Consider the following 72,089-nt stretch of genomic DNA (forward strand, 5'->3'; position numbering starts at 1 on the left):
CGACACGTGGCATGATTTTAGTGGCTTATTTAATTTGACTTAGATTGTCATATAACTTTGACATGTGGCATTATTTTAGTGGCTTATTTAATTTGACTTGAATTACCACATAATTTTGACACATGGCATGATTCTAATGGCTCATTTAATTTGACTTGGATTGCCACATCATTCGGACTATTTTCTTGAATTTAATATAGTCTAAATTAATTTACAGATTTAAATCCAATATAATTCTAATGTTTACAAATGCCCTCTACTTCAAATCTTGTCGAAGTATTTTATACAAAGACTAGGCTAGAAGTATTGATTAAAGGATAATAGTATGTCGTGCAATTTAATATGCACCACGAGCATATTAAATTAATACGTTCCTCCGATTGGAGTGACATAGTTGGAGTAAATGACGAGACTCCAATTGGAGTATATATATATATTATTATTATTTGAGCCTTTTTTCATTTTTTTTCTACCCTTTATTCTGTCTTCCAAATCCAATTAGAATTCCGAAAGGACACACTCCTTTTAGAATATGGATAACCCAAATTTTCACAATTGCACATCCAATTAGGATTTGGAGAGAATAAATTTGTATCATTCTACTAGAGTTCTACCCAAAAAGTAATTATAATTACTTTGGAAGAAGGACTCCCTCACCATCATTACTTGTCTATAAATAGACTCTCTCCTTCTATTTATTTTCATCATTGGTATTGACAATTTTGATATTCCTTTTTGCATATCCTCTTGAGATCATCAATATACGAGGTACGTTTTTTTTGTTTGTTTGTTTTAAAAAAAATCGCATCATTATACATATATACTCGTAGTGATGTTGTAAACAACTTTTGGAAGGGTAAAACACAGATTTATTTATTTTATTTTATTTTCATTTTTTTTGCTTTTTTCGCTTCTTTTTTTTTTGCAAATGCCTACCCTTTATTCTATCTTCCAAATTCAATTAGAATTCCGAAAGGACACACTCCTATTAGAATATGGATAGCCCAATTTTTTACAATTTCACATCCAATTAGGATTTGGAGAGAATAAATTTGTATCATTCTACTAGAGTCCTACCCAAAAAATAATTATAATTACTTTGGAAGAAGGACTCCCTCACCATCACTACTTGTCTATAAATAGACTCTCTCCTTCTATTTATTTTCATCATTGACATTGACAATTTTGGTACTCCTTTTTACATATCCTCTTGAGTTCATCAATATACAAGGTACGTTTTTTTGTTTGTTTTTTGTTTGTTTTGTTTTGTTTTAAAAAACATTGCATCATTATACATATTTACTCGCAGTGATGTTGTAAACGACTTTTGGAGGGTAAAACACAGATTTCTATTTATTTATTTTTTTCGTTTTTTTTTAGCAAATAAAAATATTACTTCATATACAATAAACTTTTATTCTATTGGAGTCAAAGGCATCACACAGTCCAAATCAAAGACTTTACACCGTCTGATGCAAAGACTTTATATGATTTATGGCAAAGACTTTACACCATCTCAGTTAAAGGCATTTCATAGTCCAAGCTAAAGACTTTACACCGTCTAAGGCAAAGACTTTACATGATTTGTGGCAAAGACTTTACACCGTGTGAGTCAAAGGCATTCCATAGTCCGAGCTAAAGGCTTTACACCATCTAAGGCAAAGACTTTACATAATTTGTGGCAAAGACTTTACACCATCTGAGTCAAAGGCATTTCATAGTCTGAGTTAAAGACTTTACACCGTCTAAGGCAAAGACTTTACATGATTTGTGGCAAAGATTTTATATGATTTGTGGCAAAGACTTTACACCGTCTCAATTAAAGGCATTACATAGTCCAAGCTAAAGACTTTACACCGTCTAAGACAAAGACTTTACATGATTTGTGGCAAAGACTTTACACCGTCTGAGTCAAAGACATTCCATAGTCCGAGCTAAAGACTTTACACCGTCTAAGGCAAAGACTTTACATAATTTGTGGCAAAGACTTTACACCGTCTGAGTCAAAGGCATTCCATAGTCCGAGCTAAAGACTTTACACTGTCTAAGGCAAAGACTTTACATGATTTGTGGCAAAGACTTTACACAGTCTGAGTCAAAGGCATTCCATAGTCCGAGCTAAAGACTTTACACCGTCTAAGGCAAAGACTTTACATGATTTGTGGCAAAGACTTTACACCGTCTGAGTCAAAGGCATTCCACAGTTCGAGCAAAAGACTTTACACCGTGTAAGGCAAAGACTTTACATGATTTATGGCAAAGACTTTACACCGTCTGAGTCAAAGGCATTCCATAGTCTGAGCTAAAGACTTTACACCGTCTAAGGCAAAGACTTTACATGATTTGTGGCAAAGACTTTACACCGTCTGAGTCAAAGGCATTCCACAGTCTGAGCTAAAGACTTTACACCGTCTAAGGCAAAGACTTTACATGATTTGTGGCAAAAATTTTACACTGTCTGAGTCAAAGGCATTCCATAGTCCGAGCTAAAGAATTTACACCATCTAAGGCAAAGACTTTACATGATTTGTGGCAAAGACTTTACATCGTCTAAGTCAAAGGCATTCCACAGTCCGAGCTAAAGACTTTACACCATCTAAGACAAAGACTTTACATGATTTGTGGGAAAGACTTTACACCATCTAAGTCGAAGGCATTTCATAGTCCAAGCTAAAGACTTTACACCGTCTAAGGCAAAGACTTTACATAATTTATGGCAAAACCTTTATACCATCTAGATCAGACATAGGTCTTGATCAAAGAATATAATCGTTCATTATTGAGATTCATGACCATGATTATTGAATTACTAATTTATGAGCTAACAAAACATATATATATAATTTATTTATTTTTACAGATTGAATCATGGTTTACTTTAGAGATTTAACTTCTCCTTCTTCCGAGTTGCGATACCTTGTGATATCAGATCATAAAGACATTGAGGTGGAGACCAAACTGCTTGTAAGTACGCCCTTAGCTGGATAATATGCTGCTCCATGGCCATCCTTGGGGGAACTTCCTGGTTTAGAGGATTGGACTATTGAATATAACAGCCGTCCTTCTAAGACGTGGATATTTTGCTCTCCTAATCATCGTACTAAAAATATTGCAACTTCTTTACCATGCTTGGGGCGACGAATCATTAATAGATAGACTCGATGGGATGACACTTTTACACTTGATGGAGAATTTTACTATATTCCAGGCTATTGGGAGTGGACTGAAGATATCCTTAGCAGGAATCGCCAGACTTTGAAGGATGCAAAAATATATGATGATGTGTATGGTTCACTTTTTACTTGTGATTGTAACACTAACGTCTTGCAAGCCTTCTGCGAAGCTTGGTGTCCTGTTACAAATATACTACTTACTTCAGTCAGAGAATTATCTATATCACTTTGGGATTTACACGTGATTGGTGGTCTATCCATAGCAGGAAGTCTTTACGAGGAAGTCGTGCCAAATGTTGCAGAACTTTTAGGCACATTTGATAAGGGTAAAAGGTTTCTCCCTCACTCTTGTGAGCATTTATTTGATGCTTTTCATCGAAACTGAGTAAAAAATAATCATGACCCAAATGTTTCTGTGGAAAGATGGGTAGAGTTTTGGTGTAAGGAAAGATATAAAATATGGACAACCCCCACCAAAAAGAGAAAAGAAGTCTGCCCGTCTTAAGTCATCGCATAACCCAAATGGCGTAATTGGTGAATCTGTTAATTGGTCTCCTGCTGAAGAAGCTTTATTTCACAAGTTGGAAGTTAAGAGTCACAAAAAAATGAAACATACTTGATAGCTTTTTTATCTTGCTGGTTGTGTGTATTTGTGCTTCCTACGAAGGAGGATGGCTTTATTCGTCCAGGCGTCTTCAGAATCGCCTGTCATTTAGCATGTGGACGAAGAGTTAGCCTTGCAGTTCCAGTCTTAGCCAGCATTTACAAAGTTCTAAATACGATTTCAAAATGCTCATGACTTGATCTCGTTCAAACTTATTTTCCAATTCATTATGTATATGGTTGGTTGGCCTACTACTTCAAAACTCATTACCCATTAGCAGGTGGACCGGCTGATCCTCTTATGGCTTCTTTCTCTGGCGAAGGTGCTGCCAGGTATTTTGATAAAGAGGATGCGAGGAAGCGTATACATGGAGGGGGAACCATTGCGTGGGATGCAACTTTGATCAAAAGGCCTAATGCTCACCACTACCCGACGACGGCACTGAAAAGGAATTTCAATCAAATTTCTTTATGAGCCTTCGCTCAAACTATCTCACTTTAAGGGACGAAAATATCTTTATTGTGGAGCCTTATAGTCCCCATAGATTCAGTCGTCAATTTGGCTTTTTTTAAGATGCTCCTGATCGATTAGATCAAGATTTTCGTGAAGCTTCATTAGCCTAGGGCTTAAGACTTGCACGAATTTGTGTGCTGATGAAATCTAAGGCAAGAGCAACATTTCCTTCTAGTGGGTCCAACTTGAAAAAATTCTTTTCGCTCAATTACAAGTCTTGGTGGGAAAATGTACATGGAAATTTTCTTGAAAATTATATATAGTCCTTGGTGAGTGCTGTTGGTATGGATAGTAATGTTCTTCAAAAGCAAGACGAAGAGGTCTTAATTGTGAGTCAACCTACTATTTTGAAGTCTGAAGTTGTTGTTCCAGACAAGATCAAGGGATCTTCCGTTGAGGAAGTTCAAAAAGAAAAGTATTTAGCTCAAATTCAACGGACCTCTCACAAGCGGCCATCACAAGATGAAAGTAGTAGCACCCGTAGTGATCATTGTTGGAAGCAATTGAAACTACCTTCTAACACGCCAAACGATGCTAGTTCACATCCGGTAGAGATTTCCGACAACAATGTTAGTCTTCAAAGACTTTGACAGATATTAAAGAGGTAATGATTTTTTTCCCATGGTACCACATGACTCTACTAACTACGATACTTCTTCTTTTATTTATTTATTTCTTTTTTTTAGCAGGCAAACGGTGTTAGCATGTTGGAGACTTCTTACCAAAGCAAGCCATAAGATAGTAATGAATCTGTAGAGGGGTCGACTTCAAGAAAATCAATTCTGTCACCCAAATTAAAGCGAGAGGCTACTTTTGTCCCACATAAAAGGACTACATCAAATGTAGAATATCCTCCCCACAAGAAATCGGCGATGTTCGTGTCCATTTTTTATGGAAGGCGAGTCATCTCAGAACTTTAAATGAATTTTGTCGAAGGAGCTTGGAATAAAATTCGCTCTAAGCTCGCTGATCTCACTGCAGAACGTGTTTCTTCTCTTAAGGATGAGGTCCAAGTAATTCTTAAGGATGTAGATAAAATGGGGGTGGATATTTCACCTTTGAAGAGGGTCAAGAGAGACTATGAGTTCTTTGGATACTCATACGACTGAACTTAGAATGTAATTTCAAGCGCCTACGTACCTCAGTGAAGAGGATCAAGTCATAACGTAGTTCTGAAAGAGTGATTCCTTTTTTTATTCCTTATTATTTTTTTTGTTGTGTCCTCATTTTTGTCTAGGTCGCCTCTTTCGAGATTTTCAACCTAGCGGACCCTTTTTTTTTTATTATGCCGTGCACAGTTTATACTCTTGCGGGCCAAGAGTAACATGCAGTTTATACTCGTACCTTAAGGAGTGTGTTTCTTTTCTTCAAGGATAGTATCTCTTTATGAACTTTCCGTTAATGGTTCCAATGCGCAATCCTTCTGAGTCAACCAGTTTGTAAGCGCCACTTGAGTATACTTCTTGTACCACATATGGTCCATCCCATTTAGCGGAGAACTTTCTTCCAGACCGACAAGAAGTAATAATGGGCCTTCTTACAACAAGAACTTGATCACCCACTTGGAAGCATCTAAGACGAACCTTCTTATTAAAAGATCGAGCTAGACGAGCTTGATAACATTCCAGACTTTGTTGGGCCTCTAGTCTTTTTTCATCAAGAGCCTCCAATTCTTCAAGGCGTAAATGAGCATTTTCTTCACCAGTGATCCCTTCTTGAATAGAAAGACGCAATGACGGAATTTGACGATCAAGTGGAAGAACTGCTTCAACTCCATAAACAAGAGAATAGGGAGTCGCTTGTGTTGGCGTGCGATACGTAGTCCTATATGCCCAAAGAGCCTCTTCCATTCTGTCATGCCAATCTCTCTTAGACTTGGAAACAACTTTTTTCAACAAGTTGCAGAGTGTCTTGTTAAATGCTTCAGCAAGACCATTAGCAGCCACATAATACATAGAGGAATTGCGTTGCTTAAAGCCAAAAAGATCACATATCTTCATCATTAACTTGTTATCAAATGGCTTGCCATTATCTGTCAATATGTATCGAGGAATATCAAAACAATAGATAATATTGACTCGAATGAAGTTGGCGACATTCTCTTTCTTTACTTCTCTAAGAGAAATAGCTTCTGCCCATTTTGAGAAGTAGTCAGTTGCAGCCAGGATGTACAAATGTCCACCAGAGGACTTAGGCAATGGTCCAACAACATCCAAACCCCAAGCTTCAAATGGCCATGAGGCAATAGTTGGGTGCAATACTTCTGGGGGTTGATGTATAAAATTCGCATGGAATTGGCAAGCTTTACATCTTCGGACGTAATCCAAGCAATCTTTCACCATGGTTTGCCAGGGATATCCCATCCTTTTATGTGAAAATGAAGTTTTGGCCCAGACTAATGTGCTCCACATACTCCAGAATGTGCTTCTTGCATAGCTTGAGTAGATTCATCTGCCCCCAAACATCGTAAGAGAACTCCATCGAACGACCGCCTATAAAGTGTATTTTTATAATAAAAAAAGAGGGGCTCGTCGTCGGATTTTTGTTTTTCTTCGAAGGTTTTCTAGCAATATTCCATAACACAAATAATCTATTATTGGTTGTCGCCAATCGTTAATTTCATCTTCCGAAGTGGCGATAACTTGTTAAAATTCTTCTTTATGCTCATCTGGAGGCGGAGTTATCCATCTTTAGCAAACCATGACTTACATTTCATCAGGAGATACTAATGCAGAAGCTAAAGATGCCAATGCATCAGCCTTTTTATTTTCCTTTCTTGGGACATGTTGAATAGTCACTTCTCCAAGCCACCTTATCATCTTTTGAGCGTAATTGCAATATGGGATTAACTCAGGCTTCTTTACTTCATAATTAACCAAGACTTGATTGATCACCAACTTGGAATCCCCAAAAACTTGTAGTTGTAATTGTTTCATATCAATGGCCATCTCAAGCCCAAGTAAGAGTGCTTGATATTCAGCAACATTATTGGAGCAGTGTTGTGTTAAAGTGAAGGAGTATGGCAAAACTTCTCCATGGGAAGTGACAAATACCACTCTAGCACTAGCTCCTTCACGATGTGCAGCACCATCAAAATACATCTTCCAAGGTGGCTAAATTTCCACTAGCATTGTGTCTTCATCAGGTAATTCATCAGATAACTCCCAATCATTCGAAATTGGATGATTGGCCAAGAAATCTGCTAGCACTTGTCCTTTTACTGCCTTCTGAGATATATACACAATTTCAAATTGTTGAAACTGGAGGTACCACCTTGCTAATCTATCACTTAAGACAGGCTTGGACATGACAAACTTGATAGAATTCGCTTTAGAGACAAGTTGCACAATATGAGTTTGGAAGTAATGCTTCATCCTCTAAATTGAGAATACGAGTGCCAGACATAACTTCTCAATAGGTGAATACTTGATCTGATTTTGTGTCATCATCCTACTAAAGTAATATAGGGCATTTTCTTTCCCTTCATTATTTTCTTGTGCGAGAAGTGCTCCTACTGACCTTTCTTGTGCTGCGATGTATAAAATCAATGGTTTTCCAGGTATAGGAGCTACAAGTACTGGAGGTTTCATCAGATAAGACTTTATGTTCTCAAAAGAACTGGTACAAGCTTGGTCCCATTCAAAAGGAACATATTTCTTCATAAGGCGACTGAATGGTTGACATCTCCCAGCCAAAGTTGAGATAAACCTGCTAAGATATGCTAATTTTCCTTGTAAGCTTTTCAACTCATGAATATTTTTTGGCTCAGGCATCTTCAAAATAGCATCTATCTTATCTTGATCAATCTCGATTCCTCGTTGTCGAACAATAAAATCGAGAAACTTTCCTAAAGTAACTCCAAAGGCACATTTTAAAGGGTTCATTTTGAGTTGATATCTTCAAAGTCGTTCAAACACCATTCTCAAATCTTGCAAGTGGTCATAACTCTTCTTTGATTTTACCACTAAGTCATCGACATAACACTCAACATTTTTATGAAGTATGTCATCAAAAATATTCTGCATGGCTCGTTGATAAGTAGCTCCAGCATTTTTTAAACCAAAAGGCATTACTTTGTAGCAATATATACCTTTAGGAGAGCGAAATGTAGTAAGTTCTTCATCCTTTGGTGTCATGCAAATTTAATTGTATCCAGATGAACCATCCATGAAAGACATTGCCTCGTATCCAATTGTAGCATCAATCATAAGCTTAGGGATTGGAAGAGGAAATTCATCCTTAGGGCATGCACTATTAAGATCTCTAAAGTTAACAAAAACTCGTATTTGGCTATTCTTCTTTCTTACTGGTACAATGCTTGAAATCCATGTAGGATATTTGACTTCACGAATGAAACCTACTTCAATGAGCTTGCTAACTTCAGTTTCGATCAAAGGAACCAGTTCAAGTCTAAAGCGACGTTGCGCTTGTTTAACAGGATGAGTGCCTCATTTCACATCAAGACGATGAATTGCAACTTTAGGGTCTAATCCTGGCATTTCTTTATAACTCCAAGCAAATACATCCCTAAATTTCATAAGCAACTCAATATATTTCTTCTCTTCATTGTCATCCAGTGAAGCACTTACATATGTAGGCCTTATATCATCATCAACCCTAAGATTTACTTCCTTCAATGCATCAACAGTATTATTTATCCCTTCCTCGAGTTCAGGTGGCGCATCTTCAGCATCCTCATCTTCTTGAGGATCATCATCATTAAAAGATATGTGATTTGATGATCCCACACTTTCTTCATCTTCATCTCGCTCCCTAGTGTGAACTATGGTATGAGTTCTTTCTCTCAGGACATCTCCACATGAAACTACAAGTTTTGTCTCTTGCCTCATTCTAGAAGGGATCAAACTGGGCCAATTCTTGGGTGAATTATGCTCCCGAGCATGTACCCGTTCTTCCATTGTTCTATAATATCCTTGGCGCTTGTATTTCTTCTTCATTGGTCCCAATCGATCAAATACTGAAGTTTTTGGAGTTGATTCTATTAGCCGATCAGATGCAAAAACGTTAGGAGTCATGCCACTAAGTCGATCAAACACAGAAGGCTTCTTGTTGAACATCATCGGTTCTTCCACAGGGGTAATGTAGTTGATGCTCATCCTTTTTATAGAGATTCAGACGAATGATGGTTGTTTGTAACCCAAGCCTTCGTGCGATTTCTTGACATCATACCCTCTCTCTATCATCATCTTTTGAGTTGGATTTAGACCATGATTTGTCCTTTCAATAACTTTATTTGGAAGCTTCCTTACTTTAGTAGCTTCATTAGGATTGTATCCCGCTTTCACCAAAAACTTATATGCATTCGGGTCAAAACCCTCATTTGTACGCTTTTTAGGAAATGATTCATGTGAATCATGATTCGATGGTCTGATAAATCCTTGCATCGTTTTTGAAGGTGATTTGATTGTATCAATTTGCTTGATAGGGAATGTCAATTTGTTACTCTGCAACTCAAAAGGTGGGATCTTGACTTTGTTTGTCTTTGGGACATAGTGAGAAATAGGAATCATTCTCTTACTTGAAGATGCCTCACTTATCTTAAGTACTTTACTCATGTCTGAAAGCATTTTACTCTTTTCAATCATGACCCTCGCATTATCAGGTGCTACATCAACATTTTTTGTAATGTCACCAGGTATCGCATTATCAACTTTGACTTTTTTTGAAGCATGGTTCTTTAAGTAGAATTTTGCATCACCAAAGTGTGCTTCTGTCTCGGTGAAAGGTTCATCATCAGCAACTACCTTCTTTTGAATCCCATCTTCAAAGTATTTGAAACATTGATGGTAGGTGGACGGCACCACTTTGTTCTCATGTATCCATGGCCTTCCTAACAAGATATTATATGAGGTCTTTGAGTCAATAACATGCATCCACACACTCGAATGCATATCTCCCATCGTTATATCTAATTTGACAGCACCAATAGCTCTCTGCCCCTCTTGGTTAAATCCTTCAATCATTAAACGACTCTCAGACAGTTCATTTATCGGGATTCCAAGTTCCTTCACAGTACGAATAGGGAGAATATTGACCCTAGATCCATCATCCACCATGATCCTATTCACTTTATGTCCAAGCACAAAACCTACCATATATAAAGGACGATTATGCAGTACTTTACCCAATAAAATATCATCATTAGTGAATGTAAACTTCGCATCAAAAGTGTCTACTTCTTCAGAGTGAGGCTTTATAGGGCCTTCATGGGATGGAGGTAATGATGGTGATGAGCTTTCTCCCATTGTCTCTTCTCTATCAATGTTACAACACGAGGCCTTGGTGTCACGATGAGAAATCTTTTCACGAAACCAACTTGGCAAGAATTCCTCTAATGTCACTAGAGGACGTTGTTTTTTATAGTGATTTTCCCCAACTCTTGACTTCTTAACAAGATACTTGGTTTTCTTTGCAAGCTCGTTTTACAACGTCTTCGTCGTGTCACTAAAATCCATCCTTCATCATCAGTATAAGCACCACAAGATTGGTTTTCCTCTAGAGGTTTATCTTCCCTTATTACTTCATTCATCAAAGGAACAAGCAATGATGCGTTAACATCTATTGGTTTGAAGTCACCAAATTTAATCATCTTTGGTGGTGATGTTAGGTCATCACCACTATCATGTATTTCGATAAAGTTGTAAAGAACTATGGGGTCGAGTGAACCAAAAGTGACAGAGACTTGATTTGAACTCTCCTTCTCATCTTCAAGTAATATCTTTCCTTCACGGGCCAAGTCCATGATCTTTTCCTTAAAGATAAAACATTTTTCGATAAGATGGCCCATCAAACGGTGATATTTATAGTAATTTGGATCATTAGTCCTCCCAGCCTCATCTGGATGCTTCATTTTAGGTAGCTCAAAGAGTTTTAACGCCAGAAGCTCTTCAAAAATTGCTGGAACATCTGAGTCCAAGAAAGGATACTCTTTTGCCTGCATTTCCTTCAAAGTCAGCTTTCTACCTGCGTTATTCTAAAAAGTCGTGGTCTTCACCCTTTGATTCTTGCTTAGATTTGTAGCCACTTTCAAAGGTACGGCATTAACATTCATCGACTCCTTATTTCCAAACTTAGGTGCCGATTTTCCTCTTTTCTTTACCTCCATTTTATCTTTTCCCTTACGAGGCCCATATATAAGTGGTCCTTCAATCCCGCTTGCAGACATGCTCAACTCCATATCATGAGCACGTATGGCTAGTTCCTCAAATGATTTGGGTTTAATACCCTGTAGGATATAACGAAGTCCCCAACGCATTCCTTGAATACACATTTCTATTCCGGAAGTTTCACTAAGCCTATCCTTACAATTGAGGCTTGCATTTCTCCATCGGTTGATGAACTCAATGACGGGTTCATCTTCCCATTGACGTGTATTTGTGAGTTTAACCATTCTCACAGTATGCCTTGTGTTATAGAAATGATTAAGAAATTCATGCTCAAGTTATTCCCAACTATCAATAGAGCCTGCCTCGAGATTCGTATACCAGTCAAAGGCATTTCCTTGTAAGGAGCGCATAAATTGCTTGACCAGATAATCTCCATATGTTCCAGCATTATTGCAAGTTTCAACAAAATGGGCAATGTATTGCTTTGGATTTCCCTTTCCGTCAAATTATTGAAATTTTGGAGGTTGATACTCTGTAGGCATGTTTAAAACATCGATTCTTGAAGTGTATGGCTTTCCATATGTAAATGATGACTTTGAAGACACGTCATACTTATCTTTGATGGTTCATATAATGAAGTCCTTCAGTTGATGAATGGAATTCCTCCTTCAGCAGATACTTGCAGCTCATCACCCACATTTATTTGCTTTGTAACTCAATCTCCCTTTTCTTGTATCATCGGACGTTTTCCAGGTGCATGACTTGAGTCCTCCTCCATAACGTTCTCAACTCTGTCCGTCAACTTGACAATTCGATTATCTTGATCTTGCACATATTTTGTTAGACCTTCAATTGCCTTTGTCAAACTTGCCAATTGTTCTTCAACAGTTGAGGTGTTAGTCATCATCGCTTGAATGGCCGTTATGGATGATGGAGCAAAGCATGGATTTTCTCTCAAAGTGAAATTTGTCTGAAATAAGTAACGAGGATTGACTGGGGCAGATCTAGTGATCAAGACATCATCTTCATCTTGAATAGTGCAATTTTTTGTGTTAAAAGGACTAAGTCGAGCCAACGTCCTTTCAACAATATCAGTTATATTCTCTCCTTCTTCTAATTCATTCGGAAAGAATCTTGCCCCCTTTGAAGATAAAGAATCAAAAACAGGAACCGATGCGGACGGTACTTGGAGTGCTTGTTGTCCTAGCAAGTTTGCTATGTTCCTAGTGATGGGTCCAAACTTCTCATAGTCGCATCTAGTATGTTCTCCACCTCAGAGGAGAATTTGGAATCAGTAGCCTTAGCAATAATAGCTCTGGAGTCAAACTTCTTAGATGCCATTTTAAGTATTTTTAAAGTTTGATGATCGATGTAAAGAGATGAGAGCTAGAGATTGTCCCACTGGGCGTGCCAAAATTTGTAAACAACAAATTTTCGAGCCGAAAAAAATAAATAATCAAGACCAAAAAATTAGAGTAACAAAGTATAATATTTGATTTTAAAATGTAGTGCGGGTTACAATCTCTATGATAATCTTTTGATTCTTCAAATAATATGACACATGTCGAACATGAATTTGATTTAGAGTCAAGGGCTTGAATAGCTTGATCTTGAATCTTCGTCTTCAAATTTAGATTTGAATTATTCGTCACGAACACTTGTATGGTTATGACGAACGGTAAATATGAACAAGTAACTTGATCTTGATCTTCTTGATATTCTTCTTCGTTCTTGATCTTGAATTTGATTACTTGAACTTTGTAGCTTTGTAGAGAATTTGCGGTCTTTGATCCACGAGCTCTCTTCTTGCTTCTTGTTCTTAAAAAAAACCTTCTCAGAATAATGAGGACCCCTATTTATAGTTGTAGGGAGTGGTATGAGGGTGTGATTTGATTGGTTGGTTTAAACTGACCAATCAGATTTCTTTGGTGAAGAGTTTTAATTTGATTGGTCAGAACATGTCACATATACATGTGGCATTATTCCAGTGGGTCATTTAATTTGACTTAGATTGCCACATAACTTCGACACGTTGCATGATTTTAGTGGCTTATTTAATTTGACTTAGATTGCCACATAACTTTGACACGTGGCATGATTTTAGTGGCTTATTTAATTTGACTTGGATTACCACATAATTTTGACACATGGCATGATTCTAATGGCTCATTTAATTTGACTTGGATTGCCATATAAATTTGACACGTGGTGTGATTTTAGTGGCTCATTTAATTTGACTTGAATTGTCACATCATTCGGACTATTTTCTTGAATTTAATATAGTCTAAATTAATTTACAGATTTAAATTCAATATAATTCTAATGTTTACAATATCATAGCAGAATTTGTGTTTGGTCAAATTCCGAAACTTTTATAGGAAAATATTATTTTTTTCAGTTTTGAAAAACAATTTCTCCTACTACTCAATGATATTCTTTTTCTTAATAGTTTAACCAACTATCTCAATTCTCTAAAATTTATATTTTCTATTAAAAATTAACTTTCACAAAAAAGCCTTAACGAAACAGAAAATAATACTCGTAGTGGAGGCATAGGTTAGTATCGTAAATTAAGAAGATTGGGACCTACCAGTAGTTTACTTCTCCTAATGAAAAGTGAAGAAAACCATTGATGTTCAATAAGGACAAAGTAAAGGATATTTAATTATTCATTAGTAATGTCACGTTTAGTTCCTCTTCTTTTTTTTTCCCTTTCATGACGTCGTGTTTAATTGTAGAAATAATTTAATAAAATAAGAAAGACTTTTCACAAATATTATAAATATTTGTAATTTTAAATGTGTCATTAGATTTGTATGATTATAAAAATATAATATTATTTTAATAAAATTAAAGGTTTTAATTTTTATGAATTTTCAAAATATACGGAATAGTGTTAATTATTTTTCTTTTATATTTTAACAAGTTATAAATGAAAGAGTGCATCACACAAGTTGGTACACGGACTGTATAATCTAATCGGTTTCTAATAAGTTATACGTCTTAGTTAATACTTAATAATTGAAAATATCTATATATATTTTCTATAAACACTTTGTTTACAATGAAATATTTTAGTGAATTAACTGTATAAGTATTTTTTAAAATTATTAATGGAAAAGGTTAAAGTTCTTAGATAAATTCTTTTGATAGGATTAAGACCCATAGACATCACTTTCTCTAAATCTCACTCACATGTGGAATTTTGTTGGGTTTCACAGACCCCACGTGGTGAAATTATACTGAATTTGTTGTTGTTGTATGTGAAATTTTGTTGGGTATATATTATTGTGTTTTTTTTTGTTTTTTTTTACTAGAATTGGCAAATTCACTTCATTCCTAATTAGTGGAAGTGGTACTTTCTTAGATTTGGTATATTTTTGACACGTTGCTATCAAATAAAAATCAAGAATTTGGGCTTATTTTTCCAGAATGTAACATCAGCAAATGCATGATAAAATTATTCTGACAAAATTACAAAACGTCGATAGTTTTATATACAAAAAGGAAGAAGTAACTTTCCTGACAACAGAACAGGTGAAAATAGTTAGTAGAGTTGATGAGGCCATTTCTACGAGATGAATTGATCATCCTGTGTTCGGCAAGGAGGAAAATAATTTTTTTAATAAAAAATTCTCTACGAAAATAATTTTTTTAAAAATGAGAAAAATAAGCAAATATAATTTAACATCTACAAAATTCCAAATCATGATCTATTGTTTTGTTTTAAGATTTTAAATTTGTTCAAAAAAACTACTTTACAGAGCATTAATTAACATAGCTACTAACTTTTTTACAGAGTATAACTAACCCTTGTTGATAAAGGCGATTGCAGCTACATTTACAGCAGATAACTGAACTTATTATTTTCGACATAGAACACAAAAGTTTACGTAAAAACAATTAAAACTTTAATAAATAGGTCACAATTTCAAAGGTACAATATGTTCAATACTAAACATTTTAAATGTTGAATTCCAATCCCTATGATGTGATTATCCATCAGTTCTCATTGTAAGCAGACGAATAAATACATAGCAGTTTGATTTTTTATATAAAAGAACCCAGGTTTGAGTTTCTCAACCACCTATCAATAAAATATTAAAATATCTACGTATCGAGGAGTCTAATAAAGCAGCTCACATATAACAAACTGTATTGCGAACAAGAAAAAATAAATGTTATATACTAATGTTTTCAGAGCAACAATAAAATGCAGCTATAGTAGCAAGTTGACATATATTCTAACAAAAATAAAGACTCCTAGCAAATTTTGTAGCTAAAGCAAGCGTACCAACTAAGCCTTAGTCCCTAACTTATAGATATCACCTTTAAGTATAGCCCATAAGAAAATGTTTTGGAGACAATTAAACACTGATTCCAACTAGAAGCACCAATATATCCTTGTATATTTTCAGAACAGATGCAGAAAAGTACATGAAAACAACATGAATATTCACAATTTTCATCAAAGTACACTTCCTAAGTTCATCAGTTTGAGCAAAACGTGGGGTCTTTGTTCTCATGGGAGAAGACGAGTGAATCAACTTAGAATAGTGTTCCTATAGTTGTCCACAGTACAGTAGTGTCCAAAAACATATACAACAGAAAAGATAACAAAGATGTTAGTATCTAGCTTTAAACTTAAAGCAAAATTCAAAAGCCATCGAGATTTTCACCAAATGATGACCACCATATCACCGTTCTGCCTTAATAAAATGCGGAGTAAGTAGTTTCGCTACTCCGAATCCATTGAAGGTTTCGACATCAAACAGTTCTTTCAACTTCTCATCACATATTATTTGCCTCTTGTCAGATGGATCCTTCAAGATAAAGAAAGAAAACTTTAGCTAATGTTGAACTTTCGTCCAGTCAGACCATTACATAAATCATAAAACTGAATCTGGGAATGCAACTTTTCTCCCTCAATCAAACATTAGCTTTCTCAATAATACTCAGAAGGAAATGGTAAATGCTTATAGGCGTGCACTAATGAATTCCTAGTGTTCTTTCCTCGTATATAAGAAATTTGCATCATGTTTTACATGCTCATCTAAAGTTCTTTCTAGAGGCAGAGTTAAGTTCCCTTTATTTGATAAGTGATGCAAAGTTAAGTTTCCTAGTCACTGAATGGACTCTTACTTCTCATAATATATACAAGGGCTCAAAGAAAATAAAAATTGGTTCAACAAACTACCTAGCAAGATAAATTACTCCCACTGTCTTAGAAAGGTGCTTTTCTACATGAAGAGAGTCCTCTCATCTACTCTTCAGATAAATAAAGTTGGTGATAGAAGAAACAAAAGGACATTCAAGCCAAACATAAAGAATGTAACTAGGCGAGTATGACATATTCTACAATCCATTCACAAGCAACACTCTGAAATTAATTAATTGACGATGAAAATAGATCACTTGCAAGATAACGAGAAGTGAAGGATTGTAATAGTGAGAATGACCTAGCTAAAGCAATCTTTCTAAAGCGAGGAGTGAAGGGTTGTAATATTAAAGACACACCATACTGACCTTTTGGCTCATTTCTAATATTCTCTAAAAGGAAAAGGCATGAGCTGAGGTTAATTCAGCGCAGAGATAAATTAGAACAGATACCACAAAATAATGTCCACCTGCAAGTCATTTTGCTTAATGTATTCCCAAATTCTTTTAACAACATCGGATCGAGGCAATTCACTCTCTCCAGTACCAAGGAACTTTATCAAGGCATCAGAAAGCTGGAGTGGAGCAAGAATTCCAGAGTTCTTCCGTTTTTCCTTTCTCTTTGGCTCATCTGAATCTAATCAAATAAAGGTGGGATCAAATACATCGTTAACAAATTGTGCACAGCGTATGGAAAAGAATAGAAGTATAGAACTATGTATGAATCTAAATTTGTTAGCAACAAAAACAATAGAGGGACAGATAACAACTCTTTACTATTTTTAAAGGTACATCATGCAGCAGAATCGAAATGAAGTAGCAGGGATGAATGCTAGATGGACATCTAAGAGATTAAAGCAAGTTTTTTGGCATAAGGACAGTAAGCAAAAGCAACTTCCACAGCTGGGAGCAAAACATAAAATCATTGTCTGAATAGAAGTTGAAGCTAAGTTATTACCTTCATCCTCCTCTTGCTTCTGCCGCTTTTTCTTTGCAGTAGAACTTTTTTCCTTTGCAGTAGAATTTACTGAATCAGAAGTTGTTATCGTGGAAACTGAATCACAAGTCACAGAGAGGTGAAAAGTATAAATTAGAATGCAAGACTTCAAGCATGTCAAGAATTAATCATTCAACAGGATTTTAGTTGTTAAACCCTAAACTAACAAGCACAACATCAGCTAATATTAAATACATAAGACTAATATTTCCTCAAATCGTATATTGAGTTACATGCTGACCACAAGTTGGCTTTAAAACAAAACACCTTACATGAGGAAACATCTATCATTCTTCATCCCAGATTGCACTCCTAAAATTACTGTTTCCCCACATATTATTATTGATTACAAGCTAGCCTTGGACTGCAACACAGAAGGTTTATTAATTGCACAGAATGATAAATGAAGACAAACAGTTAAAAAGAAATAAGATGGCCACAATATGACATGAAAACTAGTACAGCATGTACTTTTCAGAAACTAGTAGAAGACCATTTTGGTTTCGACAGTCAAGGAGTACAGTTACATGGCAGAACATTAATAAGTCAGCAACATACAAACATAAATTTAAGATTGCAGCCTCTCCAGAACTATGTAATTAATCTGAGAAGAGTTGCAGCAAGACTTTATGAGAACTAAACATAAGTCTGTAACAACTTATTTAAAAAGAAGCTCTGTGAAAGCGATTAATGTACAAAATTTTCGAAGTGGGAAGAATCAAGTGCCGTAGTAGAGTTTATAAGAAAGTATTCAGCAAACCCAGAAAAAAGAAAGAACAAAGAGAAGCGTACAATACCACCATTACAATCCAAAGGCCAGATATGCTTTGCAAGGGCTTTGTTCATTTGGAACATATTTATGGTATCCACATCAAAAAGCTCACGCAATGTGTCATCACAGTTTATATTCCGCCTATTTGACGGATCTTGCAAATTATTTTCACGAATATAGCGCCACATTCTCTTCACCACCTTCATAGAACATTTGTGAGGGTTTAGTTCATGCATGTTACTATCCATGGCAATAGGCAATGGAGACTTTAAACAATAAGAAGAGAGAGAGAGAGAGAGAAAACCATGCAGAATTGTGATACCTCAGTCCTTGCCAGTTCTGTTTCCCCGGTAAATTTCTGAAGTTGCGGAGAAAGGCTACATACTTTGGTAAATCCACCAGCTTTCCTTTTAACATTTTCATTCTTCTTCCCAGGCCTAATAGGATTTAATGTACCATTAGCTCAACTAGTATAGACTAGACTAAAACACATAGTTCTTCTTAAGAGACAAATAAGCAAAATAATTTTTTCCACACAGTCATGCAGATTTTATATTTTCTCCCACTCAGCACCCTCAGACTAACAACTAATCAAATAAAATGATACTTATTGTTTGCTGCAAACATTAAAGTTTGAATTTTCTGGGTCAACAGGTTTTATAGAGATTAGTCAGCTATCAGTAATCTGTAATGATGGATCTGCGCACAACCAAAAGAGCGATAAACCAGCTTAGCGTCACTACTCAGAAAAATCACCTCAACTTTTGTTATTATGGTAGGGTTTTTTTATGAGGAACTCTGTATTATTAATTTAAATATCATCCATACTTAAATGAACCTAGTAATGCAGATCCAGACATGAGTAAAGATGTCACACAGCCACCAGAATTAAACTACAGACATGATTAATTCCCCAGCAGTATAGCAGTGACTTCTCCCAGAGAGAAAAAGAGAGCACTCTCACAGCAAAACTAACTGAAGTTCCAGCAAGATTAATTCTCAGGTTATGAAAGGGAAATATAATCTCTCAGGTCACAAAAGGAAGATTCTGACCCTATAATCTACCTAAGCTTTTTGATTGTGACTACTCAAAAGAAATGAAAGTATGATTTTCATAGCTATTTTGTTCGGTGTCAACTTTATATCTTCCTAGTTGTTCTGTAAAATGTCAACTTTAGCTCTTTTTTAATATGCTCTTCTTCTTTTGCACTTTGCCTGAGGGATTAATAGGGCACATAAAAGGAAACAAAATGGTAACAAGGAACATGATAGTGCATTTGGACTTAATATTGCACTAGCTTTCTTATGTATTCCTTTTTCCCTTCCTATGCCGATCAACCACTCAGAGATTTTCACTTCTGTTTTCTTTAAGTTTTTGGTTGCATCTGCTTTCCCTAATACAACCAAGTAATTTCCCTAGTACAACCAAGTAATTTCCCTATTTCACTCACATTAGAGGTTCTTTGTTTTAACAAATGCAGGGTTTGGCTATATTTTGTGTAACTTCTTGAGGAGATTTTTATGCAGATTTCGGAAATATATCTGTTGCAGTCATGAGAAAGAATGAGAACGAGAGCAGCTAGCCTTCCACAAGAAAGAGGAGGAACAAGCAATAGTCTCCCAGGCTAATGCATCCAGAAATACTAAGAACAACATACTAGAATTGATAGACTGATATTAATGAAGACCTATATGTATACAAAAACCAATCAATCAATCAATCAACTATGCCTCAATCCCAAGCTAAAAGGGTCAAGTATATGAATCCTCTATAGCCATTCAACTCCATTGGGCCGGCTTCATATTCAATGTTTAGAGGATTCATATATTTTTAAGAATTTATGTACTACGACTATTTACCCACATGCTGACAACTTATTGAAATCTTACTGCTTTATCTTGTTTTTAAAAAATAAAAATAGATCAAAAACTCCTTTATCTAGGCATGAAACCAGCCATATGAACTCAGAAAGACGGAGCAGATGAAAAGACAACCCGAAAACCAAAACAGAAGCCCGAGGTACCTTATCAATTTTCCACGCAGACAGTCAGTGTATTTTATTAAAATAGAACTGTGGAAGTGCTAGATCAGAGAAATATGTATCATTAGCTAAAACCTCCCTTATCTATGTAGGAAATGTACAAAGTCTAACTCTATTTCAATTTGTTTGTCTTGTTTCCTTTTTAGTCTGTTTCAAAAAAAATGTCTCATTCCTTTTTGACTACTCCTTGATTTAAACTTTCAATGCGCCATGTTCAAGACCACAAAATTAAAAGACACTTTGGTACATTCTAGTTATTTTAAGTTTAACGGTACAAGATTCGGAAATCGTTTTAGTTTGTTAAACTGTGTGCCAAGTAAAAAAAGACAAACAAATTGAATACGAGGGAGAGTCTTATCTTTTTAAACCAGAAATGCAGAAAGGAAAATGAAAACAAGAACCCTTTAGATACTGCACTAGAAATCGTCTTAAATCTAGGACAGAGTAAAACCACTATATGCTTGCATGATTGTAATAATATCGTCTTAAAATATAAGCAACAAAATCTATAATAATAATATTCGAATAAGGCATTAAACATCACTCAGAATTTAGAATAAATGTCAATGAACACATATTTAGATTTCACATACATTTAAAGAATACATACTTTTTCTTAGAACTTTTTCGTTTTCCTTTAGCAACAGACTCAGATTCCTCTACTTCTTCTTCTTCCTCCTCCTCCGGGTCTTCTTCTTCCTCACTCACTTCCGATTTAACTTCCGCTGATGGTCCTTCATCGTTTTCTTCTTTCATTTCTTCCTCATTCTTCTCATTTTGAAACTCGCTTTCAAGGTAAAGATCAATTTGATCTCGAATAAACACTTTTCTATCCGATAAATCGATTCCGAAGTCTTCTTCGAGCTTTCGGCGGACGGCAGCGTTGCTGGTGGTGTTGAGGTCCGAAGTGCTTAGAAACTCACGCAGCCGGCCGACGAGCTCGGAGTCCGATACCATTTCCTCTGGTTAAGGGTAAAGTTAGGTTTGAATGTTAGAAAGAGGAAAGAGAGAGATGACATGAAATGTCCATTTTGGGGCTGAGGTGGAGTAAAAGGGTAAAATGCCGTGGATTCGGTGGGGTAACCGTCTACACGTGGGTCTCGAGCAAGGATATTTTTGGAACAATAATATAAATTTTGTGCACCTGAATAATTAAATAAATTTGAAAATATGTTTTTTCCATTATCATAAATATTTATACTTTGCGATAAATCATTTTCGCTGACAAATTAGCCCTCAACTTTCTTTTATGTGGGGCCGTTGGACTCGATAATTCACGTGCTCTAAAAGCGACCGGGCGTTTTCCTTTTAGCTGTACCAAATGTACAACGGACAGCGATATGACAAACTTGGGCCTGCAATCGATACTCAGCCTCGATATTTATGTTCTCAAATTCCAGGCCTGCAAACTGGGTATAAATTTGAACAACTTTCCTAAAGCACACTAGACCTCATTTATTTTTTATTAAAATTACGACGTCTCAATTTGAATGCATCTGAATGATTAAAATACATTATCTTTAGATTTTACTAATATATAATTAAAATTGTTTGTTTTTCAATATCTATATGTAAATAATAAATATACAATTCAAATAAAAAAAATAAAAATAATTTAGAAAATAATAAAGTAAAAATTATTATTTAATTAAAAAATAAGATACTTATACTTGTTAGCACTGGCAGAGATAATTTATAGCAGTGGTGGTGATAGTAATACTTGTTGTAAGTGACTAGTAATGATGGTGGTGATAGTTATGATAGTGAAGGTGGTTGATGTTGTGATGCCTATCATAATGATAGTGATATTAATAGTTGTAATGATAAAGTTGGTTGATGTTAATAGTTGGCGATGTTGATGGTGATAGCTGAAGAATGTGTGGTGTTTGATGATGTGTTTGGGGTAGTTGATGGTACTGATATTTATGATGTTGGAGGTGGTTGGTGTTGACCACAGTGGTGGTAGTGATGGAGGTGATTGTAACACCCCGGATTTTTTTCGCCAAGACTCGAACCGTTCTTCTTGTGCGCGTAGGATCGAACTTGGTGAATTGAGATTTTATATATGAGTTAGGATCAATTCCTAATTATTTGAAGTGTATTAGATGTGTTTTAGGATCATAAGACATCTCTAACACCAAGTCGAGTCCAAAGAATTAGTCTCGACTAAGTTTCCAAATGAGTTCGTATAAGGATCAACTTCCAACGATCATATCTCTTTGAATATAATGAACTGGGTGGACCACGACCTACCAAATTAAAGGTCTTTGAGTCTTCTTTCCAACGCCACCAAGATTTCATTTTTTGGAGTTCTGAGTCAAATGTTATGTCCCTTTTTTCTACAGGCTAGTACTGTAGGAATTTCAGGCCTGGACTCTAAACCCAGAAAATTTGAGTTTGGCACTGCAAGGGCGCGACGCGCCACTATAGCGCCAGAAACAAGCCTCACTAGTTTGGTCCTTGGCGCGACGCGTCACTATTAGATGTGCAGGGTTTTTAAGCCCATTTTCTAGAACCCAAAAAATGTAGGCTTGGCGCTGCAAAGGCGTGACGCGCCATTATAGCGCCATAAAACAGCCTCAATAGTTTGGTCCTTGGCGCGATGCGCCACTGTTAGGTGTGCAGGGTTTTAAGCCTATTTTGGCTTGGCGCCACTATAGCTCCAGGTGGGTTTTAGCCCATTTCTCCAGATTTTTGAGGAAGGGCAAATTGGACATTTGCCCTAATTATATATACACTAGCTTGGAATGATTTGGACCAATTTTCCAGTCTTGTGCCTCTCTCTAAAAAGCCCTAATCTCCATTCCCTTCTCTCCCAAATATCTCCAACAAGATTTTCCCTCAAAAGCTCAAGGATTCAAGATCTTCAAGTCAAGTCTTGGTTCCCGGTGAGATGATCTTCAAGCAAGGTATGTAAGGCTAACCTAAAATATGGATTTAGTTCTTCCATATGCCCCATAAATGTGTTGGATGAAGATGGTGAAAGACTTGAACCTTCTATGAAGGTTTTCTTGAAATTTTCCTAAACTCTAGAATATTTTTATGTACTAGTAATTGATTGGTGATTTTCATGACTTAAATTCTTGAATAGTTACCTTTCATATTGTTTACTATAAATGAAACTTTGTATATGGATTTATATGTATTGATGGTGTTCTTGAGTTGAGTTTTGTTGAGAGTATGGATTCATGTATTCATTTACATGAACCCAAGATGAGATTTCTTTTATCATAATTGTCTTGAGGTTGAGATTGATGGTTTTGTGTGTATACATTGGTTGGGATGAGAAGAATGAATTGGGGTAGTTATGAATGTGAAAGGCATAAAAAGGAACGAAACCTTGGTAGAGTTAGAATGTCATTTTATCTCTATAAATTGAACATAGAATTAAATAAGGATTTTGGAGTAGATGTTTGATGATAATGATGTGAATGATGATATTTGATGATGATGTTTGATGATGATGTGATGATGATGTGATGATGATGTTTGATGATGATGTGAATGCCGATATTTGATGATGATGTTTGATGATGATGTGATGATGATGTTTGATGATGATGTGAATGCCGATATTTGATGATGATGTGAATAAAGAGGTTATGTTGATGAGGATGTTGTGTGATGAAGTGGATTGGAGTCTAATGTGATTATGTCATTTGCATAATTTGATTTGATTGGAGTCTTATGAACATTTTGAAATTTAATGATTTTTTGAGAAGGAGTTTTAAATAAATGATTTGTGAACATTTTGCATAAACTATTTATACACTATTTTGAGTTTAAAGAGTGATTATTTCCATCTTTGATTTAGAAAGAGTTCAAGCGTAAATTGAGTTTGAAAAAGTCTCTTAAATTTTCATTTTTGAACATGAGTATTTTGAGCATAAATGAGTTGAGCATTTTTACTTTAAAATGTCAATTTTTGAGATTGAGTTGAGATTGTATCAATTTTAAAGAGAAGAGTTTGATGATTTAAGATGAGTCGATTTGAAAAAAGGTCCAATGAGGCCAGATTTGATTGAGTTTTGGAAAGAGTCCAATGAGACTAAATGAGTTGATTTGAAAGAGTCCAATAAGACTAAATGAGTATTTGAGTATTTTACTCACTTGATAGATATGAGCATATTGAGTCTTGGGAGGAGTATTGAGCACCGAATTGGGTAAGAGTATAGTCCATAATCAAACCAATAAACTACGTCGCCAAACGTAGGAGAGAATTGAGCCGTTAAAGTCGGATGCTTCCTAAATTATTATCCTGACATGATAGGACTTTATTGGTTATGGATCCATGATTGTTGATTTGTTCTTACCCTGGCAAGGTATGAACGGACGTGGCAATAACGTCAGCTTATTGTACTATCACTCGCTCATATGGTGATAGTTGTCGGTTAGAGAAACTCCAAATTGAATGGATTGTGCTTGATATGATTGGTTTGATTGTGATTATAGATGATTGGGTTGAATTGTAAAACATTGCATAACTTAATTTGCATATCTATTGAATGGAGCCCTTTGACTTTATGGTGGAGTTGATTGCATATGATTGGATTGGATGATATGGGATTGGATTGTGTATGATTGGATCAGATTAGGTGATATGTGATGGATTGGATTAAAATATATGTGATTGGATAGTGTATGATTGGATTGGATCGAATGATATATGATTGGATTGGATCGAATGATTTAATTGAATTGTATCGTACATGGTTAGATTGGATTGGATGGTTTATGATTGGTCTCTGTCTAAACTGTGTTCTTACTTTAGACTTATGACACTTTGATTGAGTCTCTCTTATCTTTCTGATTAGAGATATTTGAACCAACGTTATTCTTTCTTGAGGTATGTTTCATTCTGCCATATTACATACTCGTACATTCTATGTACTGACGTCCATTTGGACCTGCATTATTTCTTGACGTAGAGACAGGTTTAAGAGATCGTCAATAGGAGCACCATTGAAGATCTATACACACTTAGCGTATTGGTGAGTCCTCCCCTACATTCGGAGGACACCGCTTATGTTATTCTTGCATCAAGTTAGCCCTTTTCATTTTAATTTGAGGTAGCCATGAATATGTCATTGGCACCAATTAGTTAGCAGTGATAGAGGCTTCATAGACTAGATAGTGCTGGGTCGATTGAGTATTTTATTTCTTGAATTATTCTTGTCAAACTATTTAACGACATAGATTGGAGTTCGATTTGCTGGCATATGGCCTCTATTATTTGAGTTAGAGTGATGATTTGAACTGCCCACCAAATTATTTCTTTATTTTAAACTTTCCGTTGGTTGGTTGATATTGAATGGATGTGTGATTGGACCAAGTGATTTGCTTGGAGACCAGCAATGGTCTTCCAGTACCGATCACGTCTAGGGTACCCTCTCGGAGAGTGACAGTGATGGTGGTGGTGAACGAAGAATGTATGGTGGAAATTGATGGCAATGCCAATTATAATGGCAGAGTTGGTTAGTAGTAAGATTTGGCTTAATGATGATAGTGGGTCACAGTGGTGGTGTCGGTGGCGATGGCTACAACAACAGGAATAGTGGTGACAATGGATGTAATCATAATAATGGAGGAGGTAAGTGTGGTAGTAACTAGTAATGATGGTGGTTGTGATGATAGAGGTAGTTGGTCATAGAAGACGGTAATGGTGATTGTGATGGCATGGGTAGTTGATGGTGATGGATGATGATTGTGGATAAAGTAATGGTGAATATTATTCACACAATAATGTCTCTTAATGATATTAAAACTTTGTTCTAAATCTTAATGATTAAGACCTATTCAAACACATTAAGTGCTTAAATCTTAAAGAAGATAGGCGCACTTTATCGTATAATGTTTGAACCATTTAGATAGACTCAGTCGACTTTCATTAGTGCAAACAAATGAGACCAATTTAGGTGTTAATTACACAACGCATCAATAGTTTTAATAATTACATATCTTGTCTAAGTTACCTCTAGATACACTATATTTTCCTCCTGACACATTGTATCTCTCGAATGTGTCTCGTCTCTCTCTTCTCTAGCTCGCCACTCTCCTCTTTTGCCCATCTACTTCTTTGTATTTATCTTTCACAATGTATCTTTATTTCACAACGCATTTGAGTATCACAATTCATGTATCTGCTAGTATCAATTTCATATATTTGTGCATCCAAGATCAGTTCATCTAGTGTATCCTATATCAATTTTGTCAGTGTATCCGATATAAAGTATCTAGTGTATCCACACATAGATACAGGTATTTGGGTCAAACATGGATGTATCTGATATCATAAATTTACAATGTATATGAGTTTCACAATTTCATTGATTTGCATATCCAATATCAATTTCAATAATTTTGTGTATCCATAATCAATTTCATTACTTTCTGTGCTTTGATTGCTCTATCTTATCTGGGCTGCTTTCTGTCACGATCCAACCCCGTAGGCCATGACGGGTGCTCGAACTGTACACTTGTGTATACCCCTGCTAACTATAAGTAAACATGTCTCCTATTTGAGTCATAGCGTACCAACAGGCAAGACAATATATAAGCCGACAAGGCTATCGTAACATATAGGCACAACCTTACACACATACATATACAACCCACATACATGTCTACAGACCTCTAAGAGAAAAAAGTAACATAAGGCGGGACAGGGCCCCCACCCTACCCGTAATTAAATAAATATATACATAGAAGGTTTAGTACCAAAACTCGGCTCTGATTCAAAGGAGCTTCTTCCAAATTTACTGAATGGAATCCTAAGCTGGCAGATCCCCAAAGCGCGCGCCTATACCTGCGGGCATGAAATGCATCCCCTCCAGAAAGAGAGGGTCAGTACGACATATGTACTGAGTATGTAAAGTATAAAATATCAAAAGGAGGGCACAGCTAACATAGGGATGCAGGGGAAAGTATAACATTCAACAAACCACTGCACCTGCATCTCATAAAATAAAGTCATACATACTATCATCACATACTATACCCAGCCCGTTGGGGACCCGATGTAACAACCACATCACTCTGTTATCATAAGCATCTATGTACTATTAGTGCTATCTCATATAATAATGCCGAGGAACGTACGACCCGATTCATTTATCATATAGTAATGCCGAGGAACGTTCGATCCGATCCATATATCATATAGTAATGCCGAGGAACGTTCGCCCCAATCCATATATCATATAGTAATACCGAGAAATATTTAGCCCGATCCATATATCATATAGTAATTATAGCCGGCTTGGGACTCGGTGAAAAATTTATCACAGTATACACGAGTGGAGTAATGAGTAACCCTATGCAATTTAAACCATCATTGGAGACTTGTTGAACCAATCAAAATGAACTATCACTCAAAAATTAAGACAATAGCCATAACAAGTACCTTTGGAGTGTCCTTATAGTTTGCATCAAAGTAGCACTTTTGGAGTCATCTACTCCTATCAAGGCGTAATAAAATATCTTTTGGAAGTCAAGAAAATGACCATCTTAGTGGCCTTGAGAATGGGGTTTCCTTGGGATCACCCATACTTCATCTATTTGTTTCATAAAGTTCATATAAAAAAAGATTAACTTTACCTACTTACTACTTCCCAAGGTATAGAAAAAACTTGAGAGGCCATAGTTCAATTATTAGAAGGGTTCTAGCTTAAAGGAGTGAATACGAGTCATGCTTTATACCACAACCTAAATTATACCAACTTAGGATGGTTGGACACTTTCACATGAATCGAGGCAAAAGGACATAAGTTCTAGGAAATTAAAAACGTTAGCCATCTTAGTGTACTTAAGAATAAGAGCTTCTTGCGGACTTTGCGCATTCTTCATCCGCGGCTTTCTATGGGCCATGCCAAAAGAAAAAAGAGAATAAGCTTTACATACCCTCTACTTTCCCTCATAAAATCATTATATACATATGTGCTGTGGAACGTACGGCCCGATCCTTAGGTAGTAACACATATCATACTTGGCCCATCAAGGGACTCAGTACCATAAACATTTCATCATAACATCATAACTTACGTCAAGGGCATATCAAGAGAGAAGAAGGGTAACTCTATTTACTCATGCCAAAGACATGCCAAAAGAAAAGAAGGATAGCTTCACATACCTTTTTCGGGATTAATTGAAATCCGGCTTGCCTTGATACCTCCTTAACCTATTGACATGAAAGTAATACTAATATTAACAGCCTTTCACTTTCCAATAGCCCACTCTACAACCAAGTACTAATAGGAGTCATTTCCTTATCCATTATCCCCGACTAGTTTGTTACTAGTTCCGATGCTACTGAAAATCAGGCAGCATTTTCCCTATAACTTCAACATCTCCGAGATTTCAACTTGGCCACAATATCAACAACCATACCAACAACAACAACTAGCAGCATATTTACAATTAAATCACTTCAACCTTACACAATACAAGCTCCAAACAACTAGCTCCAAACTATGATACAAAAATAGAGTTTCTAGTTTCCATTTTGCAAAACCTTTAACCGTACGAAGCGGGGGTCGTGTGGCTGTAACCAGCAGCTCCCCACCTCCTTTAGAACACTTTTAGGCCCTGCAACATACCACCACACGACCAGCAGCATCCCCCACACGCACAATGCCTCATTTCGACTATAATTTAACTACGACGACTTCAATTTAGATTGTTTCTACCGTCGAGCATTTCTATGACGTTCTTCTACTTCCAGTAGCATAAAAGATGTATAATACACCCTATAACAACACCATAAACTTCAAATTAAAAGGAAAGACCTTACCTTTCCCAAAATTGGCCAAAACTCACCAAAACTAGCCTCGGAACTTCTCTAGATGCGCTGAAATTGCGTGGACTGCTTGCTGTCCATTTTGGGATGCACCAAGCCATGATTTTATACTATCAATACCTCCATATCATCTTGGTGCACCCTAGATAATTAATTCACGGAACAAAATCGAGAAACTCACCTTTTTTCTCTCTAAATTTGTGGCCTCCTCCCTCTCTAGCTAGAGTTTTCTTTTCTCCTCTTCTCTAGAATTTTCTTGAAATTTCCTTGATAAGAATGAACTAAAGGATAAGATGAGACTAAAAGTCATACAACATATATATAGGCCACTTAATTAATGGGCTAACTTTTCAAGACTTGGGCCTTTTCTTTTGTTGGGCCTCTCTTGTTTTCTTTTTTTTTTTTCAAGCCAATCACTTAGTTCCTATTTTTTTTGTAATTCATGAAATATTTTTTTTTTGAAATTCCAATTTTGCCCTTAGCCTCTTCCAATATTTCCAAATTCCAAAATTTTCATAACCAACTTATGTGTAAAACAAGGTCAAGACATAGCATGGTCCTTAACTCGTTACAATTATCCCAAAATGTCCAAATGCGCAAAATACGAATTATAACACTTTCATTACTTGATTTTCCATATCGCTTTGAACTTCTTATTCTTATCTGACTTCCTTTTAAATTTTACTGAGCTGAGGGTCTTTCGGAAACAACCGTCCTACCTTGGTTGGAGTCAGGTTTGCATACACTTTATCCTCCCCAGACCCCATGTTGTAGAATTTCACTAGGTCGTTATTGTTGTTGTTGTATTTGATATCAACTTCATCTAGTATATTCGATATCAATTTCGTCACTGTATCCGATATCAAATATCAAATGTATCATGTATATATAAATACGTGTATATGAGATCAAAGATATATCTCTAATATCAAATAAATACATATATACATTTACTAGTGTATCTATGTATAGATACATGCATATGGTAGTTGGTATCAAAATGTATACATCAATTGCCTCTAAGTGCCACCAGTATCAAGCAAAAAGAGGAAGGGGGGAGAGAAAAATAGGGGAGACAGAAAGGGGGGTAACAGAAAGAAGAGAGAGGGCGAAGGGATGGAAAGCGAGTGAGAGAAAGCGGAGGAGAGAGATTATATAATTATTTTAAAGCATAATAAGATTTAGTATATATGATAAAGATATTTGTCTAAGTAAGTAGTTTTTCCCATAATTTTCTTTTATATATTTTCATTTTAAAATTATTTGTTTTATTTCACCTCAAACCAAACACCAAACTATGTTTTGCTCCAATTGTTCCATCATACTTTTTATATTGGGTTAGTTCTCTAGCTCGATAGAAGTCTCTTTAAAAAAGTATTTTTTTTAAATGTAATTTAAGACATGCAGTCAATTAACCTTCCGTCTACACCTAGCCTTCCGTCTACACCGTTTAGTTTCTTTATGGGCAACTTATAAGGACATCTGGAAGGATACATAATTCATCCTCCACGCTCTAGGGAGAAGTCCACATATGCCAATTATGGGACAATCATAAGTTTAGCTATTTTGAAATAGCTTTATATATGGGGAATTGAAGTTGCAAATTTTTTTCAATAATCGTATCGAAACTTTTGGCTTACTAAGATTGCTTTTTCAACAACATCAACTTGATACACTCATTTATGTTTTCACATTTTGTGATGACGAAGAGTTTGGCTTGATCCTTACCTTAGCTATTAATCAAAGAAAGTAAAAAGAGAGGACATGAAATTTACCTCCAATACAAAAATGATAAAACAAAGTAGAAGAATATGGATTACCACAATAAACTAGTCCTAGTAAAAAAAAAAGCCTTCTGACCATCCCGTATTTTAAGTATGCATTGACTGTAAGAAGAGTTCTTTACACAAGTTGCTCACCTAAATACTAATTATGGTTAAATAAAAATTTATATTCGGTGCTTATGTTAAAATATATTTATTTATTGTGGTTAAGTTATAAGTTCTAAAGAAATGTGTATTAATTACCCATATTTTTAGTCATAAAAGTGTATATAAAGATATGCGACATATAATAATTAGGTTAGTGACTAAGTGTAATTTTAAATATGCGGGGAAATTGATATTTCGTACCAAAATTAGGGAGTAGTTTTAAAAACTTATTATTTCAACCATAGTAAATGTGCTGCTTAAATTAATGTATTTTAGATCTGAAAAATTATATACAAATGCCATTCATCTAAATGTTTATTGAAAAATATTTTAAAATTTTCTCATGTTTGACTAGTAAAAAAAAATTAAAAATTATTTTTTTCAAAAAAACAACTTCCTTAAAATTGAGAAAAATGATGTTCCTGTCATGGAATTAAGGAAACCAAATCCACAAATGACATTTCACATTGATTGTGTCCTCTTTACCCTCCAACATACCTCAACTTCTCCCCCCCCCACCCCCCACCCCCACCCCCACCGTAGCCCCTATCTCTACCACTCCACACCCCACCCTCCATCCTCACCTCCCATTAGGGGTGTTCATCGTTCAATTTGGATCGGTTATTGGTTAAAATCAAAATCAAACTAATTTAGTCGGTTTTTAAGTTTTAAAAACCAAATCAAATAAATAACCGTCGGTTTGGTTATTGTCGATTTATTTCGGTATGATTTAGTTTTTTTGATTTTTTCGATTTGAAAGTAATTAATTTGTTGAGGGCATACACATCTCGATAAACACAAACACCTAGTACATGAACAATCCACATGAAAGCTACTCTGGATTCAAGTAATCAATTAATCAATACTAGATTTTGATGGACTTGGACTTAGAGTTTTAATTGTTGGGCTAAAATTTAGTAAAAAATTACCTATATACACTTCTTTATTTACCATATTTTAAAATATTTTCTACCATTTTAAAAAAATTTAAAAATCTCTTCTTTTACACCCAAAATCCATTTTTTCAGATACATAATTGCTACTCTTTTTTCCTTGTTTAGCTCAACTGCTTTGTTAATTAATGTATTCGGATACCTAATGCACTATTTTTCCGAATTAATGTATCCGGTGTTAATTAATGTATCCGGATACATAATTCCATTTTTAGCTCAACTGATTTGTTAATTAGTGTATCCGAATTGATATATCCGGATACCACAAGATATATCCAGATAGACTTATTTTGAAGGGATTTATGTAATATTAAAAATGGTAGGGACAAATAGTAATTAGCTCCTTGGACTATGTGATTCTTAAAAATTAATTCAAGTGTTGAGCTTGAGAAAATGGTAAAATTAAAGATTTAGCCTAATTAAAATTTAACAATATATATATATATATATAATTTTTCGGTTCGATTTGATTATTTTTGTGAATTTTTTTAATAAAATCAAAATCAAATCATCAACTAGTATCGATTTTCAAAATTTAAAACCAAATCTAATCAAACCAAACCAAATATCAATTTTTTAAATCGGATTTGATTTGAATTGCGGTTCAATTTAGTTTTTTAATTATAATCATGAACATCCCTACCTTTCGTAATATTTATCTAGATTATATCTAAATACTTTAAAGATATTTTTTTAACTAAAGTATATACTGAAGACAAAAAAAAAACACTTATTTGTTTTTCCAAAATTACACTTTCCGCCTACCAAGCACAACCCTAAAGAGAGAAATCAAGTACTATTATCTTGGGTAAAGGAAAAGGATGTCCTTCATTTGTAAGTGTGGACCTTTTCAACTCTCCTGTATATCGAACTATAACAACTAATTGAGAAGTAGACGTAAATCCAGTTCGACCAAATTTTTGAAAGGTCAAAAACATATTAATTTCTTGGATCTTTTTCTTGAAAATTTGAGATATTTAGTAAAGAAAAACGTGTTTTTGAGCAACATTTTGAAGCTATAAATTTTTACTTTTTGAAAAAAAGTGAATTTGCTTAGCGCATAAATATTCTTATTAAGAACTTATATTAATCTATCTCTCATTAATTTAACTGATAAATCTTTCAAATATATAACTTCCTCCTTCTCATATTTCATTTTTGTTTAACTATATTTATATTAATTAAAAAACATAATATATTTTTATTTTATGATCTATTCAATTAACTAAATAGAAATAAAAAATCTAACTTAAGTCTTTTATCCATTTTTTTAAAAATATTTTTCTATTTAAATAATACTAATTGTAATGTGAATTTCAATAATGTTTCTTTTTTGTAAGTTGAAATCGATAAATATTTATAATGTGAAAAAATAAAGTTATTTGCATTAGACACACCGTGCTTTTCTTTGCCTAAATGTTCATCTTTCTAAATTAAGAAATGGTGACCCACCAATATTGAAACTTAGCAACATTTTTACGAAGGGCTGATAGTTTGATCAACAGAAAGAATGTTTGAAAATTATCCAAACACAATCAATTTATCAAATATTTAAAAAAATTGAGAAAAATAAAAAAAATACTTTTGTAAAAAGTAATTTTGACAAAAATATTTATCAAAATAAGTACAATAAATTTTAAAAACTTATGGCCAAACCAACTCTAAAAGACTATTCCCTTTTAACACAAATATTGAGAACGTAAAACGAATAGTCGGTGCAAATGTACTTTTAATGGGGGAATTGCAGGTAGGGGGCCTTTAATTTGAGAAACAAAGAAAGGCACATGACGTGTATTATCTAAAAGATTTTCTCTGATCAATAGCTGAAATTATAGCGTCAATTCAGTCTTTAATCTAAAATCTAATCCAAGTAGGCGTTGGATCATAGATTTCAATTATTTTCACTTAGAATTGAAGTTTATAAATTTAAAGATAAAATTGTATTTGATTATATTTTTATCAAAAAAAAATAATACTTTATTTACAATTTAATGATGAAGTCGAAAATCATGTTTAAAGTGCTTTTTAAAATATAAAATCTAGCTCCAAGTTAATTTGATAATAAAATATGACGCCTAAATTATGCATTAATTAGGTGTGTTAGTAGTACCTTGTTTGGTACACTTTTTCGTGTTATGTATAATTAATACACCCTATTGTGTATTAAAGTGTGTATTAATAATATCATGGATTTTTAGGTATTAATAATACAAGGGGTTTTATTTAATGCATGCATTAACATGATTAAAGATCAAATTATCCCTCAAAATCTTTTTACATCTTTTCCACCATAATTGTTGATGATATTTTTATAAATAAATATATTTTTACAGTGCATACTATTTTTAATATACTAAACCAAACAATGCATAAGAAATATTCTATCTATAATTAATGCAAACATAACCAATATAAATATTATTAATACACTCTATTTAATATTATTTTTATACAATCTAATCTACCGAACGACCCTTAAATGTCTTAGCCACAAACATTGAGAACCAGAAATGCAAATATTAATCGAGGCAAAATGAGGAGGAGAAAGAAAAAAGAGAGGAAAATGATGGGGTATTTAAAGGATATGGTTTTTGCATGAAATCTTAATAGTAAAGCATTTGTGAATTGTGATAGTCATTGGACCCCATACTTTCCAAATCAATAATACGTACACATAATAACCAACATAGCACATGGGTTTTCCTCATAATTAATTTTATCTTCTTTCTACCTTTTCATATTTTGTGTTTTTCTTATTCTCACCAAACAAATAATATTCCCTTCGTCTCTTTTATTTATTCAGTATACTAAAAATTTTGTTTTTCCATAAAATAGTTTCTAGGAATTATTTTAAACTTGGCCAAACATAAGACCATTTCCAAATTCTAATCCCTCTCTATTTTTACTCTCCACTTTTTATATTTAGAGAATAAAATAGAAAACATTATTTTCAATACTCTCTATTTCACTTTTTAAGTATTACATTATTATTTCTATTATTTTGTAATTAGCATATTATTTTTCATATAAGGCTATTAACTAAATCTCTAATATTTGTAAATCTTACTAAATGTAATATAACATTTTAAAAAAATATTATTTAATATATACTACTTTTATCTCAAATTAATAGTATTTCAAATTTTTTTTTTTAATTTTCGTCATTTTAAGTAATATAATTTGATATCATTATTAATTTTCACTATGAAAAATGCACAAAGCTTAAATGATAAGACGAGAATTTTAATTTAAAAATACATTACATGACATAATAATTTAAATACAATATAACAATATAATATATTACATAATAATTTTAAAAATCAGAATAATAATTTAGTAATCCAGTAGGTTCGTTTTCAGATTTAACAATATTCGAAAAAAATAGTGTATGATCCAAAGAATTGTTGTGATTGTGCTTGTGAATTGTGATTACGATTGTGCTTGTTAATTTCTTTTTTCAATTATTCGTAATTGTTCTTTAGAAATTTAGAATAAAATATAATTTTATATTAAATAAAGAATTAGAAAAAAATAATATTTTATATTTCATGAAAATTATATAGGGTGATTATTTGGGGAAAAAAAAGAAAAAAATTTATATTATGAAATAAGAAAGTAAAAATGAAATAAAAATAATATTAATATTAAGGAGAGAAAAAATAATTCCTTTTTAAAGAGTAAAATAGAGATTTGAGTTGAAAATGATTATATGAAAAAATAATTTGAAAAATAAAACAGAACGCAGGGCTGGAGATGTTGTAAATTTCTCTGTTATTGCTGGTTGCTGCAACTTTAATCTTTCTACTAGCTTATCATTGCTAAACTTCTATACCCCTCTTCTTTATCCTCTCTCTTTACTCTTTACTCTTTACACCTGGAAAATGAAATGCAAAGTAGACGAAATGAAAACGATGGAGAGAATGATGTGAATCAATAACAATAATTTCCTTTTGTTCCTTTTTAATTGTCAATATTTCGTTTATCAAAAATTAACTTATATAAATTATGATTAATATTTTAAAATATATATTTTTAATTATATTAATATTAAAAAATTACAATTTATAATATTTTTATATATAATTCTCTGTGTAATTTTAAAAAATAGTTAAATTGACTCTGTGGGTAGAGCAGAAAACAGGGTAATGTCCCATAAATATGTGAAAACGCGTGAATGCGCCGAATATGAGAGTTGGCACTACATAACTAGGCCCATCCAATTGAACCTTTATTCACCTACCCATTCATTATTTATCTGCTGCTTCATATTCAAACTGCTTCACACTTGAAGACAGTGAGGCAACCTGTCAAGAACTTAGAACCCAGATAGTGATAGGTTCATACATACAATTCTTTCATTTCCCCCCCATTTTAGTAGAAATACTCAGCTATCCACCACTGCAAGAACTTGGTATGTTCCTTTGTTGTTCTGTTTAAAGTTGTTACCTTTTTTGTTCTTACATTCTTGTTTGAGCTGAAAATGTTTTTCTTGATGAAATCTCCAATGGTCTCTTTTGTACTTGAAGATCTGTTACATTATAATGTGAACTGGGATTTTGCAGGTATATTATAAAAGGGGTTTGGGTGTCTATTCTTTCACTACTCCTTCAATGAGGAAATTAGCTTTGCTTCATCTGCTTTGTGGAATCTTGATTTTTGGGATTTTCTCTGTGGTAAAAGCAGAGGATGCTTATAGATACTTTACATGGACTGCCACTTATGGAATGGCTTCTCCATTAGGCACTCCTCAGCAGGTTAGCTCGATGTTTCCCTTTTATCTGTTGATCTTGTGTTGTTTTGTCACTTTGTCTTGATATGGGTTAATCAAGAACTTTGATTTTTTTTTAGTGAAAGTTTTGATCTTTTAACTTGTTAGGTAATCCTTATCAATGGTCAATTCCCTGGTCCTAGGCTTGACCTTGTCACTAATGAAAATGTTGTCCTCAACCTGATTAATAAGTTGGATGAGCCCCTTCTCTTGACATGGTGAGTTTCCTTTTCCAATCTATCCCTTTATGTACTCGCTTTTGCTTGAATATGGCCTAATTAAAACCTACTTATTCACGGTTAATTTCGCTTACTTCCCTTGTTTGTGTGAGCTTGTTCACATTGCCTGTCCCAAGTCAGATTAAATGAGAAGGTTGCGTAGGGTAAATCAGAAACAACCTCTTTACCCCATAAAGGTAGGGTAATATTGCATACGTCTTACCCTTACCAGACCTCACTTGTGGGATTGCACTGGCTATGTTGTTGTTGTTGCACTTGTTTCTTTCAAAATGTGTTTCCCCTTTTGGATTGTGGCAACTGACTGGGATGACTGCATTCTCTTTATGTTTCTGTTCCTTGAGTGGTCATGGGTGGAAGGGCTAGAAAACGTAGTCTTACATGTAATATTGCTTATCATGTTTAGGAACGGAATCAAACAGAGAAAGAACTCTTGGCAAGATGGAGTTTTGGGAACTAATTGTCCTATTCCTCCAAATGGAAATTACACTTACAAGTTTCAACCTAAAGACCAGATTGGAAGCTATACTTATTTCCCTTCAACTCAACTTCACAGAGCTACTGGAGGTTTTGGAGTACTTAATGTTTATGCAAGATCTGTAATCCCTGTTCCATATGCAAAACCTGCTGGGGATTTCAGTTTGCTTATTGGTGATTGGTACAAGACTAGTCATATGGTGAGTCTACTGCCTATTTCTTGCAGTCTTTTCTATTAAATTTAGCTACCGTCAGTCACATAGGCGTTGCCAGAAGTTTGAGTTTATGGGTTCTGAATTCTGAAAAAGATAGCTTTCTTGGTTCTGCATAAATTTGACCAATGTTATTGGGTTCTGCCGACCCTGTAGCTTTCTCTCTAACTCCGCCCCTGATCAGTCATATGCTAGTGGTAACTTATTGAGGACCCTAATTTTTGTCTCATCTAATGATGTGTATTAATGCCTTCTTTCTTGATTTATTTGGGACATCTAATGAAATATACTTTTCATTCCAATCTGCTTTAGTCTAAAGATTTTTATGTATCTGTGATGTTTTCATTTTTAAGAATTTTGAGTAAATGTCAAAACATATTTAAGAAACTGCTTAAAGGAAATTACATGAAGTTTTCCATTGCTCTTATGTACGAAGAATTTTTAATTATGTAAGGATCCTTAAACTCTTCGTATCCTGGGGAGTTGCAGGCATTGCAGCAAATATTGGATTCAGGGAAGTCTCTTCCATTCCCAGATGATCTGCTTATAAATGGTCAAAAGCAGTCAACTTTCACTGGCGATCAAGGTTATTCTCATCATTTCAATCTTCTCTAATTCCCATGTTTGTTACTGAATTACTATTCACCATCAAAATGTGCTGCTGTCTTACCCTCTACAAGTAACAACTCCTTAACAAACCAATCTTGCTTTTGATTTTCAGGCAAAACATATATGTTCAGGATTTCAAATGTGGGTTTGAAAACTACTATTAACTTCAGAATTCAGGGCCACAAGATGAAGCTGGTAGAGGTTGAAGGATCACATGTCATTCAAAATTTATACGACTCTTTTGATGTCCATGTTGGTCAATCTTTATCCATCCTTGTCACGTTGGATCAACCTCCAAAGGACTACTACATTGTTGCATCTACAAGGTTCACGACGACTGTTCTTACTACCACTTCAGTGCTCCACTACACAAGTTCTCAAACACCCGTATCTGGACCTGTGCCAGCTGGTCCAGTTGATCAATTTCAGTGGTCGTTGATGCAAGCCAGAACAATCAGGTACACATCAATCATCATCCAATGTGCATTCACTGCTTCCTCACATAAATGCCTTATGACCTCTCAAGTTTTAGCATCATGGCTTCCTTTCTTGTAGTTAGTCCCGTACTTAGTGAACTTTTTCATTTGATTCACCATGAATAGACATTCATATATCGCTAGGGTGAAGGGTAACCTTACATTTTTTACTAATAACAAGGATAGCAACTACCACGAGAACACTTAAGAGAAGAGAGGTAAACTGTTTGTTTGCAAGGGACGTAACATGAGTCTCACTGCTGCAGTGTCCTTAATGGATATCATTAATTCTGTTGCACCAGCTTAGCATTTTTGACCAAGCATATAATTGGGAATATGGGAAGGGAGCTATGATGGTTATAACTTTTCCATAACCTAAGTTGGTTTTCCTTTTGAAGGTGGAATCTGACATCAAATGCAGCTAGACCAAATCCTCAGGGTTCATTCCATTATGGAAAAATTACACCTTCAAGGACAATTTTGCTTGCCAACTCTGCACCACTCATCAGCGGGAAGCAGAGATATGCTGTCAATGGCATCTCTTACATTAATCCTGATACACCTCTGAAGCTTGCTGATCACTTTAACATCCCCGGGGTGTTCACTTTGGATTCCATTCGAAGTGCTCCAGCTGCTGGTTCTCCACACCTAGCTACAGCTGTGTTGCCATCTTCTCTCCATGAGTTCCTCGAAATAGTTTTCCAAAACAATGAGGACACAATGCAATCTTGGCATCTTGACGGTTATGATTTCTGGGTCGTAGGGTATGTCATAATCATTGAAAAGTTTTGATTCATTGCACCTATTGTAAGGTCGGCTTAGTTTCTTACACTTCCTGTTAATATTTGCAGTTTCGGATCAGGTGCTTGGACACAAGCTAGTAGAAAAGGGTATAATCTTGTTGATGCTCTTACTAGACATACTACACAGGTAATTCCAATTTCCTCCATGGCAATGCAACTATTTAAGGACATTAAGTAGAGAGTCTTAACTAATATACACCGGACAATGTAAAGAAGTTTTACACTATCAGGTTACTTAAGATTCAACTACAAGTAAATTCTTATAGCAAGTATGGTTCGGTAACCTGCAAAACATGGTAAATGACCTATTATTCTAAAATAGAACTCCTCAACACTGTCAATGTTTGTAATTTTAGATCATTTAAATGAAGTAGTATTGGTTCATGAAAAGCTGAATTGCAGTATATAAACTTCAATATGAAATGTTTCTTGCAGGTTTATCCTAAATCTTGGACTGCTATATTTGTGTCTTTGGACAACCAAGGAATGTGGAATTTGAGGTCTGCAATGTGGGATAGGCAATATCTTGGGCAACAGGTTTACCTCAGGGTCTACAATCCAACAGCCAATTTAGCTAATGAATATGACATACCTACCAATGCTCTTCTCTGTGGCAAAGCTGCTCGTCGACATCCTTAATTTGGTCTCATATTATTAAGTATTATGTTTTCTTGGTCATAAGAGGTTGACTACAAGAGATGCCGGCAAAAGTAGTTACTTGCAGCTTATGCTGTAATATATAGCAAGCAAATATTTTGTGATTGTTGGCTAAGTTAATTTTTTGATGAAATTAGTTCTGAGTTCCTACCGGATAGATTCATTCACCTGTGATGTTTAAGATTTTACTATATTTATGGAACCTTGGCCCAAGGATTATATTAAATAGCCTAATGAACATTCCATGATAAAGATGAGTTTTTTTAACGAACAATATGTCACAATCATTCAGTGGTTCTCATATCTGAAAAATAGGATTTGGGGTCACTTAGCATGCGTGTTATTTGGGAGTATTTATTTTATAATAAAAATATTAAAATATGTAAATAATTACTTTTATATCGTTTTTGGACAAAAATACAAGATGTATTATTCACTTCACGTATGATTTATTATTGTTAAGTGACATATATTCATATTTCAATTTGTTACTATTTTTAAAGATGTTTGTTTGCTACTTGACATATGAGCGGAGCTAGAAGCCTAAGTATGAATTTGTTTGAATTTAGTAATTTTTGTTTAAACAATGTGTTTGTATTAAGAAGTTTATTAAATATGCATAAATATTAAGTTTAGAATTCAATTATTAACTCTTGAATTCATTGCTACAAAATTTATAACATATAAAGTTAACATTCGGGGCTTCACTTATGACTTGACAGGTTATTAAACATATGAACACAACTTGATTGCCAATGCCCTGAGGGTCCTTTGGTTCGTGGGATATTTGAGATTAAATTTCTATTTTATTTGGTTTTAATATAACTAAATTTCAGAATAAATTGATATCTCAAATTTGTATTATTTTATTCCACTGAAAAGGTGAAATAAATCAGTTAAAAAGTTATCATTTCAGAATTATAATATAAATATAACTTTATCCACAAACCAAACAACCTCTTTAAATTTTTATCCAAGAGTATGACTGTTAAAACAATTAAATCACGAAATATCTTTAATTTGTTTTCTTTCTTTTGGTTGAATACTTTTATGTGTGTTCTTCATATCAATTATCTTCTAAAAAACATTTATTTATCTCTGTGTAAAACGTTGGTTTGCTTGATAAAGCACTTGCTTTCCTAGATACAACCAATGTATATTTTATTCACAAAATCTAAAAACTAGGGATCGCAATGGGGTGGGGTTGGTACGGGGGATTTAGCGTTATGCGGGGCGGGATGGAGATGAGGCGGGTTGAAGTAATTATTATCAAAATTAATGCGGGGCGGATTGCGGATTTATGCGGGTTTAAGGTATCAAATAGGAATTCGAAGAAAATTAAATCTTTGTAATTATAGAAATCAAAGATATAAATTTTTTATATTAAATTTTTACTTTAATTTTAGCTTCTTCTTTTTAAAAAAATTAAATTAGATAAATGTTAATTAGAGTTAATCAACAATTAAGAAATAATTGTTGAAATATTAACTAGAAATAATTAATTAATTGTTGAGATGTTAATTAGCTAAAAATGGAAAAAATATTATGAATTTTATTTTTCATATTAAACTCAATTAAAAAAAACATAAAAATTATGCAGAGCAAATCTATATGAGGCTGAGCGAATTGAAAATAGAAAAAATTATTATGAGAAGCGATTTAAAAAATTTACGGATTAACCCGCCCCAAATAGAAACTGGTCTGTTGCTGCTACTGAATAAGGAAGTAATCAATATTCTTGATAATTAATTATACTCAATTAACTATATCAAGTTAAAACAAAGAATTAAGTTTGAACATAGTCCTACTTAAAAATTGAAAAAAATAATAAAACTATACTACTACCATTTATCCTCGTTTTGTTTGGACAGTGAAAGATTGTTTCTGGCTACTCGACATTCGACAAAGTTACAAATTATTTAATTTTCAGTATTTGCGAAAGATTTATTTTGTTGTTTAATTTAATTAAAAATTGATTTAATTAGCTCCGGAAGAAGTCCAAAATCAAATAGACTTCACTGTGAAATTCCATAAATACTAATCAAAGATAACTACTAGTTGCTCCTTCACTACGATTGCGAAATTCAATTCTGCGTTGTCTCCTCAGTTCGCACGGCGAAATTCAAACTGCACTCTAGGGTTTATTAATTACTTCCATCGTCTCCTCGATCAATCGCGGCTTTGTTTGTGAAATACTAATAGAGGAATCGTCAATCATGAATTGTGAAGTTTGTCAGCTAAAAGAACTTGTAAGTTTCTGCTTTTGACTTATCTGAATATGACCTGTAAGTTTTCCTTCTTTTTTTTTTGTGCTTGATTTTCCTTTTATTCGTCACTGGTTTTCTTGCTGTAGGATGTGGAGCACTTTGAGATACGAGAAGTCCTTCGATGTAAGCTCAGTTCTATAAATCGGCTGCTTTATTTGTGATTATTATGTATTAAAATTTTACCGGTCAATCCATTACAGAGTTGCTGGTCAGAACAATGTATGTGTATTTAGAAGACTCGAAGAAACTTAAACTTGTACCTACACCAATATATATGCACCCGATCCCTTTTAAATCTTTGGATTTGTCTCTGCTCTAATTCATGTCCAATTAGGGCTAAGATGGATGAACTTTCAGCTCATAGCTTATATTTAACTTGTTTGACTAAGTTTTGTGTATGATCTCAGCTTTGGATTGTATTGGTTAGATTTGATGTTTAGTCTAGAATTGAACAACAATTTCCTCTCTAGATTACACATTGGTTGTTCCTGTTGACAATGAGATTTTTCTTTTTGATATGGAAGCATTGGGTGGTAGAAAATCATGAACAGTTAGAAATCCACTTATTTGGTTTCCAAATACGCCCTAGTAAAAGCTGAACTACTATAGAGGAAGAATGGATCGATGCATGAAAATCACATACTGGAGTTGAATTAGATAAGATCCTTAATTGTACAAGATACATATTTCAGCCTAAAGGTTTTTGCTTATGTTGATGAATAACTGAACAACTTGTTCACATGTCACATTGTTCATGTGTTCTAAAGCATGATGTTTTCTGGAAGCCCTATCGACTGTGGTTTTGACGTTCTTCCTTCTGTATTTTTCTTGTTTGCTATTTTGAGGTCAGTTCCTCCTAGATTTTATCATTCATTGATTGCTAGCTCAGAGTTCCTAAGAATTTTGACTCTAGTTTGATACACTGTACAGCTCTATCCTAAACAATTCAAAGTTCAATTGCAGGTATTTTACATACAATTATGTTCCACAGAGCATTAGGTCTGCTGCGGCCGAAGGATGTTGATTTGGAACTTTTTGACATTACATATGTAAGTAATAAATTCTTATAGTGACAGATGGTAGGCTTTATCTCTTTTTCCTCATTTTCTTTTTCTTTTTAAATCGGTGTGGTGTGTGGAAAAAAAATGGAATAAGGTATCATGGCAGGAGGACTCTTGATACTCTTGATTATTCAAAGACGAGACATGAGATGTGAATATGACATCATGAACTTTGGAAAAGGAGTGGATGACAACTATGCTCTTTCATCAGAAGCTAATATATTCTAAATTTTTAAGAGAAGGTGAATTAATCGTCAAACAAACTGTTCACTATTAGTGAAAGACATTTCTAATGACACATTGAACTAGAGGGAAATCACTATATAATAGAGTACCAATAAATGACACATTGAACTTGAGGGAAATCACTGTATAATATGGTACCAAAAGCGAGGTCCTTAAAATTATGTTAGTCTAGAGGAGAGGTTGGTGTAATACTGTAATAAATCATATGTCTTTGTTTTTTAATCTTTCCCTATATTTTGTTAGATCTTTTATGGTGATGCAATAAGTTGCTGATATTTGTTTTTTGATCAGTATAAGATGCTGATATTTACTATTTTATGGTATACTTTTGGTTTATTGTTCTTTTATGTTATATTATGTAGACACAGTGTGGTGATGTGGAGGTTGAAAATAAAATTGAAGAGAAGATTACCCAATTCATTGATAGAGTCGAGAAGCACCCTAACAGGAAAAATCAGGTTAGTGACTGGTTGCAGTTTGTTTCTGTTGGTGATGATCACTGTTTTGGCCAATGGCCATTCACTTTCCTACTTTATAGTTCTGTTCAGTGTTTACATACTCTAAAAGCCATTTCTTTTTCTTAAATATGCTCTTTAGTCATGAGAATATCTTGTGAGTTGTGGTGGTTTCTTATTCCGTACTGTTTGGTTCTTCTATTGTATGTTGCATTTTTTCTCAGGATATTGTTGCATGTAACCTTTTGGCTAGTGGTATAAGTATCTTGTGGAATTTTAATCACTAGTGAAATCAGTTCTGGTCTAAATATCTAAATGAACTTTCTGTTGTAACCTCAACATACATATTTATGTAACTGGATGGAGAATATATGCAGATTCGTCTATCCTTCTGCGAAGTCAAAAACAAACAGGCCTCGTGGTTCACTACCAAAGTTGAACGTTTTTGCTGGGAACACTGGTATATAAATTTGAATGTGGCTCATCATCCGAAAGGTCATCCTGGCAAGTCTCATCTCTCAAAAGTAGTTGACCCAGGAGGTACCATACTTTTTTTCTCCATTTTTTTTTTAAAAAAGAATATTTTTTCCTCATGGTTTTACAGCTTGTTCATTAGTCAGTTTTGTAAAGGGAGGTATAACCTTTTTTTTTTTTTTGCAGAGAGTGCATCTGAGGAGAGGAGTGCTCGGCGCACAGTGTTAGAATCATCTCTTCGTGAAGTTATGTTTCAGATAATAAAATTTGTAAATGAAAAGAAGGACCACATTCCTGCGATACCAAATCGTGAGTGTGTCACATTTCCCTATGAGATCACTATCTCAAGGTAAGTTCCCCTTTCTCTAAGTTGTGAACATGTAATTAAGTTCTGTTACTCATCATAGATCAGTATACAAGTGGTTTGCTATTATTGACTTCAATCTATCATTATTGATTAGTTTCTGTGGGTTTTCACTTTAATTTTCTGATTTATATTGATTAGAATTCTGAAATGCATTGATTTTCTTGAGTTTCTTCCTGCACAAGAGAAGTTATAATCTGCTTTGGTACTGCAATTAAATATATATGTTATCTGTTTTCAATTTTTTGCCATTGTAAGTAGGTTATAAGCTTATATGCATCCTTTTTCTTCTTGAAAGAAAATATACTAAGGCCTTTACATGAGACATAATATCTTCAAAATCTTCACATCTGTGGGGTTAATTGACCCAAGGCAAAAAGAATTATACCTTAAGTACTGATGTTCTCCTTGTCCGCATAAGTAGAAAGCGAGAGTGGAATAGTAATTTCCACTTTACTAAGTGCTACTTTACTATGCTTGAATTTATTCATATGTTATTTTGGCTAGAGCTTATCTTCTTATGAAAGATTTAGGTTTTTTGTAGGATGTATGTGGTTTTGAGCCTCAAGTTTGGCTATAACACTCGCTTGGTAATTTCCTTTTGCCAAAGATGCATACTCTATTGTGGGTCTAGTGCTTAGATATTTGTTTCTTCCTTCTACTTCAATTTTGTTCTAAGTTGCTCAGACTTGGCTGTGGGTGTCCGATATGGATGCAGATCTAGAGGTCGGATCCTTCATGATCTAAATTTTACAATTCAGGGGTATGGATGGTATATAGATAAGGGTGTGGGAATTCAGCTAATATAATTCAGATATCACAAACATATGTTATAAAATGAAGATAGTATATTAAAACTTAAATAGCAAGGAGAGAGAGAGTAGTAGTAACTTTTCTTTCAATTTTTGATACCTACTTTTCTGCTAATGAAAGGCAATTTATAAGCCATATAAATTTGTTCTTAATCATCTCTCCTAGTATGTTCACATGTCCATTTGAACATCCTTGTCTCCGGTACCTTTATCTTTGAACGTGGGCATTCTTGACTGACCAAACACTCAGCCCCATACAATAGTGTTGGTCTAACCACTCTCTAAAACCTAGCTTTAAGCCTTGGCGAAACATTTGGTGAGCCTCTATTTCACCCACCCTAGTCTAATACAGTGTGCGACATCATCGTCAATCGTCCCGTCTCTTTGAATTACGAACCCAAGATACCTGTAGCTTTCTCTCTTAGGAATGACTAGTGTACGATCTTCACTTCCACCTTTGCCTTATTTGTCACGTCACTAAACTTGCACTTCAGGTACTCTGTCTTAGTCCTACTTAACCTAAAACCGTTAGACTCTAGGTCTATCTCCAAACTTCCAGCCTATCATTAACTCCACCAGGAATCTCATCAATTAATACTGTCATCTGCGAGTAACATACACCACGGCACCTCCCCTTGAATATGTCGTGTCAATACATCCATCACTAATGCAAAAAGAAACAGGCTAAGGGTTGATCCCTGGTGCAATCTCATCATGACCGTGAAGTGCTCTGAGTTACCTCCCACTGTCCTAACACGAGTTTTGGTTCCATCGTACATGTGCTTAATAGTGCTACTGTAAGCTACATGTACACCTCTAAACTCCAAACATCTCTAAGGGAGACCTCTTAACTTTATCACATGATTTTTCTAGGTCAATGAACACCATATGCGAGTCCCTCTTTTTTGTCCCTATACTGCTCCAACAATCTCCCTATAAGATGGATAGCTTCAATAGTTGAATGCGTACATGAATCTGAATTGGTTGCGGACTTTCTAATGCAAATATCTTTTAACAATAAAATATATATACCTGAATTAGGGTGAATTGTTTTAATTTCAAAAATCATTGTATTTGTCTCTAATTTCTCTATCATATTTGGTAATTTAGTCAAAGTACCCAAAAGCTATTGACCATATCCGGTGGATCCCACACCCATGTCATGTCGACACAAGTGCGGCACCATAAGTGAAGAGTTCATGCAACTTAGGTTTTGTTCCTTCTGCTTCTAATGGCTGGTCAATAAACTATTTCCTCTAACCCAAGTTTTAGTTATATCACTTGCTGAGTAATTGTTGTTTTCCAAAGACGCACACTCAGCTGTGGGTCTCATACTCAGATTAGCGTCTTCCTTCTAAATTTTGTTCCTTCTACTTCTAATGGCTGGTCAATAAACTATTTCCTTTGGCCAAAGTTTTGGGTGTTTCTGTGGAGTCGAACTATTTCCGTTGGCCGAAGTTTTGGGTGTTCCTGTGGAGCCGAACTATTTCCTCTGTCCGAAGTTGTGCGAGGAAAAGTAGTTTGGGAATGGATCACACCAAATGAAGTGCCCTAAGATTCTGGTTTGACTCAATCGTTTGAGTGTTGTGGTTATATTTCGACATGTAGATACATATATAGAGGATAAATTACACTTGACCTTACTTTATCTCACCCCTGTAGACATCTTTTTTAGCTGATGATACTATGGTGCATGTTAGGCTCTCAGTCCATAAGTTCTACCATGATAGGATGCCAATTGCCATTAAGTTATGATAATGACTCCCAAAATAGATGAGGTTATGCAATCTTGATCATAAACTCCACTCCTCAGGGGAAAAAAGAAAAGGTTAGGACTTGGGGGTGACAATAAAGAAATATGTTGAATATATAAGATAGATTGAATTAACATATTGAATGTTCATGATGGTGAATATATATGTTTTATACAGAGGTCATTGTAATTTTGAAAGCTAGAGGATAACTTTCTGTACTGGAACAAAATAGTACAAGTACTACTTAATTTACATCTACAAAAATATGTAGCTTTATTTGAAATAAATTTAACATGTATTACCTTCCAGCTAAGTTTTGTGTTACCTTCTTTAGTTCATCAGATTCTGCTTTTGGGATGGATGTGATCAGGAGGATGCTACAGACTGGGCATCCAACCATGCTCAGCTGATTGGAGATGCCCTGATGGTGGCCAATCTTCCCTTGTCTCATTCGTGAGAGGTAAAATGGTTGTTCATCCAATGGCTGGCAATGTGAATATCTCGGACCAAAGTCGACTATGGGTTCCCTTTAGTGGCCAAGGAGTCGTGCAATTGAAAGAAATGGAAGCTGTGTACATATTTGCTTAATCTACTAATGTTTCGTCTCCCCCCCCCCCCTTTATGTTACATATCCATAGTAAAGGACATATATAGCTGAATATTACGTGATCAATCTAATTTAATTTGTTTTATCTGCTGCAGACACCCCCCGGTTGTGTGTGTCCCTCCCCTCTTTTTTGTATACCCTGTTTTGTTTACTACATCCAGCTGATTTGATCTCTGAAGCAGCCTGTGTGGTCGAATTTTAACCCGTTATCCTTTTTTTGGTTTGCGCTGTTGTCACTCTGATGTTTTTGTTGGCTGCATCCTGTTTAGTTTCTTTCAACGTAGTTAACTTGTATGAACGATGCTTCCTGACATGCCATAGGTGCCTGCTTGAAATCTACTCCATAAATTTTCTTTCTGCATCCAGCATAATGAAGTGTGTGAGGTAAAAGATTTTGCATTCTACTAAATCTCTGAAATGTTATCGAATCAAATTCCGCTCCCTTCTAAGCTATGAAGTTCTCTGAGTGAGATTGGTCCAAATTATTTGGTCCTGCAATTAGGAGTGCAAAGTTAGCCCACGAAAATATGACTTGTCCAATCCCCTCAAATCCCGTCCATGTTAGCCAACTTATTTAAGTTCGTTTAAAAAGTGGGTTGAAATTTTAGTCCAAATTGACAGAAATTTCGTCAGACTATTTTAATTTTTTTATTTGATGTATTATATAGCCATACTAAAGAAAAAAAAGATCTTACTAGGTCCAATCTGCTTCAGTGACCTGCTTCAATGTGGTGCAGTGGTGAGACTTTTTCACCTTTAATCAGAGGTCTTGGGTTTGAGTTCTGGTTATGAAAATTTTTTTGTTGGGAGCACCGCTCCAAATGAGTCATGCAGTGCATGATTCGAATTTAGTCGGAGCTTTAATGCGAGCTTCGAACATTGGGTGGGAAACTAAAGAAAAAAAACTTAGTTAATTTTGACCCGCTTGAATTCATCTCAACCTTGCCGTCACCCCTACCTGCAATTATTACCCATTTGCTTGAGCATAAATATTGAAAAAAATCAGATCAATCGAATTAATTTGATTCTATAGTTTCATTTTGGTTCTATTTTTTCTTAAACTTCGATATTTGATTTGGTGTTCGGTTATTCATCCCCTTCTTCGGCTACTGCTAGGTACGAACTTTTTTCATCACGATGATGTTCTATACTTTTTATCTTCTTTTCTAGAGCAAGTGATCCTCTTAAGTTATGTCTATCTCAAAATTAGCCAATTTGTGTGAATTAATATGAATAGTACTTGGATTGCTGCATTAAGAACAAAATTTCACTTTGAAATGCTTATAGATGATTTGAATAGTGTATTCACTTAATTTGTTTCGTTGATATCGTACTTGTATAGATTACACAATGATCTTTTCTATTTGAATGACACGATACAACAAATCTTATAACATATTTTCATACCACCAAAGAATGTGGTGCAGTAGATGCGACTGTTTCTTTCTTAACTAGAGGTTTCAGGTTTGAGTACTAGGTATGAAAAAATCCTTGGTAAGAAACGCTACCCCTCAAATGGGCCCCTAATCGGCGCAAATTCGTATAAATCAAACCTAACCACGGTGAAAAACCAAAAGAAACAAAACTCATTTTCACATTAAGTAGGCTCAGTGACAACCATTGCATGATTGGGTAGTAGGATCTAAACCTCTGAGAATCTATTTTTAGAAATAATTTTAAACCTATGAGAATCTACTTGCATTCATATGGGAATTTTGAAAAGCACAGATCATCTTCCTTTTTCTTTCTTTCTTTTAATAATTCGGTAATTAAAAATTACTAGTCCAATTAGTTTACATTTACATAGAATAAGATTCACTGAAAGAGAATTCTCCGTTTTCAAAGCTCAAAATTTACATATATTTAATTTGTAGTATATGTATGTGTATGAACTGAGTAAACCTGCTCCTGCCATTTACAGTTAAATTTGAAAGCGTTGATCAACCCGGCTCTATGGAAAGCAAGACACTTGCCTTAGACCCCAAAATTTGGGGGGGGGGGGGGATATTTTCTTTTTAAAATAATATATTAATAGGTTTTTTTTATAAATAAATATATATAAATAAAAGTATTGAATCCTTTTAGAAGAAAGTAAATCTTTTCCTATAAAAGGAAAGATAATTTTGTTAAATTTGTGAATAAAATATCAATATTTATAATGATTGTTATTATTTTATTGGTACAAATATCATAGTAATGACTGAACCTATCAGTGGCCTCCTAAAGTTGACATCAACTTTCACTTAGACACTTCAATTAGGTTTTATTTATTTTAGACATTTCATGTCATCTCATGGTGTGCCATTTTGACACATTTTTGCAAATCAGCTAAAATTACAAAATATGTGTAATCCACTAGCGGGTGGCGTGTCATGCTGACTAATAAAAGGAGGACACGTCAGTTTGGTTCACAAAAAAAAATTATAAGAAGAAAGAAAAACTATTTAAACTTATTTTTAAAAAATATTTCAGTAATAAAAAAAATCATTTTCTAGAAAATTCATCTCAATCAATAGGAACTCCTCCTTATCGGAAAAAATAGAATTTCACCGGATAAAATTATGAGATTAGATCTGATTTTTTCTCCAATGACTTTTTATATTTATTTTTAGAGTTAATAATTTTAATTTTAGATAAAACGTGTTTTGGTGGAAGAGAGGAAGGAAGAGATAAAGAGAGTGACAACAATGGTGGATCTCCATCTTTTCCGGCGAGTTGTAGATTTGATTTGGAGTAGTACTTATCGATAGTAATTTTCCGATGAAGTTTATTCGTGTTTTATTCTTTTACATTCTTGTAAGAAATTTTAAAATCAGTGTAGTGATTTTTTTTTATTTTGTTCAAAATCAGAGCATTGCTATGCTTTTACAAGATTTTTTCAAATTAATGTGGTGGTCATTTGATGAATGGTGGTGGAAGGTGGAAGGTGGAAGGAGAAAGATGGAAGAAGAAAGGAAAAAAAATAATTTTTCACAAAAAAATGTTTTTCACCCGCTTAAAAATGAGTGCAATATACGTACTCTGCCAACTCAACAAAAAGTGTCCAAATGATACAACGGAGAATGACATGAAGTGTCTAAAATAAACAAAATCTAATTAAGGAGTTTAAGTGAAGGTTGATGCCAATTATAAAGGGTCACCGATGAATTTAGCCTAATGACTGTTATTGTAATTTGGATATATGAATAGATGTAAATCTTTATTCTCCCTTTCTTATTTTCTCTAATGAGTCATAATCCCCCCCCCCCCCCCCCCCCCCGCCTCCACCCAAACCCCCATAGGACTAAATACTTTCTTTCTTTGAGAGATTAAAAGTTCAATAATTCAGATATTGGCTTAACCTTGTATGTTCCTCAAAATATAATAGTCAACCTGGCATGGATACTTATTTTCTAATTTAATAGTGTTGACGAAGTATAAATAGAAAATAGGGAAAACTATCTAAAATGGACCCTTTAAATAAATTATTTACCACCTCATATTCTATTCTAAAATAATTTCTTCTGGTGCCCATTCGGTCTAATTAATTACCCATGTACTCTTTTTAATTATTTTTAAATTCGCGCGTTGACGTCATGCTGACATCACTGCCACCCTACACGATATCGATATGATATCAATATATCGATGAAGTATCACAGAAGATTAAACTCAGTCCTATATGATACCGATATGGTATCAACATACCGATGGAGTATCGCAAATAATATATTTACTAATTAGTTTAATAAATAAGATTGTAATTTTAATAATTTTATTTTTATTTCTTAAAAAAGTGTTCAATCCTATATGATACCGATAAGGTATCAATATATTGTTATGGTATCATTGAGGAATTTAAAAGTGTTTCATTAAGAATTTTCAATATCGTGATAATATAGAAATATAATGTGGTAGTATCATTCACGTAGCATCAGATGACTTAGAAAAACCTTTATGATACCATCAAAGTATATATCATTCAACGTTTGTATGAAACGATCCTTAATGATATCATGCTAGTATATGATGGTTTCATGGAGATGTAGCTGAATGATTGAAGTAGACATTAATGATACAATGACAGTATATACATATGCTGCGGTGGTATTATTAAGGACTAAAGCACTCTCAATGATACCATGTTAGTATATTGATACTACAACGGTATCTTGCTCGTAAATCTCATGCATTAGGGAGTATGAATTGTAAAAAAATATTTGCTTGTAATTATTTTACTTTTATGGGCATGAACTTAGTTTTCCCTTGAAAATAATACTTTACATATTCAATCAAATAAGAAGTTGATTCTTTTTCAAATGATTATATTTTTAAAGATGTTGACAATTCACAAATATAATAATTACAGTTATAAATAAAATGACAAAAATGAATAAAAATATATTCAGGCTGAGAGGTGGATATCTCGCTCTTTTTAAGGAGATTCAAGTCCATCGTGACATGATCTACACCGATCCAGCAGCATAACTCTTGACTTGTCCCTCCAGGATATAGCTACCCAACAACATCGTACAACTCAAACAATTTAGTTGAAGAGTTCAAAACTCTACAAAAACAACACCTTCCTTCAACATATAATTACTCTCTATTGTATAGTGAATTAGTAGAAGACTTAGAATATTTTTCTTTGTCTCAACTCGCTCTTTCATTATACTAATCTCACAACACACTACAATATTTTTCCACACTTCTCATTTTTTTGGGCATATACTTCACAAAGGAAGAAACACCCAGGGGCGGATCAATGTAGATCGGAGGGGGTGCCACGCCACCCAGTGATCTCAATTGAAATTCTGTATATACATGTATATTTGTCTATATATTTACAAGAAGATGTATAAATACTAAGCATAGCACACTTAGAAACATTGAGCCATGGGGTGTAAGTGGTTAAAGTTTAAGTTTACTGCCCTAAGAATGCAAGTTTGAGCCCTTCTGTGGGGGCTGTATTTTTTTAAAACTTTTTTTACAAGTCTAAATTTTGTATGCAAATTTGCTAATAAATATTAAGTATTGTCTTGCTCTGCACTGGAGTTATTGTCATAGGTCACTGTTCAAAATAGTGTGACACCCAGAGATTTAAAATTCTAAATCCGCCTTTGAATTTACACCACTATTTATAAGTAAGAAATTCTTTTTTATATTGAATAAGAATTATGTGGATAATAATGTATGTAAATTGAATGAAAAAATTATGCCTTAAAGGTTACATGAGTTATAAAATACAATGAAATAAAATTATTGATGAAATAATGGGTTAGAGGTTACAATGGTCTTAAGGCAAATAAAGACCACGTTATGCTAAAAAAAAGTAGGAAATGAAGCATCAAAAGATACTTCACTATGCAGCACTTATGTACACCTCAATATAAATCATTTCAATATCAAATTTAATATTAAAATGCTTAATTCACCAACAATTGCCTCAACACAAAGATGTTCTGTAAAATTAAAAATTAAAAAAAATCTTATCTAAAAAGATCACTTAATTTTAGAAATTTATCTAGTAAAATTATTGAAATTTGTTTTATATCAATAAAATCTCTCTACTTAGAAAGTATCAACTAAATCACTCAATTAAATCTAACAAATCGACATGGCAAAATTAGAATTGCTGCTACTACTGCTTCTCCTAGTTGGTGTATTTTTTATGGGGAATTTTTGCATATAGTTACTCAAAAATATTTTAATTATACTCCATAGTTATAATGTGCTAATTACAATTCGTATATATAGTTATAACAACATTTGTATAATTCGCATAATATTTATATACGTTTGTATAATTCGCTATACAATTCGTAGTTTTTGTATAACATTTGTATATTTCACTGTACAATTCATGCACAACGTTTGTATATTTCGCTATATAATTTATAGTGTTTGTATATTTCGCTATACAATTCGATTCGTGCACAATGTTTGTATAAATCGCGCAAATTATACAAAATTCAACTGTATAATCACGCGAATTATACAAAACTCAAATTGTAATTAAAGCTAGATGTTTGTCGTGAGCCATAATTAATTCAAACTATAACTATGTTAGCTAATAAACTAGTATATATTTGCTTATCCATGTAATTTTTCCATTTTTTATTGATTCATGATCATGTAGCATTTTCATTTACTTATAATAAGAATGGTGTTAGTGGCACTGGTCAACTCTTTCTATTAGCTATTGCACCACATAACAAGGAAGACAAAGTTTAAATGCTAAAGGGCATAACAAGGAAGATAAAAATGTTAAGTTGGGGTGATTTTATTGATAAAATGCCTTTTTTTTTATAAACATAACCTATAAATTTATTCAGTATTTTTTATAAAATAAAAAACCTACCTAATTATATATATATATATATAAACCAATGATTTTACTTTTAAAAACCTAATAATTGATTCGGTCGAACTTAAGAAATTTTTTGACACACCTAGTTCTCTTGTTTCAATTCACAGCAACATTTCTTCTTATAAATGTGTGTAAGACGCATATGGAAATGACCAAAGTGAATGGACAGAATAATTACAAAAGCTTAGTTGTTATATAATAAATGAGTTTAGCCATTTAAGAAGGAGAAATTTAAAAAGGAGAAAAGAAATGAGAAGAAAACAGAAGAGAAAACGTTTGTATCAAATTTTTTTCTATATCGTTATTTATGTTGTCGAAGAAGGCAATTTATAGCAAAAGGAAAATGAGGCAAATTGGACAACTTGCCTAATGCTCATCAATTTAGTGGTGAGTCCTACCACTAAAGTGACATCCACATACTTAACACTCACCCTTGGATGTTCACGTGTAAAAGAAAAATTCTAGTGAAAGAATAAATATCTTGAACATTTATAGATGTTGTGCCTCATTAAAACCTTATTAGGAAAAACCAGTGGGAAAATGCCTAATGAAGAAAAAAGAGTACACACATCTGATAATACGCCTTGAATGCTGCCTCATTAAAAACCTTGCTAGGAAAACCCTGTAGGACAAAACCTAGACTAAGAAAAAAAGAGTGCAACGCGCATTATACTCCACCTGATGAAGGCATCATTTAATATCTCGAAGATGACGCATCCCAATCTTGTATCTCAATTTCTCAAAGGTTGAAGTCGGCAATGCCTTGGTAAGCATATCTGCTAAATTGTCACTTGAACGAACTTGTTGGACATCTATTTCACCCTTCTTTTGAAGATCATAAGTAAAGAAGAATTTTGGTGAAATATGTTTTTTTCTGTCTCCTTTGATGTATCCTCCCTTTAATTGTGCTATACATGCAACATTGTCTTCATACAATATTGTTGGAATATCTCTTGTCAAAGAAAGGCCACATGTTTCTTGAATGTATTGAGTCATTGATCTTAACCAAACACATTCTCGACTTGCTTCATGAATGACTATTATCTCTGCATGATTTGAAGAAGTGGCAATCATAGTTTGCTTTGTTGAATGCCATGATATGGTTGTACCACCACATGTAAATAAATAGTCTGTCTGTGATCGATCTTTATGGGGATCAAACAAATATCCCGCATCTGCGTAACCAATTAATTGTGATGTGAATTCATTTGAGTAAAATAATCCTATCAATGGTCCCTCAGAGGTATCTGAAAATATGCTTAATTCTATTTCAGTGTCTGCGCGTTGGAGAATAACTAAATCTTGCTAACAAGTTTACTGAAAAAGCTATATCCAGTCTAGAATTGTTGGTAAGATACATTAATGCACCAATAGCTAGTATTGAGATTGTTCACATTCAAAAGACCCTATTAATTGTATGAGTAAAATGAATTTTTTAATTTTTTTTTATTACCTCTATCTTGATTTAGTAAGTGATAAAATAATATGAGATAATTATTTTTAATAAAATGACATCTAATATGGAAGGAAAGTAAGTATTGCAATATGACTTTGTTTGTTGATTTGACCCAACGCCCAGCAAACTATTACATGCGACTGAAGTACTGAACGCAAAGATATCAAATTTGAAAATTGAGAGTTACATAAATATTGGGCAATTCACGACTCATTTTAGGCATAATACACAAATGCATCTTTTAACTTGGCCTCAACTGACATTTATGTCCTTCAATTTTTAGTATGTACAAGTAGGCAATTAATATATTCAAAAGTTAAACAAGTAGATACACGTGTTCTATATGACATAATACATATAGAATGCCATGTAAGACGAAGAACTGCCACCTAGGATGCCACCTAGGATGCCACATAGGACGTGTGTGTCTACTTGTTTATCTTTTGGATAGTTTAAGTGTCTACTTGTGCTCACCCAAAGTTAGAGGGCATAGATACCAATTGAGATCAAGTTAAAAGACACATTTATGTATTACTCGCTCAAATTCGACCCAATTTGCAGTCTTTGCCTGAGAAGATGTGAGAGTTCATAATCTTGCAAAGCGTTCTCTGCTGAGAGTTGTTGACAGGTAGCCATATAACTGAGAAATCATTGTGATTGCAGGCATGTATAACGTCAAGAACGAACCTATTGGAAAAGGCTAAATCTTGCTTTTGCATCACTTCTTTTGCCAAGATGGACGAGGAAATGACGACTGTGATTATTTGCCCCAATTTCAGATTCATAATTGGGCCATGAGTTTTTGAGGGTTGAATAAGTGATATGTGGGGTTTGTGACCAAGCAAGTGAAGATTTCCGATGATAGGCAAAGGGAATGGACCTGGTGCTACCCTTTTGGTTCTTCCAAGTGAAATGACTACACCAACCAAAAAAGAGCAAATAGTAGTCCTAGCAAAATGTTCACGTACTCCATTTTGCTACGTGAAAATGTGAAGAAGGGAAAATGGAACTTTAAAGAAGGAAGAGGCTCTTGTATGAAATTTAACTCCAACAGAACTCTCTCTCTCTTTTTCTTTTGTATGAAAATAATTTTTGTATTGTTATGATGGAAAGAGCGGTGCTTATAATGGTGGTTTGTGATGTTAAGTTTCGTGGTAGTGATTTGAAGGTAATTGATGTATGTTTATTGTATCTCAGTGCATGTATGAAGCATGTTTACTCTGTTGTCCTTATAACGATATTCAATTGTCTATATCACTTTATATATTATAGGTTGTATGTTTCGTGAGTGTCAATGTATGCCAGACTAATATATAAATATGATCCTTAACTTAATTTCAGCTGGCAATTATATATGACCTTTACTTTGTCAGTGCACAAATAAACAGTTTAATTATTCAAAACTTGAACAAATAAACACTCGATTATTACAGGTTATATGCGTGATATACAAACATTCCTACCTCGATTAGTGAGCCTACATGGAATCCTAGGGGTATTACGTCACGTAGAATCCATGTGTCTATTTGTTCAATTTTATACAAGTAAAAATATCTATTTGTCTACTGACAAAGTTGGAGGACATAGATGTTAGTTGAACCCAAGTTAAATAGCACATTTATGTATTATGCCTAATTAAAATCACTACAAAAAATGCTCACACAATTTACTATTGCAACAATTTCAAAAACCCTCGCAAATATTTCATTTAGCTATCATTTTGACAAATTATTAAAATTCATTTAGTAGGGGTTTATCACCTCCACAATCTTTTTTTTTGACAAATAATTAAATTTTAATTTCCGGGGTTCATAACCTCCGCAATACAAACTTTTAATACTTCATTTTGCGGGGGTTAATACTCCCCCGCAACCCCACCCCCCTCCCCACCCCACAAGATTGTTAAAAGTAAATTTTTTATTTTGCAGAAATTATATTGCATAGTTACAAGAATGGGCAAAATTAAAACAAGCAAATGACCCCGAAATAACTTTTTCAACCAACCATAACTATCCAAAAACCAACATACATAGCAATTATTACATAAAGAACTCTCTATAAATCTAAGATAGTATCACAATGATCAAACAAAATTCGATATTTTTCCTAATCTTATCCATTACTTCATCATGTTTTTTATTCTTTTTTATAATGCCAAAATAGTAATTCTAGCGTGTTCAGTATAATCAACTTCACACCACATAAAAAACTTGCATCCAATCTATTTAAGAAGAACAAAATAACCATAAAAATTAGGCATAATAAATAAATGTGCCATTTAACTTAGCTTCAGTTTGCATGTATGCCCTTTAACTTTGGATGTACACAAGTAGACACTTAAACTAGCTAGTATAAAGTTGAACAAGTAGACATATGTATCCTAACGTGGCCAATTTACGTTTATTCGGTGTCCTATGTGTATTATGTCACGTATAGTGTCTATAGCTACTTATGCACTAGCAAAGTTAAAGGTCATAGTTGCAAGCCAAGTTAAGGGTCATGTTTATTTATTATGCCTAATTCAAATGTTATACATGACATACAACAAAATAAAAAAATTAACTAGATTTTATAGGTTTTGCAAAATTAGTGTTGTTATGTTTTATTAAAGACATAATACATAAATATGTCCTTCAACTTGGATTCAGTTGACATTTATGCTCTCCAACTTTGGGTGTGCACAAATAGACACTTAAACGCGTATAAAATTGAACAAGTAGACACATGAGTCCTACGCAACATAATATATGTAGGACTCCATATAAAACTCAAATTGTCATGTAGGGACTCCACATAAAACTCATGTGTTCAATGTTATGCAAGTTAAAGTGCCTAATTATGCACACCCAAAATAAAAAAAAATATATATATCAGTTAAGTTCAAGTTAAAGGTCACACTTATATATTATACTTACATATTATATATCATGCCAGTAATAAACTTGGTAGATAGCAAACTAAAAACTCGAAATGTCAAAAAATGCATGCACCCGTTGTGGATCCATCCCCATGCGGTAAGAATACCCATGTGTCAATTTACTTGGCTGATTTTGTTCTCCTTGAAGTCAAAGGTTTACAAGATGTGGAGGAAAATTGAATAACATGTGTCAATTTACTTGGTTGATTAAAGGGGAGACATAGGAGGCAATATAAAAAGGAGACGACAGTTGCTATATGTTTCTTTTGTTTGCTGCTTAGAGTTATGGAGGATACAATACCCTTCCTACAAGATGACTGGTATTCCTTGTGCTCTGTAATTTGAGTTGGTATCTCTCTGTTGATTTTGTTGGTTGTAGTAATATCCACAGTTTATTACAAAAAAAATATATTCAAAATTTTAAATAAAGTGAAAAAAATACTTGTAATAGTATTTCGTATATGAGATCTAATTCATGGCATTATGTGATTATTTATATTGAAATATTACTGTCTTAAATAGATTTGATGGTATATTTCAGATAAATTAGTCAAATTGGTGATTCTGCTAGTTTTTAGAAATTGGGAAGTCATATTTAGAAAGAAAAACAATTCAAGTCTAAATATTTTTTGCAAAATATATGGTCAAGCACAACTTCAACATTAGAAATTTTATATAAAATGAACAATATTTGATTTTCATGGCCAAAATGCCTACTTAATCTACTACATAAAATCTTAAGTTTATCCCAACTGCTGCAACGGAATAGGGATAGCTAGCAGAGGTTGAGTTTTTGCCAAGGTAATGCCAAAATCTTCCTCCATGTCCAAATCCTCAGGTGCAATTCCACCATGTAGCTTCCAATTAAATGTATTTAGCAATGAACCTAGTGCTACTGGAACCATCCTGATAGCCAAAGGCAATCCAGGGCAAATTCTTCGACCAGCACCAAATGGAATCAGCTCAAAATCCCGACCTCTAAAGTCTATTTCTGACTCCCAAAACCTCTCTGGCTTAAAGTCCAAAGGGTCTTCCCATAGACTAGAGTCTCGCCCTATTGCCCATACGTTTACAAGAACTTGGGAGTCTTTTGGAATAATATAGCCACAAAAATCAACATCTTCCTCTGTTTTGCGCTGAATTAAGAAAGGAACTTGTGGGTGTATTCGAAAGGTTTCTTTGACGATGCACCTCAAGTAAGGTAATTTTGCAACATCAGCTTCATCTATTTGTTTGCCTCTGCCAATTACTTGTGCAAGTTCTTCTTGTGCTTTCTCCAAAGTATGTGGATTTTTGAGTAGTTCAGCCATTGCCCACTCCAATGTATTTGATATAGTATCGGTCCCTGCTGCAAACATTTCCTGCAAAACTTACTGGTTTAAGATCCTGTGACACGTTACTTTCATTTAGACAAATAGAAAATTGAGGATTGGAGAACAAATTTAACCAGACACAGATGCTCGATATGATTCCTGTCGATTTGTTCAGGGCTAATGTTGAGAAGGGCATCTAGAACATCAACATTAGCACGATTTCCCATTTCCCTTTCCTTTAGCCGCTCATCAATCAAATCACTTATAAGGTGAAGAACCTTACTAAAATAATCAGTCAAGCGTCGCCTTATACCTTGTGGATCAATCTTTTTAAGAAAGGGGAAATAGTCCACCAAGTTGGGTTTACCAACCTCAACCATGATGTTCCATACCAATTCCTTAAATTCCTTAGCAGAATCGGAAAATGGATCAGTCAAATCTTTAGAGAAAATGGTGTTGGAAATCAAATTCAAGGAAGTCCTGAAAGTTGCTCTGCCCATATCTACTGCTTCACCAACTTTGCTACTTTTGCGACAGTAATCAATCAGGTCCTGGATCTTTTTAGTTCTGAGATGCTCATTAGCGTCAAGCTTGTTACCTGAGAATATATAACGGGGATAGAAAATCACATTTGGACAGGACTAAATTTTAATTTGCAGTCTTTACCTGAGAAGATGTGAGAATTCATAATCTTGCGAAGCGTTCTCCACTGAGAGTTGTTGACAGGTAGCCATACAACAGATAAACCAGAGTGATTGCAGGCATGAAGCGCATCTGGAACAAACCTATTGGAAAAGGCTAAATCTTGTTTTTGCATCACTTTTTTAGCCAGGACCGATGAGGAAATGACGACTGTGTTTATTTGTCCCAATTTCAGATTCATAATTGGACCATATTTTTTTGCGAGTTGGCCAAGTGATATGTGGGGTTTATGACCAAGCAAGTGAAGATTTCCGATAATAGGCAAAGGGAATGGACCTGGTGCAACTCTCTTGTTTTTTCTAAGTGAAATGACTATTCCACGGACCAAAATCCAGACGAATAACAATCCTACACAAATGTTCACGTACTCCATTTGTCTCTCTGATGTCTTGGGTGGCAATGGAGCCATAGATAGCTTTATATAGGATGAGCCCAAGGTTTTCATTTATATAAATGACAAAATATAGTTACTTTGCTATGAAATTTCTCGTGTTATTTGTTATGATTTCTCCTCGTCTACTTTGCTATGAAGCTTTTGACTTGTAGTTTGTCCTACACTAAACAACCTCCGTAATATAATTTAATTTTAGATATACTTAATTCAAAATTAAATACTTATATACCTTTTATATTATGAATATTCACACACACCTGTTATGAGTTTATTAAATTATAATTATAAATAAAAAGTTTTCTTAATGTAATTTTAAGATAATTTTGAAATGAAAGAATAAAATAAATAAACTAAAATCAAATTAATAAGAAATCTCTATATATAAGGAGTTTATTTGTTCACATGACATAGGAATGCCATTTGTTTTGCTTTTTTCATATTAATTTATTTTAGGAAAATTTACACAACTTAGCTATTATATAAGGCTTAATTAGGAAATATAACTACAGTTTTAAATAATTACAAATAAGGGTTGGAGTTTAATATTATAGCTATGAGGCGGGTTCACATTGGAAAGTTTAAGGGGTTTTTATCAAATCAATGTCTATCAAATCTTATACAAATCTTTTCACCTATTTTTTTAACCACCAAGAAAATTTGGTTGTATATTAAGATTAAGAAACAGAACAGAGGAAGAAAAGAGGAAGAGAAACTATCCTAAAAGCAAGATTAAATATGAAGCTGAAGTATCAACTATATCATATATAGTATGGAGCCTAATCTGCTGCAGATCCTCTGGCCTTGTCTTCCTACCATTTCAAACACCTTCAAGCTCTCACCAGGTGCAATGGTTCAAAGACAAAATGAATACTTATTCAGGCTTCTAGGATAGAGTAGAAATCCTCCATATTCCATCAGATGTAGCTTCTATCATGTTGCATAAAAGATGAAACTTATTAGCCATTATCTCAGATTACATGTCGATCTGTTAATCTTGGCTTGTTGAAATGCCAAACTTGTTGTTGCTGCTGCTCTCCAGATTGTTGTTAATCTCTCAGGTATGGGATTTGTGATTTTTCTGTATTTAAAATTTTCTTTGCTTTCACAGGAAGAGAAGAGAAATTCTCAAAATGATGATCACTTGCAAAATCAAAAGTATAATTAGTTAAATAATCAGCTAGTCCATTTTCTTCTTCTCAAAATGATGATCACCTACAAAATCAAAAGCATAATTAGTTAAATAATCAGCCAGTCCATTTCCTTCCCTCAAAACATGTTCGACCATCACTGCCTTGTTCCTCCTCAGCCTTGAGATGTCATTTATGATCATTGATATGCTCCATGGCGTTTTCCACTGCCCAGTTAAGATCCTTTTCATAGTCATTGAGTCTGTTTCCAACACCACAGGTAGCATCCTGTGTGTAACATAGTATTGAAGACTTTTATGTAGTGCCCTTGCTTCTGCTATCAAATTTGAGCCATCTGGTATCCTTTTTGCTGCTGCAACTGAAGATCACCTCCTTTATTTCTAATACAAAAGGCCACAGAACTTGGTCCAAGATTTCCCCTAGAAGCTCCATCAGAGTTACATTTATACCATTTTTGGTTAGGAAAGTTCCATTTCACAATCTTCGATACAATTCTGGGCCTGTATGCTTCAAATGTTTGTAGAATTTGAGGTATGCATCTTTGTAGGTTTTGCTGCCCTGGGAACCTCATTCTACTCATTTGATATATAATCATGTTTATCTCATAGATCACTTTGTTAATAGACATCTTCCCTCCATATAGAACTGTATTCCTCCACTTCCATATCTGCCACATGGTAACCATTGGAATAGCTTTAAAGATGGTTCTGAACTTTGTGGGATAATCTGTATTCCACCATACTTGAAATAATTGCCTTGAGTTGTTGAAAGTGTGATGTGATGCCATCTGCTGTTTTAACATAATTCGACACTTTTGTAGCAAAATTTTCTGTAACAAACAAATGGTCCACAGTTTCATATTGCCTGTGATCATAGCAATAGCAGGTTGCCTTAGTGTCTATCCCAATCCTTCTTACTACCTCTCCAACTGGTATTTTATATTTCCACAACCTCGAGACAAAGAAAGATATCTTAAAAGGTACCCCTGATATCCATATATTATTGTAGACTTCTGACTTTGCTGCTTTGCTCCTCAGTAAATTCCAGGCAGTGCCTACTAAAAATTTACCTGATGATGTCATCATCCATCTTGGCATATCCCATTCTTCTTTTGGTTCTTGAAATTGTAAATCTTCTAGTATATGATTCACAATATCAATAGGTAACAACTCTTGCAATTTACCTATATTCCAACCACCCTGGATCATTATTTCTTTTACATCTTGAACACCCTCATCTATTTCAAAGTCTTCTGGTATGATATGATATAGAGCCCCTAGTTTTGTCCAGTTGTCAAACCAAACATTTGCAGTTCCACTTCTTGGTTCCCACCATATTTCTTGCACTATATTATCTCTAGCCTCTATCATAGCCTTCCATACTTGAGAGCCTCCCTTCCACTGCACAGTTTGAGGATATTGCCTCTTGCAGTATTTATTCCATATGTAATTTGTCCATAGAGTATTTGTTATCCTGAATTTCCACCACAATTTTGCAATCATGAAAGAAGTGAGATTTTTCCTAAGACGTTTTATAGCCTCCTATTCATGGATGTGGCGCGTTTCACACCAATGAATAAGACTCTACTTAATGCGGCATATTAGACTCCCTAGGACTCTTCTAAACCTTGTAGTCTGATACCAACTTTGTTACGATCAGACCTAGGTCCTAGTCGTAACACGGCGATAGGGATGTGAGGGACTCCAACCATAAGCCATCTTAGCATTTATTACATACATAAGGTAAAAAATAATATAAAGATGAGCTGAAGTAATCATTAAGTGGGGAATGAGACTAAGGGAAATCAACTCTATAAACGTCCAATCACGACTACACCAATGAGTATCGTCTAAATATGCCTCTAGTGAAAAAACAATAGTAACATGAATAAAAGTCCTATCCTCGGTAGAATAAGGACTCACTTACGTCTTTGAAATATAAATAAATCTCTAGTCATGAGTAGGATGATCGTGAGTGTCGTACGTCTCTACATTATGAGACAATATAGGTAAAATATATGTTAGTACATTTAAATGTACTAAGTATGTGAGGTATGCATGAACAAGTAAGAGAATGTAATCAATATGTCATAAGATTCATGACCAATCATAACGAATATGAGTAAAGCTTAAAAGCAATTTAACATATAAGAAACTCATGGTTAATGCATATCATAAGAATTTCATCATAAACTCATAACTTGACATCTCACACTTAACTCGAATTTATGTGGGATAGGACCTTTAACCAACAATTAGGGCCATGCAAGTTATTACATGGAATTCAATGACTCCTGTATTGAGATATGCCGATGACTCCTGCATCGAAACAAGGGAGGCTACATTGCCAGGGTACACTCAAAAAGTAACTATTCAATTGGGCTATGTGGATCCACTAGCTAGGCCATGACGGCAACCTACGTCGGCAATGTAGTTTGGGACTTTAGGTTGCTAATATGATTCCCCTAGGTAACTAACTGCGTTACCGGACCGAACCCCACCTAGAAGCCCTCTAGGTGCTTAGTCAATATCCCAACAGAAACTCATAAACATAGTCATAACGTAGTAGAGAAAGACAGTAACTGCCTATCTGTCATGACCCAAGCCTAGGGCCTAGACGTGACATGGCGAATGAGGAACCCGAAAGTACCTCAATCAAGCCTCTTAGCATTCTTTTAGCCTTTCATAGGTAATGATGATAAATAAACAAGCGGAAATCATAATAGTAAATCTTCAACTTACATATGTCCAACAATACCTCTAACTATTAGATTTAACGGGGCTAAGACAAGTCCCTAGCTCACCCTCAATCATAATAGAAGAAATGTCATAGTAAAATATCTTAACATATCATAAACTAGAAAGATAAAGGAGTATTGTTCCCGGAACATGGGAACTCACCAAAAGTAGTCTCCAATGGAATATCAACTAGCCACGTGGAGGAGAACGAGGATGAGCACCGATCCCTACATGGTGATATCATGTAGGCAAAAGAGTATGCGTTAGTACTTTGAATGTACTAAGTATGTAAGGATGCATGAACATTGAGGAAACATTAAAAATATAATTTAATGTATGCATAATAAATCATATAAATATCCTTTAAAACATTCATTTTGTGGGAAATTAACTATAACCGACATTTAAGACCATGCGAGATATTACATGGAATCCAACATAACCCCCTACGTTGGTCGGGGAGACTACTTCCCAGGTAGAACTCCGTCAACTTCATTCATTTCTTTAACTTTAACTTTAAGGGTCATTTATGGATCCATTAGCCTAAGCCTACAAGGGCTCCTATGTTGGCACATAGTTAATGAGACAAGGGGTTGCTACTAGGATTCCCTTACCGAATCCCACCTCAATGCCTCATTCGGTGCTAAGTCAATCCCACGGAATAGTTTAATACTTCAAAATATTCATAGCATATAACTTGAGAATTCAAACATCATATTCGGTAGAATAACTCATTAAAACATTTGATAATTCAAATATGCAAGAATTGTCCTTATTGCATAAAGAATCCATCATTAATATCATTTCATCATTCTTTCATTTCATAAGACTCCCTTTTTGATCATAGATATTGCTTTCATAAATATTTATTTGGAGTCAAAGCTTTCAAGTCAAACTTTATTAAAAACATAGTAAAACTAGGTGGGTTCAAATCACTTCAACTTGTAAATATGTATGTAAATAAATATACATAAATACTTTGAAATCCATTAATTAAAAATCATGCTTTAAACAACCCACCATGAATTTCAAGAACCTTTAAATAGATAATAGAGGAATTACTTGTAAACCATCAATTCATACATATTAAATTATGTTATATCAAAATAGAGCAAGAATCATTAGTTTAACCATTATTCATACTATTAAGTAAAAATAAGAATTACCATAAGAAAATATTAATTGAAATCAAGACACTTAATTGAAAGAGTTTTTGGACTACATGGGTGGAAGAATGCATGGATAAATACCCACATAACTTAGAGTAGAGCTTAAGGAAAATAAATATAATTTATCATATAATCAAAATAATTTAGATATGAGAGTGGAAGGAATACTCTCATTGAAGCCTTACATACCTGGAAACCGAAGCTTTAGTTGGTACCGAAAGACTTAATGAACACTCTTGAGTCCTAGCTTCTCTCCTCGCCGGAACGTTTTGTGTACTACCCGGAGTATATTAATCACCGAAATAGTATTTCTTCACTACTAAGAACTAAAACTATATTTGAGAATGTGTAAAGAAGTGTATAGAGAGAAGATTTGCTTGAGAAAGCTTGATGAATAAAATGAAGAAATAAGGTGGGTATTTATAGGTGGAAAAGAGGTACCTAACAATAAATAAAATAATTATAAATAAAAATTTGAAAATTTAGTGGAATATATTGATGTCATGGATGATGTTAAATGGAGGACAATTTATGTCATGAGTGATGTCAAATGTATCTAGATTTTTCTATGGTAGGTGAAATGAGTTATCTTTGACAGAATACTCTTTTTGGGAGCTGCGTTTGAATAAGATAAATTCCTTATTAGGATTTGGTGTCTTAACAAGAATTGTAGATATGGAAGTCTAGTTTAATATCGTTTAAGAATTAACCAATTTGAATAAACCTATAGTGAGATATGATTTTTCTTTTATAAACACTCATTTCCGTCACAACATCCTACCTTACAAAAATTAATTTATTTGACCTACTTAACCTCCGAATCTTAAAATATGGTCTTCATAAAAGTTGTAGGTAATGATCGCGTGGTTACTTAGAAATTTGAATCACTCAATGTGGATATTCCTATGAAAAGTTATGCCCAAAATACAAAGGCTGTATCATATTTAGGCGAAAATTGAAACATCGTATACAATATTTTTAGGGGATGTTACACTATCAATCCATCTTTAAAACATATTACGAATATCTCATCTACTTGGTGATTCATTAGAATTTATAACTTCGGTGAGAATTGTCCTTATCACCATCTTTAAAATATATTTTGATTTTAACTCTGATCATCATCATAACTTTAACTTTAGAATCATGAATCTCAACTTTAACTTATATAAAACTTTCATTGAAAATCATTTAACTCGTGATCAACTTACAAACTCATCTTAACTTCATAATCATAGCTTGAAAATATAGCTATATGCATGGACATCTATAATTCAACTTGAAATCATGCAATTCATATGAGAGTATGCATATAAAGATCATTGATAACATTTAAAACCGAAATCAAATCATCCCAATGCAATTCATCAAAACTAGGATTCATAATAAATTGAAAATTGAATGAAAACTTGAGAAATCTTTGGGACTTCATGAGTGAAAAGAGCCCATGAATCAATCCTCACATACCTTGCTAGAATTCACTAAGAATTGAAGAAGACACCTTGTAGAATCTGGAAACCCTAGCTTTAGCTTGAAGAGGAAAACTTGAGAGACTTTATTCTTGCCTTAAAAAATTTTAGGAGAATGAATTAAATAAGAGGGTAATTTGAAGAATTGAATATTTATAGACTTTGAACTTTGCCATAAAAGTGTCTAGGTTCATTGAACCGAACTTGGAAAAAGACACAATTGCCCTTCATTAAAATCTAAAAGTTGACCCTATGGATCTCATTCTACGAGTTATTTTAGTAACAATGAGTCGTTTAAATGACTCGTCATGCAGGTCTAAGAAAAGGTCTAAAGTTCGAGTCTCTTTTTGGAACGAGTAAGGTTTACGGCCTGTCATCTTGTCTACAGTTCGTCTTGTTGGCTCGTCCTACAGGTCCCAAAAACCTGCAAATTTGAGAGTCTCAGAACTTTGGTAATGAGTCGTTTCTACGACTCCTAATAGTTCTTACGAGTCTCCTGTTAAGTCCTAGACTTGACCTCGAGGGACTATTGAAACTTGGCTCTGAAGTCTTCCTACGAGCTGTGTCTATGGGTCGTCTGGGTGAGAACGGGTCATAATAGTGAGACGTAGGACCTTTCTTTAGGGTTGGTCATGACTAACAATAATGACTCCCTCTACGACTAATTTATACGGGTCGTGTAAACTTCTATGGCTCGTAAAGACAGTCATAAATTTGGGATCAGTTCAAGATTTTAAAATTTTCTCCTAGGTTCTGATTTTTCGACTTGAGGGGTCTTACACAACCCTTATAGACTTTTCTAGAAACAACCGACTTACTAATGGGGGTAGACACCCAATAAGGCTCTATTAATATTTTGGGTAACATATCAAACCTATTACCAAGAAATGGGGTAACAAATGACAAATTGGCACCCGGATCTAATAAAGCATACATATCAAAATCAAAGACCTTTAACTTACCGGATGAAGCAGCCCGAGCCATCTTTCCTCCCCTTCTGGTAGTCACAGGACAATCCGTCTTTTTATGTCCACTCTCGCCACAACCATAGCAACTACGTGTACCGGCCAGGCACTCCTCTAAATATTTCTTACCACACCGGTAGCATGAGGGGTAGGGCCTTTTCTTCCCATCACTCTTCCTCAAATTTGAGCCAGATGTTTCTCATTTTGACATCCTCAGACGGTTAAAGTCTTTCCCCTCATAGTATTCCTTTAACTCACCCATTTTCTTTTTTTACCACTCGCGTTCACAGGAGTCACCTTTTATTGATACAACTGAGAGGTCACAGCTCGAGCTAATATCAGGATGACATCATGAAATTTTGCATTAGTCACTTGTTCGGTTAGAGGATCATTAGGGATTTGTTCACCATTAGCATCAACTCCTCCTTAAATTAGAGCCTCGCAGATCGGAGAAAATTGTTCCCCGATAGCATCCATTGCTCTGAGTGAAGGGACTCTTCTTGGAAGCAAGATCTAGAGGACATAAAATGATTCATTAGTCAGAGGAAATCTTAGGACACACTAGAGAACTATATGAATTTGAAAGAAGTGAAACATTTCCAAAACGTTCCATAGTCTCCTATTAATAGTCGTGGCGCGCTTTAAAATAATGAATAAGACTCTATTTGATGAAGTATGTTGGACTCGGAGAACCATTTTAAAACCTCGAGCTCTGATACTAAGTTTGTGATGACCCAAACCTAGAGTCTAGACGTGACATGACGAATGAGGAACCCGGAGGCACCTCACTCAAGCCTCTTAGCATTCAATTAGCCTTTCATGGGTAATGACATCGAACAATAAGCGAAAGTAAGAGGGAGAACAAGACTAAGAGAGAATGTCATAGAATAAAATCCATCATCAACCTTAGATCATCATATATTTGTTTCCAAACATACCTCTATTAATAGACTTGGTGGGGGCTTAAAACATGTCCCTAGCTCACACTTAAGATAAGTGTCAAGAAATGCCATAATAGAAGTCCTAATGTTCTACATAACATAAGCTAGAATAAAAAAAGATGATGTTTCCAAAACATGGGAACTCACCAAAATGGTAGCCTTCAATGAACTCAACTAGCCATATGGAGGTGAATGTGGAGCAACACCGGTAGGCAAAAGAGTATGCGTTAGTACTTTGAATGTACTAAGTATGTAAGAATGCAATTCAATGGAAAACGTTAAAGCATTATAAGTCAAAGTATATGAGAAGATGTATGCATTGACAATTAACAAGAAAAACATTTGAAACATTCATTTTGTAGGAAAATGACCATAACCGACATTTAAGACCATACGAGCTATTACATAGAATCCAACGTAACCTCCACATTGAAAGAGGAGAGACTACTTGCCAAGGTAGAACTCCATCAAATTTTACATTTATTCTTTAACTTTAACTTTAAAGGCTTTTGTGGATCCACTAGCCTAAATAGCCTACAAGGGCCCCTATGGTGGCACATAGTTAATGTAACATAAGACTTTACTTAAGGACCCCTTAGGTCGAGTCCACATCTACATGCTACATTCGGTGCTGGGTCAAATCCCACAGAAATAATTCATATAATAAGAACATAATCATTTACATAACTTTAGATCATCAAAACATCATTCAGTAGAGTAGCTCTTTAAAACCTTTAGTGATTCAAGTATGCAAGAATTGTCCTTATCACATAGAATCCATTCTTTGGCTAAGAAGCCCTTTCATCATCATTCAATAATTCTTTCATTTAATAAGACTCCCCTTTTATCAAAGACATTTTCTTTCATAAACACATTTTGGAGTCAAGATTTTAATTCAAAATTCGTTGAAACATAGTTAAACAAGGTGGGTTATATTCAATTCAACTTTCAAATAAGCTTTTCAATAGAATCATGCATAAACATCATCAATTGAGTCAAATTAAAATATACTTTAAATAACCAACCATTCATTTCAAAGACCCATAATAGCTTGAGATAGGAAATTACTTGACATTCAACAATTCATGCAATTTGAGTCACTAACCACCATTTAAATCATGCTTCATGCTAGTAAGAAGAAATTAGAAGTAGCCATAAAAAATTAATACTTGAATCCAAAGGAATTAGTTGGAAAGGGTTTTGTGACTCAATGGGTGGAAGAACCCATAGATGAAGAAATTAACATACCTTGGGGAAATAACCCCCAATGCAAGGTTGAAAATAATAGAGACTTGATCATTCTTGAAGAAACCCTAGAAGCTTGCTTGAGAATGGAGGAGAGGAACTTGAGAGGTTAGGGTTTTTGTTTAAAGGAGTAGTGTGAGGAATAAGAGCTTTTGAGGGGTTTAGGGTCTTAGATAGGACCAACTCAGTCCCCAAAATAACCACACTTTGATATTACAACACGGGAAAAAATAAAATACCCCTTTTAAAATTAGCCAGACTGGGCTTCACGGAGGACCCATCACTGTCCGTGGTGCTCACCACGGCCTGTGGTGGTGTCCCATTGTGAATGAATTGGAGGTAAAAATCTTGGGGTTGCAAGGGAAGTCTCTAAACTTCCTTCATGGAGACCTTCACGGTCCGTGAACCTCGATCGTGATGCAGGTCCTGCAGGAGGGCCTGTAGTAGTGACCACCATGGATCACACCACTTTCTGTGAAGATCTCTATGGCCCGTGGTGGTCGCCCTAGTCCTTGTCTTGGAATGTTTTCTGAGACCTTAGGGGAGGGGTCACCACGGAGGGTACTACGGTCCGTGGTACTCACCAGGTTCGTGGTCCCTCATCATGGTCCCTTCTCTACAAGTCTGAGTCTCTGAATTACCATCACGATGGATCACCATGAGGCGTGGTGCTCACCACAGACCGTGATGGCCTTCTGTGGTCATCACTAGTGCCAATTTTCTGTATTTCTTTGGAATTCCATCCTTTGTTTCTCATTTTAAGACTTTTCAAATTTTCGGGGTCTTACAGTTTCAAATTTTATTGATTTGATTGATCATGCATGCATTGCACTATATTTCATACTATGTTAATGTTCTAATGTTTTTTCAATGATATTGCATGCCTACATATTTAGTACATTCAAAGTACTAATACATACTATTTTGCCTACATGATAT

General features: G+C 34.4%; 4 protein-coding genes across 6 annotated transcripts; 2 read left to right on the top strand and 2 right to left on the bottom strand.

Moving 5' to 3' along the window:
• Positions 1 to 15,795: 15,795 nt before the first annotated feature.
• Positions 15,796 to 21,467, bottom strand: LOC129874683 (upstream activation factor subunit spp27-like). Of its 3 annotated transcripts, none has more exons than XM_055950007.1 (6): positions 20,996 to 21,467; positions 18,666 to 18,780; positions 18,369 to 18,543; positions 17,533 to 17,628; positions 17,028 to 17,211; positions 15,796 to 16,240 (listed from the first exon to the last, which is right to left on the bottom strand). In XM_055950007.1, exons 1-6 carry the CDS (start codon positions 21,340 to 21,342, stop codon positions 16,216 to 16,218), a joined length of 942 nt encoding a protein of 313 aa, XP_055805982.1. In that variant the 5' UTR covers positions 21,343 to 21,467; the 3' UTR covers positions 15,796 to 16,215. The 3 variants fall into 3 exon arrangements, 2 of the variants coding, with proteins under 2 accessions (XP_055805982.1, XP_055805981.1); XM_055950006.1 differs by having other exon boundaries at positions 17,045 to 17,211; positions 20,996 to 21,464; XR_008762939.1 differs by having other exon boundaries at positions 16,104 to 16,240; positions 16,944 to 17,211.
• Positions 21,468 to 36,274: 14,807 nt separating this feature from the next.
• On the top strand, positions 36,275 to 40,631 carry LOC129873805 (L-ascorbate oxidase homolog). Its single transcript, XM_055948990.1, has 9 exons — positions 36,275 to 36,477; positions 36,629 to 36,820; positions 36,943 to 37,052; positions 37,477 to 37,747; positions 38,249 to 38,345; positions 38,481 to 38,826; positions 39,243 to 39,608; positions 39,696 to 39,774; positions 40,083 to 40,631. Exons 2-9 carry the CDS (start codon positions 36,677 to 36,679, stop codon positions 40,284 to 40,286), a joined length of 1,617 nt encoding a protein of 538 aa, XP_055804965.1. The 5' UTR covers positions 36,275 to 36,477; positions 36,629 to 36,676; the 3' UTR covers positions 40,287 to 40,631.
• Positions 40,632 to 42,301: 1,670 nt separating this feature from the next.
• Positions 42,302 to 48,529, top strand: LOC129874612 (autophagy-related protein 101). Its single transcript, XM_055949923.1, has 7 exons — positions 42,302 to 42,553; positions 42,658 to 42,694; positions 43,535 to 43,620; positions 44,241 to 44,336; positions 44,711 to 44,873; positions 44,994 to 45,156; positions 48,072 to 48,529. The coding sequence occupies exons 1-7, from the start codon at positions 42,521 to 42,523 to the stop codon at positions 48,145 to 48,147; spliced, it is 654 nt and encodes a 217-aa protein (XP_055805898.1). The 5' UTR covers positions 42,302 to 42,520; the 3' UTR covers positions 48,148 to 48,529.
• Positions 48,530 to 59,782: 11,253 nt separating this feature from the next.
• On the bottom strand, positions 59,783 to 61,490 carry LOC129873952 (geraniol 8-hydroxylase-like). The gene is made up of 3 exons (XM_055949153.1): positions 61,046 to 61,490; positions 60,514 to 60,977; positions 59,783 to 60,427 (listed from the first exon to the last, which is right to left on the bottom strand). The coding sequence occupies exons 1-3, from the start codon at positions 61,488 to 61,490 to the stop codon at positions 59,810 to 59,812; spliced, it is 1,527 nt and encodes a 508-aa protein (XP_055805128.1). The 3' UTR covers positions 59,783 to 59,809.
• Positions 61,491 to 72,089: the final 10,599 nt, after the last annotated feature.

The sequence above is a fragment of the Solanum dulcamara genome, chromosome 11 (assembly GCF_947179165.1).
Source record: "Solanum dulcamara chromosome 11, daSolDulc1.2, whole genome shotgun sequence".
In the NCBI taxonomy this organism is placed as follows: Eukaryota; Viridiplantae; Streptophyta; class Magnoliopsida; order Solanales; family Solanaceae; genus Solanum; species Solanum dulcamara.

Bases quoted from the DNA above. Each gene is read 5' to 3' on its own strand.
- LOC129874683 (XM_055950006.1), bottom strand. From the start codon at position 21,342: ATGGTATCGGACTCCGAGCTCGTCGGCCGGCTGCGTGAGTTTCTAAGC. The intron at 18,781-20,995 runs GTATGTATTCTT...AAATCCTATTAG, and splicing joins CGAAAAAGTTCTAAGAAAAA to GCCTGGGAAGAAGAATGAAA. The intron at 18,544-18,665 runs GTATCACAATTC...TGTTCTATGAAG, and splicing joins CAGAACTGGCAAGGACTGAG to GTGGTGAAGAGAATGTGGCG.
- LOC129874612 (XM_055949923.1), top strand. From the start codon at position 42,521: ATGAATTGTGAAGTTTGTCAGCTAAAAGAACTT. The intron at 44,337-44,710 runs GTTAGTGACTGG...GAATATATGCAG, and splicing joins ACCCTAACAGGAAAAATCAG to ATTCGTCTATCCTTCTGCGA. The intron at 45,157-48,071 runs GTAAGTTCCCCT...TACCTTCTTTAG, and splicing joins TATGAGATCACTATCTCAAG to TTCATCAGATTCTGCTTTTG.
- LOC129873805 (XM_055948990.1), top strand. From the start codon at position 36,677: ATGAGGAAATTAGCTTTGCTTCATCTGCTTTGTGGAATCTTGATTTTT. The intron at 38,346-38,480 runs GTTATTCTCATC...TTTGATTTTCAG, and splicing joins AACTTTCACTGGCGATCAAG to GCAAAACATATATGTTCAGG. The intron at 39,609-39,695 runs GTATGTCATAAT...TAATATTTGCAG, and splicing joins TATGATTTCTGGGTCGTAGG to TTTCGGATCAGGTGCTTGGA.
- LOC129873952 (XM_055949153.1), bottom strand. From the start codon at position 61,490: ATGGCTCCATTGCCACCCAAGACATCAGAGAGACAAATGGAGTACGTG. The intron at 60,978-61,045 runs GTAAAGACTGCA...ATATATTCTCAG, and splicing joins GAATTCTCACATCTTCTCAG to GTAACAAGCTTGACGCTAAT. The intron at 60,428-60,513 runs GTTAAATTTGTT...TAAGTTTTGCAG, and splicing joins ATATCGAGCATCTGTGTCTG to GAAATGTTTGCAGCAGGGAC.